The sequence below is a fragment of the Pyrus communis genome, chromosome 15, assembly GCF_041283825.1.
Source record: "Pyrus communis isolate YQ-2024b chromosome 15, ASM4128382v1, whole genome shotgun sequence".
In the NCBI taxonomy this organism is placed as follows: Eukaryota; Viridiplantae; Streptophyta; class Magnoliopsida; order Rosales; family Rosaceae; genus Pyrus; species Pyrus communis.
In genome coordinates, this window is record NC_142579.1 from 13,427,913 (window position 1) to 13,488,860 (window position 60,948).

A 60,948-nucleotide genomic window follows, 5' to 3' on the forward strand; every position below is an offset into this window, starting at 1 on the left:
ATATGTATGAACCATGCGGACTTGAACCGTGTTGAGGACAAAGAAAGAACTATCCCCAAACTTAAATAATGACATCCTTAAATGACACACCCCGATCTAGATCAGGGCATGCTGGCCGTCACGTGGAAATGACGTAGCCATGTGCACAGTGCGAAAGCTAATAAAATAATAATAATAAATAGTACGAATAAATAAAAACTAGCTTTACACAAAGTAACAACAGACAAGTGCAAGCGTAAGTGCGACACTAAGTTCAGAGCATAAAATCCTAATGCAGTCCAGGAGAAAACGACGCAACAAAAGCACACCCGAAGGTGGTCCTACACTGGTGATCGTCTGTCAGATATGCCGGGGGAAATCCTCAGGGAAACCACCAAACGCACTAGCCAACTAGAACCTGGAAGGGCGCAAAACAAAAGCGTGAGGGAATGGTAAGCCCAAAGCGGACAATATCGTGCTACGGTGATGGAGCGGGCCTGGGAAGTGATCCACGCCGGGCCAGGATGTGATAATTTGGTATCAGAGCCTAACCCTGGCCGTGGTGTGCCGACGAGGACGTTAGGCCCCTAAGGGGGTGGATTGTGACATCCCACATCACCCAGGGGTGTGATCCTTAAATGTATATTCCCATTTCTACCTAGCAGGAGGCCTTTTGGGAGCTCACTGGCTTCGGGTTCCTTAAGAACTCCGAAGTTAAGCGAGAATGGAGCTAGAGCAATTCCATGATGGGTGACCCACTGGGAAGTTGCTCGTGAGTTCCCAAAAACAAAACCGTAAGGGAATGGTAAGCCCAAAGCTGACAATATCATGCTACGGTGGTGGAGTGGGCCCGGGAAGTGATCCACCCCGGGCCGGGATGTGATATTAAATGTAAAAGAGAGAGAGCCCAAAGAGTAATGGTGGATATACGAACTATTTCCACTGGAACTCATACGCTAAAGTGTTCTATTGCAGGAAAATACCCCAGATCGGCAAAGGAAACTGGATGGCAAAACTATTGGCATACATTGAAGAAGGGCCACTTAACAAAATAGAGAGGTATAACATTTTTTCTCTGCAATGTGAATCACATATGTCGTTGTTGTTGAGGATCTTGTTTGCTGTTTGCAAAAACCCAAGCATGAAAATCAGAGATAGAATGTAGAAAAGACTAGCGATAAACTAAAATAAAACAAATAAAAGAATTTTTTTTTTCTTTTTTGTTTTTGTTTATTTTGATTTTATTTTTTATTTTGATTTTTATGTTTTTATTTTTATTTTTTAAATAATGACAACCTAACAATTAAAATGCAGCTAGAAACTGAAAGTAATAAAAATGAAAGAAGGTAAAGAAAAAGTTAGAGAATTAGGTTGCCTCCCAACAAGCGCTTTATTTAATGTCTTTAGCTAGACAGAACAGAGGCCCAGTGATTAAGTTGTTGGATCCTTCAGAGTCATTGACTCACAGGCACTGTCAAAGGGGGACTCCAAGTATGGTTTTAGCATTTGACCATTCACCTTGAATGTGTTACCATTAAGCTCGTTTGTAATATCAACAGCCCCATGAGGATAAACCTTAGTAACTGAGTAAGGCCCATTCCAACGAGATTTTAATTTCCCTGGAAATAACTTTAATCGGGAACTGAATAATAACACTCTCTGCCCTAGTTGGAAATCTTTTCTGAGAATTTTTTTTGTCATGGAAGGCTTTTGTTTTGTCTTTGTATATGCGTGCATTGTCATAAGCATCATTACGAATTTCCTCAAGCTCATTGAGCTGCAGCTTATGTGTTTTCCCTTGCTGAATCGTAAGCAAAATTCAACTCCTTAATAGCCCAAAATGCCTTATGTTCTAGCTCCATAGGTAAATGACAAGCCTTGCCATACACAAGCCGAAACGGGGACATCCCAATTGGAGTTTTAAAAGCTATTCTGTAGGCCCATAGTGCATCATTTAATTTCAAACTCCAGTCTTTGCGAGTAGAGCCGACTGTTTTCTCCAAAATACGCTTTATTTCCCTGTTTGAAACCTCAACCTGCCCTGATGTTTGTGGATAATAAGGAGTGGCAACACGATGAGTTATCCCATATTTTGCAAGCAACATAGCAAACTGTTTATTAAGAAAATGTTTTTCCCCATCACTAAGTATAACTCGCGGGATTCCAAACCGTGGAAAAATAACCCCTTGGAGGAATTTTAGAATCACTGATCCTTGATTGGTTGGTGTTGAAATTGCCTCAACCCACTTAGAAACATACTCAACAGCCACTAAAATATACTGATTGCCATGTGATGATGGGAATGGTCCCATAAAATCAATGCCCCAAACATCAAATAATTCAACAACCAAAATACCATGTTGTGGCATTTCATTCCTCTTGGACTGATTGCCCACTCGTTGACACTTATCACAAGCCTTGCACCATTTGTTTGCATCCTTGAAAATGGATGGCCAAAACAAACCACTTTGCAATATTTTTTCGGCTGTCTGCTTGGGCCCAAAATGTCCACCACATGCATAGTGATGGGCAAATTTCAATACACTTTCTTGCTCATTTTCAGGAATACAATGCCTTATAATCTGATCTGGACAATATTTGTATAAATAAGGCTCATCCCAAAAATAATGTTTAACATCTGCTAAAAACTTCTTTTTCTGCTGAAAAGAAAAATCAGGAAGTAACACTCCTTTTGCCAAATAATTCACCAAATCAGCAAACCATGGAGTATTGTTGTGAACAGCGTAAAGTTGTTCATCTGGGAAGCTTTCACTTAGTGGGAATCAATCTTCTTCAGCAGTAGTTGGAAGAATTAATCTAGATAAATGGTCAGCCACCACATTTTCAATACCCTTTTTATCTTTAATCTCCAAATCAAATTCTTGAAGCAAAAGAACCCAACGAATTAATCTTGGCTTGGCATCTTTCTTAGACAACAATTATTTAAGGGCAGCATGATCAGTATAAATAATCACCTTAGCTCCAACCAAATAAGACCGAAACTTTTCTAAAGCAAACACAACTGCCAACAATTCATTCTCTGTGGTTGCATAGTTGAGATGTGCATCATTAAGAGTACGACTGGCATAATAGATGACATGGGGAAACTTGCCTTTACGCTGCCTTAAAACTGCACCAATGGCATAATCTGAAGCATCACACATCAACTCAAACGGTAAGCTCCAATCCGGGGCTGCAATAATAGGGGCTGAAGTTAGGAGTGTCTTCAACTTGTTGAAAGCCTCTAAACACTACACATCAAAATTAAAAATTACATCATTGGCCAATAAATTACACAAAGGACGACTAATCTTAGAGAAATCCTTGATGAATCATCGATAAAAACCTGCATGCCCAGGAAAGGATCTCACACTCTTAACTGTAGTGGGAGGGGGCAATTTGGCAATAACGTCAATCTTGGCCTTATCAACTTCTATGCCCTTGCTGGAAACTAAGTGGCCGAGAACAATACCTTGCTTAACCATAAAGTGGCATTTTTCCCAATTTAATACCAAATTTGTCTCCTCACACCGTTGTAGGACCAAAGACAAATTCTGCAAGCATTGATCAAACGAATCAGAGAAAATACTCATCATACAACGTTGAAAAGTAGTTGGTGCATTACATAACCCAAACGGCATCCGTCTGTAAGCAAAAGTTCCAAAAGGCTAAGTAAATGTTGTTTTCTCCTGATCCTCCGGTGTAATTGGAATCTGATTGTAACCGAAATAACCATCTAAGAAACAATAAAATGCCCGACCAGCCAATCTCTCCAACATTTTATCAATAAAAGGCAAAGGAAAGTGATATTTTATGGTAGCTGAATTAGGCTGCCTATAATCAACACACATGCGCCAGCCAGTAGTTAAACGTGTAGGAATCAGCTCATTGTTATCATTCTTGACTACTGTAATTCCAGTACGCTTAGGCACAACCTATGTAGGACTCACCCATTGGCTGTCAGAAATTGGGTAAATCATACCCGCGTCAAGAAGTTTCATTACTTCAGTTCGAACCACTTCCTTCATGATTGGATTAAGGCGCCTTTGTGCATCAACTGTGGGTTTTATGCCTTCTTCCATCAGAATTTTGTGCATACAAATAGCTGGGATGATTCCCTTGATATCTGCAATAGTCCACCCCAATGCATCTTGATACTTATGCAACACTCTAAGCAATTTCTCCTCTTCATAATGTGTCAAGTCGTCTATAATAATAACAGGCAGCGTCTGGGCAGCCCTTAAATGCATATATTTCAAGTGTTCAGGCAAAGGTTTCAGCTCCAATTTTGGCGGCTGTAATTTGGATGGCTTTAATGGCTGTTTTGGCTCCCCCAAACTTTCATAAACATGTCTCCATTTAGGCAAAAATTTAGGCACGCTGTCGAGAGCTTGGACAAATTCTAAGATGTCTTCATCATGTGTTTCGACATAAAAAATCCCATATAGAACCTGCTGCAATGGATCTTTTATCGACTGAGTCATATAATTTGCATGAACACACCCATCCAAAACATCAACACGCAGACAATCAAGCTTTTCTGCTGGTTGTTTAGTTGCGTCAAATAAATTAAACACCACTGATTGATCTTGGACCCTTAGTGTTAAAGTTCCCACTTCCACATCAATTAATGTTCTTGCTATTGCCATAAACGGTCTACTCAAAATAATTGGAGTTTGTAAATCTTCACCCATGTCCAAAACAACGAAATCTGCTGGCAAATAGAGATTGTCAACTTTGATGATCAAATCTTCAATGATGGCCCTTGGATATGCTGCGGACCGGTCAGCTAATTGTAGAATCACTGACGTACGATTTAGCTCTCCTTGACCCAGCCGTTGAAAAACAGAATAGGGCATTAAATTAATACTTGCACCTAAATCAATTAAAGCACAATTAAAATCAGAATTTCCAATAGTGCAAGAAATAGTGAAACTCCCTGGATCTTTCTTTTTCAGGGGCAGTTTGTGCAGTAAAACTGCACTGCATTGTTCAGTGAGAATCACTTTTTCATAGTCCACGAGCTTTCTCTTGCGTGTGCATAAATCATTCAAAAATTTGGCATAAGATGGAATCTTCTGAATAGCATCCAACAATGGTAGATTAATCTGAACATTGGCTAATGTTTGCATGAAATCTCTTAATTGTTGATCTTTGAGTTGTGGTTGTAACCTTTCGGGATAGAGAAGAGGAGGATCATAAACACGCTCCGGTTTCTGTACAGGGGCAGGTTCTAGGCTATTCAAAATCTGTCCAGAAAGGGTGTCAAAAACTGTTTCTGCAGTTGCAGAAACTGGGTTGTTAATTTCGACAGCTTTGTCCTTGTCGTCAATTTTTTCTTTATCACGATTGTCGTAACTTTTTCCACTGTGCAAAGCTCTCACTGCATTGCAATCTGCTGTACCCCTTGGATTAGGCACTGTTTGACTAGGAAACTTCTTTTTTTCCCTTTCTGTACTATTACCCACTAGCTGCCCAAATTGCCTCTCCAAATTAGTTATGGAGGCTTGCATATTCTGCATGTTTTCATTCATTGTCTGTTGTATCTTTTGCAGGTTCTGGTTGCTTTGCTCAATACTGATGCGAGTGGCATCTACCAACTTATCAATTGTAATTTCCCAAGAAGCTTTTGCTGGTGCGGCAGGTTGCTGGACTGGTGGTGGAAATGGAGGTTTAACTTGCTGCTCACTACCCCATTTTAAATTAGGGTGATCTCGCCAACCCAGATTATAAAAATTTGAATAAACATCATTTCTTTGCCTTGGATAATTGTTGAATGCATTAACTTGTTCTGCAGCAAAATCTGGATATGCATCTCTCTGTGGACAGCTCATAAAATCATGTGTGGGTTGGCTGCAAATTGCACAACATACTACTGCAGGTTTCTGGACAGCCACTTGCTAAACTGTGCTGAAATTTTTTGCAATATCATGTCAAATTTTGCATCAAAATTCTTTATTTTTTTCTCAATCTTTTCAATTTGAGTAGATACATGTGGAGACCCCATTGATATTTCAAAAACGCTCCTATTTTGTGCTTGATCCCCTGCCCATTGTTGAGATTCAGATGCCATGTTGTCAAACAATTGATAGGCTTCCTGTGCATTTTTAGTTGAATATGAACCTCCTGATGAGGCATGAACATGATTCTTAGTGTTTGAATTTAATCCTCTAAAAAATATCCCCATCCGTGTGTCTCCATCAATGCCTGCATGTGGACATTTTCTGAACAGCTCCTTAAAACGCTCCCATGCCTCGTGAAACTCTTCATTAGGCTTTTGGGCAAAAGATAAAATTTGAGTCCTCATATCAAGAGTTTTTAAGGCTGGATAATATTTGTTAAGAAATTTGTCACTCATCTGTGCCCAAGAAGTGATACTGGCAAATGGTAGTGTAAGCATCCATGTTCTTGCCTTATCTTTCAATGAATAAGGAAACAAACAAAGTTTGATTGACTCTGCAGTAAACCCCCTCACTATAATATTCTTGCACCCCATTAAAAAGTCTGTGATATGCATATTTGGATCCTCATGAGCTCATCCATGAAAAGTAGGCAAAATCTCCAACATGCGATGTCTTATCTCGAACGCGTTGCCTTCCTCTTCTGGATAAGCAATGCAACTAGGTAATTAATTAGCATGGCTTGCTAATGTATCTCTCAAAGGACGCCTGGCAGCTAGTATGGCAAAAGCCATGGTATCTGGGCTATTCAAAACCCCAGAAAACAGATTTTTCAGAATAGTGTCCTCCAATGAGGGTTCCCATGCCAAAATCTGCTCCATGTGCCTTTCTCGTAATATGCGTTCCGGTTTTGGATTGAATTTTAACTGATGCTGATTCTGGGATCTGGTGCAAACCATACACAAAATCTGTCCAGATTGTGTGATCTGTAGAAAGAAAAACGAAAATTAAATTAAAATTTTGTTGTTGTTTTTTTTTTTAACAGCAATAATTAACAAAGAATTATGATTAACAGAAATTGTTTATAAACAATTCCCCAGCAACGACGCCAATTTCTTGATAGGGATTTTACCAGCTGCCAAAGTAGGAATAAAATCACACAAAATACTTGTAAGAGAACAAGGTTGTTGTAGAATAAACGGTTCAAGTAAGGTCGTTTTCCGCTGGGATTATTTAAAACAATTTATGAAAAACCCTAATCCTAATTAATTATCTGAAAGTCAAAATTGAAAAATGTTGATTTTGGATTTAAAAGTATTAAAAACGAATTTTAATAAAGGTAATTTAAAGAAAGCAACTAATGACCAATTAAAAAGGAAAGAAATCAAAGAGAAATTTTTTAGAAACAACTTTGGAAAAGTACTAGGGTTCCGCCGTCACCTTGACAATCCTATGGAGTTCTTCTAATTCCTTATGAATTACACATGCATCTTTTGAAGGTTAGGTTTTCCTAAAGTATACCCTACTTGGAACCCCCAATATAGAACGTATATCTAACATGCAACCCGTCCTTGGCATCCAGATCGAATGTGAACATGCAAGACTCATTAAGTTTTGTGAAAATCTTTTGAAAAACCATACAACCCTTAAGACGTGTCGTCCATCCTAAAAAGTTACACGTATTAATCACAAGAAGCCAGCGCCAATTTCAGGGACAGCCTTCCACCAAAATTGCATCAAATTACTTTTCTAAATATCCTAATGGTCGCGAATCACTAAGACAAATAGATAGTTTAAAGCACAGTGATTAATAATTCAAAACTTGCATGCATAAATTCATAAGAAAATTGAAAAGAGACTACATATTCTTGCTAAGGATCATGGACTCACCCTAGCAAAAGGGATTAGTTACGCATATTCATAAATAAAATCAACATAATTGTATTAAATTAGAAAAATGATGAAAACACCTGAAGTGTAAGTCTTGAAATCTCTAAAACTTTAGCCAAACTATTCTTTCAAAAGTTGCATACGCCCAAAAAAAAACCCCCTCCTAGGTTTTGCCAAAAGGCTTATTTATACAATTCTCATTAAAATCCTCCTAGTCAAAGGTCTTAGAATCTAACTAGGAAACCTAAAAACTTGAAATAAAATAGGAAACATAATCCTAAATTAACTTAGTAAATTCGCCTAGAAATCTGCACAGCCACGTTTTGGACCCAAATCAACTCCAAAACTGGCCCAAAGTAGCTGGATTTAAAGCTTGAACTATTCTGAACACTTCTCCAGAAGGCCACGAACCCATATGAGATCATCTTGGGCTCCAAAAATGCAAGTCAAACCCAGAAACGTCACTTTCCAGCAACGCGCACTGCTTCTTTATTTAATCGCCAGAAAATAACCGCTCTGTAGAAAAACTTCTAAAGATAAATCATCAGGGGGCTTCACGAATATCTACCATCATGATTACCTAAAGGGTGATAAATTCCTTTTTTGAATTCTATTAATGCACATGATCCTAAACCTCACACAATAAGGCTATGCTATCATATGAGAGCTTTGAGGTGAAAAGAAAAGATCATATTCATATATATGAGATAACTAGTGATGCCTCATGTTTGAGAACTAGTTGCATCCATAACTCAGAAATATGATACGATTGACAAGTATGTAATTTTTCATTTGTACACTCATATGGTTGGTCAATGTTCAATGAACTCAATCTCGTAAATGAGCACCTTTATGTCTATTCCATATCACTATATGCTTAGTCCAAGACTTACTATTGAATACGACAAAAGCCAGCCTTTGCGGATGTTCGATAGTTCATCTGGTCACCTCAGGATTGGAACTTCTTTTCAATCTCGCCCCCACAACTTAAGGTATTCTTTGGGCTTATCCTAATCAAGAACAAACCTCCCTAATATGCTATTAAGTTATGTATTCGATTGCCAAATGTTCTCACTTGTCATTGTTGTCGATGACTTGACATTGGGTTATCACAAATAGCCAATTACGTGTTGTCACATGAATTGCTTTTATGGCATACTACAACATGCCTATCCTTGCATATATGTTTGCAGCCGATATATGTGATCTCGGTACTTTTGCTATATCATAGAAAGCATCTGGAGCAATACTCTAAAGATATAAAATACAAGGATCGAGATGAGACATAATGGGGTCGTCCACGGTAATTCGCCTCATTATTTAGGAACATTGACATTCCTATCTCCCTATAATGGCAGAAAGACTGTCTCATTGAAGTAACAATTTATAAATTGGCGGTAAAGAGATTGCTTAGCAATGGCTCAAGAGAGTTTGAAGGAGAATCATAATCGACATAGATTTAAATCCTTTGGCGATGACCCATATTGGTATATTGTGGTGCTCAATATGATGCACAAGGTGCACAAACCAAAACACATAAGTACAAAACATCAAGTTTGTACCAAGTAATCAATTGTAATGCCAAAAATAGGATTGGGTCGTAATGAGCCTCAGGCAAACTAACATAGCTTCATGCAAGATTGCATAGCCTTACGCAAAAACTAGAAGCTTCGTGCGGATCACCAAGGTTTGTGATAAGCTCATATTTATATATATTTTATATCAAATTCACTTGTCTTTTCTTAGTTAGTTCCTTATATTTTTGAGTTATTTACTTTGTGTTTGTGTTTTGTAGGATTTGTCAAGCAAAGAAAAGAAAAATAACATAAGTGGAATTTTAAGTAACAAATTCGTCAAAACTGCCTGTGCAGGTCAGCTGACTTTGGAAGCAAGTTTCGGACAGCTCAGAATGAATTAGAGAATGAGCCTTATATGGTTGGAAAGCTACAGATGTCTATTTTCAGGAGCATTTTACAGATTGTTAATATCATTTTTCTAGAAGAAGTTATGGCCGTTTTAACACTGAAAGGTTCCCAAGAGGCTGAGCAGTTTGTAACTGACAAGAAAGCATTGAAAGCAATAAATCCAATAAAACTAGCAGCCAAAACTGATGCAATCAAAAACAAGCCAGCTGACACCTATTCAAATATCAGAGTAAATGGAATTAAAGATGAGGATTAAGAGGGAGTAATTGGCATAAAGGCTACCCAAGGAGTTACAATTGTTTTACCATTTCCTCTCACTTATTGTCATCACTAAATGGCTATTAGTGGGTGAGTTAAGGAGAAGAAAATGATGCAGCAAGAATTGGTTTAAAAGTAGTGTTGGGGAAGGAAAGAGGAGGCCTCAGTCGATTTCCTCCGGCTCTATTTTCTCAAACTCATGTCTATCTTTTGTTTTAACTTAAGGATTGTGTAACTAAATTTTTAGTAGTTAAGGGCTGTTTTGAAGCCCCAAATATGATTGCAAGTTTGTTATGACATTTCATTTGAATTACTTTTATGAACGGATGAAAATTGATTCACTACTTGTCTCATTGATGAATTCTTTATGTGTTTTCTACGGATGCATACTTAGTAAGCATATCTAGGATTCTAATGCTATGAATATGTGTGTGCCTGCTCTTGTCAAATGAGGACCTACATATGTTCTAGAGTAGTACTTGTTAATTGCAATTAACATGTGAACCAATTTCTTGGATAAGTAAGACAACGCCAGTACTTACGATGCCTTGTGATGACTCAAACTCTTTTCATCCTTAATGATTTCTACTTGTTAAATCTATGAACACGTCATTCTAGATTGCATGTTAGGGACTAAGTTAAGTTGAAAACGTCATTCTCTTAACATACCACGTAAGAAAGAGTAATAGGTTGAGTTCTAACATTGAGCCAACTTGAGCATCTTCATCCAAAAATAAAAGGAATTTGAATGAAACTTAACATGTTTGTATGATTATTTGGTGGTGGATAGCAATTCCCCTAACTCGTTTTTCTTAATTTGTGAACTACTTAAAATATGTTTCTGTTCTGTTTTTGTTTGATTTAATTCAAATAGCAAATCAACTCCAAAAATGCCAAAAATTTGTGTGAGTGTAGCTCTGTGTATCTAGTGTCTACATATAAAATTTCGTAGACTTTAGATAAGTATAAGTCAGTCTATTAATTATTTTTCAGTGGCTGGTCAGTAGGGACAACAGCCCAGTTTTTGTGACATTTTAAGTAGTTAGATAAAACAATCTTCTGCGGGAAAGACCTTTATTTTCATATGCTACAATTGACAAACCTTATTGTTAATAAGGAAAATTAATAGGACATTTGTGTGCTACTTTGTGATGTGCTTTTAATCTTATCAAATTTTTGGCGCCGTGTTGTCGGGGATTGTTATTTCTAATTACTTATTTTTCTATTGTTTTCTTTTCTTGTCTAATTAGTGTTTTTGTTTTTATTTCAGGTACTCTCTTTGTAGTATATGCATACTCAAAGGTCCAAAAGCATTGACTTAGCTTCCTACGAAGACCGGAAACGTGTTAAAAGTGAATGGGCATATACTCAACCCATATTATGAGTCTTTTGCAGAGCATGATGTGGAGGAACATTTGGTTATGTCCACCCTTGGAGTTGATTGCAGAATTGAAGTTTGGGGGTCATCATTTGCTTTAACTACAAATTGGGGAAGTTTTTAGTCCAAATGCTTTATTTTGTTTCTTACTATTTTATTTTATTTTAATTTTATGCATTGTTGTGTTTTCTGACATTGGGGACAATGTCCAGTTTAAGTTTGGGGGTAAGGATTGAAAAAATGACCAAATTGAAAATTTTCGTCCCTTTGACTAAGAACTGGTTTAATTTGTTTCCTTGTTGCTTTTTGTTTTCTTAATTAGTTTTGTTTACTGTAAAAAAAAAAAAAAAAAAAAAAAAAAAACCCAAAAATATTGTCTTGTTTTATTTATTGTTTTGAATTAGATTTTTGTTAGTTTCCCGACCCAATGATATAACTGGATTGAATTTGAACTACGGTGATCAAAAACTTAGTAAGCATGTATTGTATGAAATTCCTTATTCTCTTGTTAGCCTTGTACATGTTTAATTAACTTTGAAAAACCAAAAGCACATAGCCTTGTTGATTGAAACTAAAGCATGATTTAAAGCTTCGTATGTGAATATAGTGACCATATACAATCTATGTGAGTTTTTGAGCCTATTGAAAGTGTGTGCATTTTTCATACACTCGTATTCTTTCATGTGTGATGAACTTATGTGACTTACATCTCTAGAACTTGCGTAACGATCTTTCGAAATGTTTGTCATTGATTGCATGAACTTGAAAAGGATAAAGGCATTAGGTTTATCACCATGGCCCAAATAAGCATGTTTCCTAAAGAAAAATGATATCATTAGATTGCCAATTTGAGCCATATATGTTAAGCCTTTTATTTCTTATCACCAGATATGTCTGCCCTTATACCTTAAACATTTTTCCTTACCCTTTCCAAGCTAGCTAGTGAGTAATGTGAGATTGTCTTATGAGAAATGTTTGTGAAGTACTTTGAAGGAGTTTGGCAAAAGAATAAGTGTGGGGGTATTTCATGTTTGTATTTAGTTATGTGCGAAAATTGGTTTCAAAAAAAAAAAAAAAAAAAAAAAGAAGAAGAAGAAAAAAAAAAATTGTATACAAAGCAAATAAAAAGTTTAGGGGTGTGGTTGGAGGTATTAGTAGAGTGGTTGGAGAGGTTGAGCTCTTATAAATCTAAACAAGAGAATTGCTTGCAATGTAGCTTGGAAATTGTGTTTACCTATCCTTTCATTTCTATAACCCTCTCCCTAAACCTCATTATATCCAATAAAAGTCCTCTTGATTTAAGTTTTGCAATTATGATTGTGGAGATGTGATCTTTATGCAAACTTATGGTAGATCTTTCACATTTGATTCTTTGAGCGAAACATGTTAAACTAAACATATGTGTGATTGAGTGTAGGTCCCGTGAGAAGGTCACTAGTTTGCTTATGGTGTTTTAAAACAAAACTTGAAATTGCATTAGCATGGCTATTACACATACTACACTTCAAGGATGATTAAAAGGTCGCTGTTAACATTTGAATAAGGAAGATGAGCTTGGATTAGCTTGTTTAATGCTAAGGTTCTTGAATTTTTGTTTTCTTGAATGAAATTATATGAGGGTCACATAGGGGGAAGCTAATGTTTTTCATGTTGCTACTTTTTCATGTTTTCTTTGTTTTGCTCGAGGATTAGCAAAAGCTAAGTGTGGAGGTATTTGATAAGCTCATATTTATATATATTTTATATCAAATTCATCTGTCTTTTCTTAGTTAGTCCCTTATATTTTTGAGTTATTTACTTTGTGTTTGTGTTTTATAGGATTTGTCAAGCAAAGAAAAGAAAAATAACACAAGTGGAATTTTAAGTAACAAATTCGTCAAAACTGTCTGTGCAGGTCAGCTGACTTTGAAAGCAAGTTGCGGACAGCTCAAGATGAATTAGAGAATGAGCCTTATATGGTTTGAAAGCTACAGATGTCTATTTTCAGGAGCATTTCGCAGATTATTAATATCATTTTTATAGAAGAAGTTATGGCCATTTTAACACTAAAAGGTTCCCAAGAGACTGAGCAGTTTGTAATTGACAAGAAAGCATTGAAAGCAATAAATCCAATAAAACTAGCAGCCAAAACTGATGCAATAAAAAACAAGCCAGCTGACACCTATTCAAATATCAGAGGAAATGGAATTAAAGATGAGGATTAAGAGGGAGTAATTGGCATAAAGGCTACCGAAGGAGTTACAATTGTTTTACCATTTCCTCTCACTTATTGTCATCACTAAATGGCTATTAGTGGGTGAGTTAAGGAGAAGAAAATGATGCAGCAAGAATTGGTTTAAAAGTAGTGTTGGGGAAGGAAAGAGGAGACCTCAGTCAATTTCTTTCAGTTCTATTTTCTCAAACTCATGTCTATCTTTTGTTTCAACTTAAGGATTGTGTAACTAAATTTTTAGTAGTTAAGGGCTGTTTTGAAGCCCCAAATATGATTGCAAGTTTGTTATGACATTTCGTTTGAATTACTTTTATGAACGGATGAAAATTGATTCACTACTTGTCTCATTGATGAATTCTTTATGTGTTTTCTACAGATGCATACTTAGTAAGCATATCTAGGATTCTAATGCTATGAATATGTGTGTGCCTGCTCTTGTCAAATGAGGACCTACATATGTTCTAGAGTAGTACTTGTTAATTGCGATTAACATGTGAACCAATTTCTAGGATAAGTAAGACAACGCCAGTACTTACGATGCCTTGCGATTACTCAAACTCTTTTCATCCTTAATGATTTCTATTTGTTAAATCTATGAACACGCCATTCTAGATTGCATGTTAGGGACTAAGTTAAGTTGAAAACGTCATTCTCTTAACATACCACATAAGAAAGAGTAATAGGTTGAGTTCTAACATTGAGCCAACTTGAGCATCTTCATCCAAAAATAAAAGGAATTTGAATGAAACTTAACATGTTTGTATGATTATTTGGTGGTGGATAGCAATTCCCCTAACTCGTTTTTCTTAATTTGTGAACTACTTAAAATCTGTTTCTGTTCTGTTTTTGTTTGATTTAATTTAAATAGCAAATCAACTCCAAAAATCCCAAAAATTTGTGTGAGTGTAGCTCTGTGTATCTAGTGTCTACATATAAAATTTCGTAGACTTTAGATAAGTATAAGTCAGTCTATTAATTATTTTTCAGCGGCTGGTCAGTAGGGACAACAACCCAGTTTTTGTGACATTTTAAGTAGTTAGATAAAACAATCTTTTGCGGGAAAGACCCTTATTTTCATATGCTACAATTGACAAATCTTATTGTTAATAAGGAAAATTAATAAGACATTTGTGTGCTACTTTGTGGTATGCTTTTAATCTTATCAGTTTGGAGGTGGTGCAAAGATACTCCTCTACTTTTTCTACAGTGGAATTGTTTTCTCGAATATTCTTAATACTCAATAACGTTATTTTGGAACAAGTGAGTATAAGGCTTCCCTGATGGTAAAATTAGTAACACTAGACAATCAGAAATGGGCAATACCATGCCCGACAATTAGGTTTGATGGCCTTAAGTGGTTGTTAGAAGAGTGATTAGGTTTGAAATTAGCATGTGAAGACAACTAACTTCCCCACAAAACATACCTAACTATGAATTAATTGAATTTGGATCACATGTATTTATTTGCCCAAATGAATTAAGACTCGAGAAAATAAACACCAAGATTAAATCTAAAAAAACGTAGAGATTACATATAAGTATAGCAAAGTTTGGTCGATAGCAGTATTTCATGCCCAAATCCATTCTTTCGAAATGGTATTCCTCAACAATATTGGTCCGGACACAACAGGTGCGTAACCAACGAAATCAAAGATTCTACAAGGTTGAGGTTTAGGATTGTAGTCTTGAATTCTTAAAGTTTTGGGCTTTCATACCTAAGAATCACACTTGAGATTGTCACAACTTGGTGAGCCCTGATTACTGTTCACGTGGTCCGATTTCCTATTCTTTTCGTGGTCCTTATGCCAATTATCCCGGATTCAGGCTTCATTAAAGCATTATCGATTGCTTTAGGCAAATGGAGTCACTTCAAATTAGTGAGACAAGGAAAGTCAAGAAGGTATGCTTCTGGCCATTGTCTCGGTAAAATCATCTTTACATAATACAAGGAGTAATTGGATTCTACAAAAAAAAAAAAATGCTATTAGGTATCAAAATACAAGTCATAAAGGGATGATTTATCCCAAATTGGAATTCCGACATGATATGTGTAAAAGAATCATCCATAAGTATCAAAGTAAAACTTCAGTCTAGTACATGGTTTGTTTAACTGATTAATCATGTGAAGCTTTTGGTTTCAACAGCAGTGGTGCGTTTTATGAAACTTCAAGTTTTATGGCACTTTTTCTATTCAGGATTAATGCATGAACTGGAGAAAACACAATATATATGCAACAAGTATAGTGAATGTGGGTAGCTTCGAGACCCTTGTGTGGAAAAAGTAAGTTATAACCCAAGAATTTTGGGACTGACGTCGATTATGGGCCATCTAGGAAAAATGGTAGGTTAACAGAACCCAGGCTCAATAATTTAGGCTAATGAAAAAGTGAGGAATCAAACCATCAATATTCGGGCTTAGATTCTTAGGCAAGCTGAGTGACAACAAGCTCAAGAAAGAATTGAGTAGAAGGGATCAAGACCTATCTGGGCTTTAGATCCGTGAATGGGGGTTGGTCCTTGCAACCTAAAAGGTTGCAACTTGTCTGAGATCATTCCCAGCGAACCTGAGTTATGAGTTTATAAGAATAAAAAACGATGCTGCTTTAGGTTGTGATCCAGATGTCAGTACAAACATTTACATACATCAGCAACAGTCTCAAGCCAGGGAAAAAAAGTCGAGGTCCGTCAAGGACACTATAGTTTCCACAACGGAGTAAAACACAATGTCAGAGTGTGGAGACGCATATGCTTATGCAGAGTCGGAGAAAGGGGAAGGTAACTTGTGACTAAGAAACACCTTGAACGTTATATGGGGTGACGTAGAACAAGCGTCAAGTGGTCGATGAAATCGTTGTAGGTGGTTTTCATGATTGGTGTTTAAAGAAACCTAAAGGGGTTGATTGAGATCTCTCAAAATCGTTGCAATTCAACTGGAATCTCATTATCCAATCATTGGAGGCAACTAATTCTATTCTTGGACGATTTCAGATCGTCGAAATAAGTGGATCTCGCAGGGAATTTGCATAGAGGTTATAGAGGGACAGACTGAGAGATAGAGGTTGGAGAAACAACATAAAAATTGATGTCATTTTTATCACTGCTGGGTTTGGAGAATGGGTAGGCTTAGTCAGCGCAACACGGTTTAATGGCTTCAAGCCATGGCTCACACGCATCTAGGGTTTGAAAAACTCTTTCTTTTTGTTCCCTTATTCACACATATTCAAATCACCACAATTATAACATAACAGTAATAATTGCGAGTAATAATTTAAGTCGAGAAAAAGAGTAATTAGGGTTCACGCATCATGGTGAATATTTCATGCAATCAAGGCCAATAAAATATCGAAATTGAAGCTATGTTTTAGAAGGTACTTGATTGGTTATGAAGATTGTGAACAAGTTTGTAGAAGAATCGCTTTAAGTTTGGATTTTCATCTTCAATACATTTCATCATGTTCAACATAGACATTGAAAAAACAAGCAATTAAATTAATAGCAAGTAGATCAATTCAATAAAATAAAAAGTTAAGCATAAGAAGAATAATTGAAATGTAATACTTTCCTACTTGAAGATGGCCAAACTCTCTTTAGCACAGCATCAAGAGCGTGCTGATAACGTGCTATGTCATAAATTTAAAGAGAGAAAAAATAGGAAAATCGATAGAGAGAAGAGAGAGAGTGAAAGGAGTTTGAGGAATTCTATGATAATATTTCTTAAGAAAAACTAATGAAGAGGGTCAATACTTTGAATTTTAATCAAAAATCATGTAATAACTTTATTTAATAGTTAGGATAAAACCCAATATCAAACCAACCCAATAAGACTGGCCCAAACAAAACAATTTATCATGCTCCCGATTTTACCCCTAACACCAGTCTTGGCCTCTAAAGTTAGGTTTGACGAATTTGATATTACTGCCATTGCTAAGCACTACGCCCATGGAGGTCGTCTCCATACTCGGTTGGCCTTGAAATTCCTTGTGACAGTGGCCATATCGCAGCTGACGGTGAACGCGAGGGATTCTGTGTCAGCTCCAAAGGTTGGGGTGGGGTGGAATTTTAGAACGTCTTTGAGCTTTAGGAACTAGACCGTCTTATGCACGCGCCTGGCTAGGACCTTCTCGAGCCATTTTGTGACATTGACGTCAACATGGACGTTGACTGTTTGGTCGTCGTCGAACAGGTGTGTTGAGTGTTTCGAGAGTGTAAGCTAAGGAGGAAGTGGAGAGCTCTAGAATGATAGGGTGGTTGGAGCTGTAAAGAATGAAGGTTGGGGCGAAAAGATGAGCCAAATAGATGGTGCACTGATGCGGAAGAAGTTATGCCAAACAGCGACAAAGCGCAAGTGGAGGAGGAGCTAAGTAGGGGTGAGGGTGCGGTGGAAAAGATAGTAGATATTACATAGAAACACATGTGATGAAACATGATACACCATATAATATATATACATCAAGAAAGACCATATACTCCCTCTCCCTATTACAGAGCTGAACAAGTCGAGGTCAACGGGGCTGTCTAATTTGAGTAGTCCGAGGGTGGTGCGTAATCACAAGAGAGGGTTTGTGTTTTAATTTGGAGGGAGGGAGGTTGATTTTGTAGAACTGGATTTGTCAAAGTGGGTGATTAGCTTGGATAATCATATCGGTGAGGAATATGACAAGAAAATGCTTGAGAAATCGCTGGTTTCTATTTGACTGATTAGTTTAATTAATTTTGGATTATTGTGTTGAAAATTGTAATGTTGTGCAAATTGAAAGTTAGGGTTTATAAAATAAGTCTGGTGGTGGTATATGCTTTCCTGATTTACTCAACATGTTGTATGTTTCTACTTTATTCTAGGAAAAAAAAAAAAAAGGTACATTGTTCGTATTTGGTATATTTGATATACCATATGACGTGATAGTTTTTTGTTAGGTTTCTTTTTAATGATTTATAGAAAGAATTCAATCACCAATCGTCACATAATGTGACTTATAAAAGATGGTTTAAAAATTTGGTATAGGATCCTATTTTTGGAATGGAACATAATAAACATTATTTTCAAACGACAAAAAATTAACCAACACTAGTTCTGAAACTGAACCAAAATAACTCACATTATTTCCAGATGGGAACAAAATAAATACTATTTTTTAAACTACAGCAAAATAACTCACACTATTTCTGAAACATAACAAAAAATAACTCACATTATTTATGAAATCACAACAAAATAACCTACATTATTTCTGAAACGGAATCACAAAATAACCTACCATTATTTCTAAAACTGAATCATAATAACCAACACTATTTCTAGAATGAAGCAAAATAAACACTATTTCTAAAACTACAATAAAATAACCAATATTATTTCTAAAACTGAACCAAAATAACCCAAATTATTTTTAGAACTATAACAAAATTACACACTAATAAATAAATGACACACCCCGACCAAGATCAGGGCGTGCTGGCCGTCACACGGAGGTGACGTAACCATGTGCACGTGCGGAAGCTAATAAAATAGTGATATAAAAAGTACAAATAATTAAAAACTAGCATACAAAGTACTAAAAACAAGTGCTAGTGTAAGTGAGACACTAAGTTCAGAGCATTAAGTCTACAGCAGTCTAAAGAAAAATAATTCGACAATAGTACACCCGAAGGTGACCCTACGCTGGTGAGCGTCTGTTAGTACACCCGAAGGTGACCCTACGCTGGTGAGCGTCTGTTGATGCGCGAATTATACGCACACAAATTAAACCCTCTTTTTGTCAAATTGTAGTAAGTATGTAAGTAGGGATCGTTCTGGACCGGGGATTAGGAGGGATTGTTAATCACTTGGATTTGACTCAAAAACGTAAAAACACAATATAAAACACTATACTAGACTCAAAGAATGCAAAACTAACTTTAAAACACTAAGACAAACCAAAGACTCAAAATGCTTTAAAAACACAAACTAAAATGATTTCTAACTAAATTGAACAATAAAGTAAAGGGGGATTGAGTTTTGGACGAATTTGAAAACAAAACAAAAACTTGGAAACAAAACAGATTGTAAAACAAAGAATGATGAGAAACTAGTTAGAGGGTTCCTTATCCACACATGAACATATGCATATAATTTGATTCCCAGTTATGACTTCAACAAACGATGAATGACAATGCTCCAAGTTAATTAGGTCCGCTTAAACTAACTTTCAGATTTCCCTAGATTCATTGGATTGAATGGAATACGCATTACAACCAAATTATTCCTAATCAAAGTCCCTAACCATGGAATACGCATGATAGAGACATTCAACAAAGATCATTAAGTTCAACGGAAATCATAAACATCGACTAGGCATTCATAACTATGGAATACGCATGTTAATCCAGCCTAGGGTTTACTAAACACAATCGTGACTAGCGATTTTTACTACTCATGAATATAAGTTCATAACGATTAGGTGAAATTCCCTTATATCCTAGCATCAAGTTTAGGCATGCAAATTAAGTGTCGACCCTCAACCCACATACATAAACAAGTTCTTAATCAAAACAGAAAAGTAAACCACATCTAAAGTTCATGAATTCATAACTGGAGTAAATCAAATCATAACCAACATATGTCCATGGCTTCAAATTCGCCTCTAACTAAAAAGAAATTAGTTCCACATGTTTAACATAATGAACAACAAGTTAAATTAAACATGAAAACAGAAACAAGAAAAGAAAGAACAAATTGATGGAATTGAATGGATGGAAAGTTAGCTACGGGGTTCATCTCCACATATGTTATACTTGCATAATAAAAAGAATTCCAATTGCATTTCAACGAACCATGAATTCTCAATGCTCCAAGTTAATTAGATCCTCTTAAATTAACTTTCAAATCTTCCTAACATTATTGAATTGGATGATTGCATACGACAACCCAAAACATTCCCCACAAGTCCCCTACATGATTGCATAATAGAGATACAAGCAAGAATCATTACGCTCTATGAAAATTATAAGTGTTGACGAGGCATTCGTTACTATGGAATACGCATGAAACTTATGCCAAGAATTCGTTTAACGCGATTGTTTATAAGCAACCTCCACTACTTGTGAATATAAGTTCGTAACTATTAGGTGAAACTCACTTATATTCTAGCGTCATATTCATGTATGAAAATTAAGTGTGCACTCTCAATAAACATACATAAATAAGTTATCAATCAAACAGTTAAACAAATTGAATCCACAACTTATGAAACGCAATTAGAAGTAATCAAATCAAAATGCAAGCATAAACATATATTTCGAATCCCCCCCTAGCCAAGGGGGGGGGGTTTAGTTCCTCATAACTTTGAAATCAAAGAAACACCTAAACATTCCAACAACTCAAACTTGAATTGTATGAACGTTTAGGCACTCTTCTCTTCCATTCCTCATACGTACAAAACAAAGAGAATTGAATTTAAACATTGAAATCAAAGAAACACCCAAACATTCCAACAACTCAAACTTGAATTGTATGAACGTTTAGGCACTCTTCTCTTCCTCTTCGTTGTAGCACAAGGTCTAAGGATAGTTTGATGGTGTGAATGGTTTGGGGAGTGGTGAAAATGGAAGGATGGTGTTTGGATTGTAAGGGAGAGCACGACAATAAGGAAATGGTTGGTGTTTGTGACTGAAATGTGTATGAATGAGTATGAATTGTGGCTGCAATGGATGCTTATTTATAGGTGAAAAAGAGGGAACATGACAGCTAGGTTATGATGATGAATGCATGTGCAAAGTTGGTTGAATGATTATGAGTGCATGTGGCTGAAATAGCATGTGGAATGGCTGAATGTGGTGCAATGATAATGTCTTGTGGCTGAATGGATTAAAGAATGGAAGTGCATGTGGGTGGAAATGCATGTGGGTTAAAGAGTGAATGCATGTGCAATGACAGCTAGGTTGAATTAATTAAAGGGATTGCATGTGCAAGGTTTTGGTGTGAATGATTAAATGTGCATGTGGCTGATTTATGAAGAGTGAGAATGCATGTGGCTGCAAGGTGTGAATGATTATGGGTGCATGTGGCTGCAATGGATTAGGAATCCTTCAATTTCGTCCATTCCTTTTGCTCCAAACATAAGCTATCCATTCCAAGTCCAATTTTGCTCCAAAATGCTCCAAAATGCATCTTTTTGCTTCTTTAGCCATATGAACCTAAAAACACACGAAAATGGCTTAAACTACTAAAACAACTATGAATTAACAATATAAATGCACGAAAACAAGCTAAGTAAGTCGCCTAAATATGCTCCTATCATCTGTCAGAAATGCCAGGAGAGCCCTCTGGGAAACCACCGAACCTGCTAAGCAACTAGAACCTGGAGGGGCGCAAAACAAAAGCGTGAGTGGGCAAAAACAAAGCTTTTCGAAAACCATTCAGTAAAATACATTCTAACCCCTCGCCGTAAAACCTGTATACTTCCCAGAAAATAAACATATATACGTATGTATATAGATATGCCAAACATGCTCAAGAATTTGCCATGTCGGAACCTCATAATGAAATGCAAGTGCTCAGGTATAAATCATATCAATATAAAATAATCTGGCAGCGGGAGTCACCTAACGTGACCTGTACGGCTGCATATAGAGCTCAAATCTCAAACTTAATAACTGAACCTGCCCACGAGTCGGAACCACCTAAAGTGGTCTGTACGACAGGCCTGGGTGTAATACATATATACGCTCTAGTGCTACGATCACGTGAAGGCTGTGCGAATAATCGCGGGTCACCTACGAGTCGGAACCACCTAATGTGGTCTGTACGACAGGACTGTGCACCTAACTTGGATCCAAGCTGAGCGTGTGGTGCGGGAGGTGAACATCACGTGAAGGACTGTGCCCTACTCTGGGCGGGAGCACTAACACCGGGGGTGCAGGTTATGAGCTCTCTAGGTATCTCAAACCACCACTGAAATATAAACATGAATAACACTTACCTGGCACTTACCTGCGCGTCCACAGCACCCAATATGCATATGTATATGTGTGCAACTAATAATGCACGTGAGGATGCGTAAACAATAATAATATGGTGCATGGCATAAAACAATTAACTCTTTCAAACAATTTCTGGGAAAATAAATGTATATAGGTATATACGGAAAACCAAAAGCCCACTCACTGGTATGTGGAAGGGTCGTAGCCCCCCTGCCTCGAGTGACCACGCTCGTCCTCGGGATACGTATCACCTATATGCGAAACAACTATAAAAACGTTAATTTTAAAGCACATAACCTACCTTTCGTAACAACTTCTCATACATTGCTCAAATTGGACAAATGAATATACCAACGTGCTCTACACAACCTCAGGAACACACCCAAATTTTTAGAAAAAATTTTCACCGCCGCACGCGCCGGCCAAGGCACGGCCACGCGCAGGCACGTGCCTGGCACGCTGACGGCGTCAACTGACGCCGTAAGGAATATTTCGTCAGTTTTGACAGATTCCGTTAACGGCGTCAGGAATATTCCGTCAGATTTGACGGAATATTCCGTCTCCTTCCCCGGCGAACCTCCGGCGCCGTCGCCGGCGCCGGAAAATTGGAAAAATTTCTAACTTTGATATCTCGTTCGTTTCTCACCCAAATTCCATGATTTTTGCACCAAAATGAAGCTTAGGCCTAGGAGAACATAAATATACCACTTTTAAGGGATGAAAATCACGAGATCTCACCTATCACCACACTCCAATTCCGGCCAACTTCGAACACGGCGATTCTGACGTCCAATTCTTTCAAATGAATTACTCCGAGACTCCTTGGGACCTCACCAAGCTACCTACAAGCTTCATTTTCCCTAAAACGTGAGGGTTTACGTTTGCATGAATAGTACCTCAAAACTGACTTCGTGAAATCGACGTGAAAATGGTGGTTTTCTTACCTGAAAATGGTACGACTGGACTCCCACGAGCCTCACGAGCTCGAATGTGGCCTTGGTTCCCTCGATCTGTGGAGATTTGGTATGCTTGTGTGTGTGTCCGTACGTTTTAGAAGGAAGAGGAAGGAAAAGGGGCTCTCGGGACAGTCACAGGAAGGAGAGGAAAGGGACAGAGGGTTAGGGAGAGTGACAGTGTGAGTGTGTGGCCCAACACATGCCAACACCACACCAACAACCAATAAACGTAAAAGAAACGAACTAGGGGCAAAATTATCATTTCACACGTACGTTTCCGATATTTTCGGGACGGGCTGTTACAATAAAAATCCGATCCATCAATTAATCAAAAAACCCAAATCAAACCCCAACAAAAACAATAAATTCACAAGTTTCATCCATAATGAAAAGAAAACATGAAGAAATGATGGGAAAGGGGGATATATTCTATAAATAAATAATAGGTGTCATTATGGAAAATGATGTCAACAAAGGTGTCAGATGCTAAGCTCGCCTCTTTTTTTATCTTTCATTCCCTCTCTTCCTATTTAAATGGTTACAGTTAAACAACATTAACATCTTTTATTAATTTTTTATAGAAAAGAAAAACAAAATAGAGAGTTTGAGAGGAGGAGAGGAAAAGGGTGGAAAAAAAGGGAAATAATCCTAGTCCAATGCTGGGAGTAGGCCTGACAATTCCTGACATGACCCGATAACCTAACACGACATGACACGAAATTAACAGGTGTTCAGATCAACGTGATAACAAATCGGGTAACCCAATAAATACCTGTTAAGATAACGGGTTGATTCGGGTATACACGATACACGATAAGAAAAATATTAATTTTATAATTTTATAACTCTAAAAAAATATTATAATTATTATATATATTAATTTAACAATTTTATACCCTAAAAACTATAATAATTATATATATAATTAAATCTTAAAAATTGGTGACCGTTGAATCGGCGTAAATATAAATACCATTCAATTTCTTAAGTGTTATACGTACAAAATAAATAAATTTAAATCTACTTAATATATATATATATATATATATACACACATACCATTGAACTTGATGGGATACGAATTCTACGAAACTAATTTCAACGATCTAACCTTCAAACTTGTTTGTATATGCTTTGAGATCGCATCAGCAAAAAATCACAAAAACCAAACATTCAGAGATCAAGTAACGGGACAAAACTTTTCGACGGTTAGCAACAAAAAATCATGATTTAATGATTATTTTAACTCCAATTTTAATCATTTTTACAGCTACACTCCTTGACTCTATATGAATACAATGAATGAAATCGATCTTCAATTTAAAATATTTACACTAGTGGATACCACAAAATCTTATTTTATACTTAATAAAAGTATGAATAAACTCTTAAATGTTAATGAATCTATTGTTTTGATGAGATACGCATTTTATGAAACTAGTTTCAACGATCCAACGATCCAACCGTCAAACATGTTTGTATATACTTCGAGATCTCATACGCCAAAAAATTGAAAAAAACAAACATTCAAAGATCAAGTAACGGGACAAAACTTTTCGACGGTTATAAACGAAAAATTACGATTTAACAGTTATTTTAACTCCGATTTTGGTGATTTTTTACAACTACACTCTTGACCCTATATGAATACAATTAATGAATTCAATCTTCAATTTAAAATATTTACACTTGTGGATACCACAAAATCTTATGTTATACTTAATGAAAATATAAATAAACTCTAACTGTTAGTGAATCTATCATTTTGATGGGATACGCATTCTATGAAACTAATTTCAATGATCCAACCATCAAACTTGTTTGTATATGCTTCCTGATCGCATACGCCAAAAATCGTAAAAAACAAACATTTAGAGATCAAGTAACGGGACAAAACTTTTCTACGGTTATCAACGAAAAGTCACGATTTAACGGTTATTTTAACTCCGATTTCAATGATTTTTTACAACTACACTCATTGACCCTATACAAATACAATGAATGAACTCGATCTTCAATTTAAAATATTTACACTAGTGGATGCCACAAAATATTATGTCATACTTAATGAAAGTATGAATAAACTTTTAAGTGTTAGTGAATCTATTGTTTTGATGCGATTCGCATTCTACGAAACTAGTTTCAACGATCTAACCGTCAAACATGTTTGTATATGCTTCGAGATCACATACGCCAAAAATTGCAATAAACAAACATTCAGAGATCAAGTAACGGGACAAAACTTTTCGACGGTTATCAACGAAAAATCACAATTTAATGGTTATTTTAACTCTGATTTTGATGGTTTTTTACAACTACACTCCTTGACCCTATATGAATACAATGAATGAACTTGATCTTCAATTTAAAAGATTTACACTAGTGGATACCACAAAATCTTATGTTATACTTAATGAAAGTATGAATAAACTCTTAAGCGTTAATGAATCTATCGTTTTGATGGGATACGCATTCTATGAAAATAATTTCAACGATCCAACCGTCAAAATTGTTTGTATATGCTTCAAGATCGCATATGCTAAAAATTGCAAAAAACAAACATTCAGAGATCAAGTAATGGGACACAACGTTTCGACGGTTATCAACAAAAAATCACAATTTAACGGTTATTTTAACTCCAATTTTGATGATTTTTTCACAGCTACACTCCTTGACTCTATATGAATACAATGAATGAACTCGATTTTCAATTTAAAATATTTACACTAATGGATACCACAAAATCTTATGTTTTCACAGCTACACTCCTTGACTCTATATGAATACAATGAATGAACTCGATTTTCAATTTAAAATATTTACACTAATGGATACCACAAAATCTTATGTTATACTTAATGAAAGTATGAATAAACTCGCAAGTGTTAGTGAATCTATTGTTTTGATGGGATACGCATTCTACGAAACTAGTTTCAACAATCCAATCGTCAAACATGTTTGTATATATTTTGAGATCGCATACACCAAAAATTGTAAAAAATAAATATTCAGAGATCAAGTAACGGGACAAAACTTTTCGACGGTTATCAATGAAAATTCATGATTTAACGGTTATTTTAATTCCGATTTTGATGATTTTTTACAGCTACACTCCTTGACCCTATATGAATACAATGAATGAATTCGATCTTCAATTTAAAATATTCACACTAGTGGATAACACAAAATCTTATGTCATGATGATCGATGAAAATTGAGGATTTTGTAAAAGGAATAACATGCAAGCTTTGAGTTTGAGTTCCATTGGCAAGGTTTAAACTTTTGAGAAAGGCTTCACAGCCTTGAAAACAAAAACTCTTTCATTTTGCATATCCTTGCACATTTAATATTTTGTAATAGACTAGTAGTGTATGGATGTTTGTTTATTAGGCTCTTATTTTCGAGTGTAGATGTTGTACTTAAACGACAAATGTGTTTTAATATTTTGAAATAATATTTATGTGGCAATGTGTGGTATGTGCAAATTGAAGAAAAAAAAAATATTTTTCTTAACGTGTCATAACGGATCGGGTCACTTTACCTGTTGGGTAAAGTGACCTGACCTGTTAAGGATCCGTTAAGATAACGGGTGTGACACGACACGACCTGTTAAGATAACATGTGTTACATGAAAATGATACGAACACGACAGACATAATCCGTTTGCTAGGCCTAGCCAGGAGGTATTGTTTCACCTTAATCTCTGCATCATTGCAAATTGGAGGATCTGACGGTTTTGATGGTGCTCCAAGATGTGGGTCTCTGCCCGGTATCAAAGGTCGATCTTAGCAGTGCCACAAGGTAAAAAATGTTGTCATCGGGCGTCACCCTAGCTTTGATTAGTTAATTTCTGCTACAATCAAGCTTTAATGAGGTAGTGGCATACTTGTAATTAAAATAAAATTTATTTCTAAATGGAATTGGTCGATAGAATGGGGTTTCTGTTAGGGGTATTGACTGGATTTTTTTTATATATATATATATTTTATTTTGCATGTGGGCTTCTTTCTAGTCAGCTTTAGTTTTTATCCTTATTATATTGTATTTTGTCATTTTTATTAAATTTTAAATTCTTTACATTAAATAAAATTATTAGATGGTTTTTTGTTAAAATAAACTTAGCTCAAGTTTTTTTTATCAGAACTCTCAATTTATTATGCCTTTTGCCTTTATTTATATTAATAAGGAAAATAAAAACCTTCTTCCTAAGTACTAAAAACACTAATATCGTTTGTTAAAAAAAAAAAAATACAAACACTAAGATCTTCTATATTTCACAAGATTCATATACATAATCTACTTAGCATTTACACAGTCATATATTTTTTGCAATTACAACAAATTGAACACACTTTCTTAATACATTTTTCCACCTGATTTGCTATATGGTGGCATTAAGTTTTTATTTTCACCGTTGAATTTAGTGGCATGACCGTACGATTTTAATGGAGGAAGAACCCTCCTGGATGGTTTATTGGGTTCAGGCTAGTGTAACTGTAAGCCCTACCATTTTTTTCCCTGAGAATAAATGTTTGTTCACAGTAATTTGGTTTCTATGCTAATGATTGAATGAAATGAATGTCATATTGTCATTCATAAAAAAACTCACCTAACAATTTCTGCCATAATATAAAAATAAAACAGGTGTGAGATGCTGGGTTGTCCTCGACGTGGCTTTAGGCCGGTGAGTGTTGGGCTCCTCCAATTGCTGCACCTGCTTGGGCCTCAACTGCCAGTGCAGCACTGTGGGCTTGAATATGGGCTGGCTGCCTTATGGCACGGGCTTGGGTATGCTGCTACGAGGTGGCCTGCTCACCGTGGGCAATGGACTCATGGAGAGTTGCTGCCGTGGCTGCTACCATGGTTGTTGTCACAGTGGTGCCTCGTGGGGGTGGTGTCGCTCCACTCATTATTGTGTTGAGCCTCGTAAATCGGCGTGGTCCAAATTATTGAATGTTGGAAGTTCCATTCGTTGTGGTTTTCAAATTTCTAGTCATCGTATTTTTCTTTTACGTTTTATCAAAGAATTTTTATAAACAAAAATTCCAAGAATAAGAACGTACGAAAAATATACAAATAAACAAGAAAACGACAAATCTTGAATGCAAGAGTCTTCTTCGAGCGTGTGAATCAAGACTCTCAACGAAAGCACCAATTTGTGGATGCAAATTTCCGCTTTCTTCTTCTTGGACGAAAATGCACTTGCAAAACAATTAACACCTAAGATCAAGGCCAAGAGCCTCATGCTCCCATGATGAATAAGGGGGCTTTGGCCGAACAATCTCCGATGCCAAAGTTAGAATTTGAGGGAAAAGTGTTTAGAGAAATTTAGAGAATTTTAGAAGAGAATTGGACTTAGGTTTTTGGAGAGAATGAGGCTATATATAGGGGTGTAGCCGGTCCTATTTGGAGAAATGGGGACTGGGCACTTATGGTGATTTTTGGCTTTAATTGGAAGATATTATGTAAAATAATATTTTACAATCAATTAGAAAATTAATCAATTAATTTAGGAATTTGATCAATTAATTTTGGTAATTAATCCCAATTTGAAATGGATAATTGGAAGTTACCTTGTGGGTGAGGATTTGATGAGGAGTGATGAGAAGGTTTAAAAGAATACCATTTCGATCACTTTTGACGTTGATTGAGCCATTATTGTCTACTGCTTGTGCGTGGGAGTTCCGGTGTGCTTCAAGGGTAATTTTGTTTTTTTACCCAAAGATCCACGTGTCGCCTCCATATTTTTCTTGATTATTTTTTGCTCCACAACAAGAATAGTAGATTGCAACTCATTCAACATAATTGAACTAAAAATTTAGCACAATTCTAAGTAATTCCTATCAAGCTAATTAGTAAAAATAAATAAATAAAAAAATAAATAACTAAATCGCACAATGCATGTCTTACAATTAAAAAAAAAAAACATGAATCCAGCTTGAACCGCTCAATTCCTATGAGTTGAGATTCCAAATTTAAATTAAGAACAGTAAGCAATTCAAATAAAATAATTTACAACTACCTTTATGTGCTTTTGCAATTCTAATGAAATGCATTTTTAATTTACTCTCGTAGTCTTCTTGAAAACCACAAGACTATAGGGGTTGCCGTTTTCAAAATTCGAACTTAAAATATCTCACTTACATATAAAAGGGAATACAACTAGAGTGTAGAATTAAGTGACATTAAAACTGACACACCCTGATCGAGATCAGGGCATGCTGGCTGTCACGTGAGAGTGACGTAACCATGTGCACTGTGCGGAAGCTAAGAAATAATAATAATAGTACGAATAAATACAAACCTAGCTATACACAAAGTAAATGATAAACATGTGCAAGCGTAAATGTGATAAATAATATTCAGAGTATAAAAGACCTAGTGCAGTTAGGGGAACAAACACTAAATAAACACACCCAAAGGTGGTCCTACACTGGTGATAATCTGTCAGATATGCCGAGAATCCAATGGGGAGTCACCAAAAGTGTTATCCAAACTAGAACCTGGAGGGGGCGCAAAACAGAAAGTGTGAGTGGGCAAAAACAAAGTTTTTCAAATCATTTCAATATCAAAAGTACTAACCCCTTGTTGTAAAACCTATATAGCTTCCCAGAAAATAGAATATGCACATATATACATAAACATGCTCAGAAATATGCCTTGTCGAATGTTTCTAAACAAATGCAAGTACTCAGGTAATGTCAATCAATGCCATGTAATCTGTCAGTCGGAGTCACCTAACGTGACCTGTACGGCTGAATCTAGAGCTCAAATCGCAAACTCACTAACTATACTTGCACACAAGTCGGAACCACCTAAAGTGGTCTGTACGACATGACTGGGTGTAAATAAATATGCTCAAGTGCTACGATCACGTGAAGACTGGGCGAATAATTGCGGGTCACCTACGAGTCGGAACCACCTATAGTGGTCTGTACGACAGGACTGTGCACCTAACTTGGATCCAAGATGAGCGTGTGGTGCAGGAAATGAACATCACGTGAAGGACTGTGCCCTACTCTGGGTGGAAGCACTAACACCGAGGGTGCAGGTTATGAGCTCTCTATGCATCGAAAATCACTACTAAACATAAAAATAAACCATAACTTACCTGGCACTTACCTATGCGTCCGCAGCACCAAACATATATATATGCAACTAATAATGCATAATTAAACGGGCAAACATAATGCATGGCATATAAAACATATAGCCGCTTTATTTCACTTTCTAGGAAAAACACAAGTATATAGGTATATACGGAAAACCAAAAACCCACTCACTGGTATGTAGAAGGGTTGTAACCCCCTTGCCTCGAGTGACTGCGCTCGTCCTCGGGATAGGTCTCACCTATATGCGAAACAACTATACAAACGTTAATTTTACAGCACATAACCAACATTACGAAATAACTTCTCATACAATGCTCAAATGGGGTGTATGAATACACCAACTTGATCTACTCAACCTCACGAACATCCCCATATTTTTAAAATAATTTTCTGACACCGCCCGCGTCGGGCAAGGCACGGCCACACGCGTCGCCCACGCGCATGCACGCGCCTGGCACACTGACGGCATCAATTAACACTGTCAGGAATATTCCGTTAAGTCTAACAGATTTCATTAACACCGTTAGGAATATTCCGTCGTCTTCTCCGGCCAAACTCCGGCGCCATTGCCGTCTTCGAAAAACCGGGAAAATTTCCAAACTTCTTATCTCACTCATTTTTCACCCAAATTTCACGAAATTGGTACCAAAATGAACCTTACAACTAGAGGAACAAATCCTTACCACTTTCAAGCACTAAAACCAACAGAATCTCGCCGGGAAACTCCACCAAATTCAGCCAAATCTACAACTCACGATCCCGACGTCCAAAACCTTCAAACGAACTACGTCGAGCCTCCTAAGGACCTTACCAAGCTTCCTACAAGCTTGAAATTCCCAAAAACACATGAATTTACGTGTGCATGAACAGTACCCCGAATTGAGCATCTCGGGTTCGACGTGAAAATGAAGGTTCCCTTACCTGAAGCATAAGCAATTACCCTACTATGCTGCATTAACACACATCCCAGACCATTCAAAGAAGCATCACTATAAACCTCGAAATCACTACTAACGTCCGGGAGTGCCAAAACAGGTGCATGAGTGAGACAATACTTCAACTGCTGGAAACTCTGCTCACAATTAACATCCCACTTAGATTTAACATCTTTCCTTGTTAACCTCGTCAGTGGCAAAGCAATCACAGAAAAATCCTTAACAAACCGTCGATAATACCCTGCTAAACCAAGGAAACTCCTCACCTCAGTGACGGTTCGCGGTTGCTCCCACATCTCCACAGCTGCCACCTTCTGAGGATCCACCAAGATACCTTGAGTAGAAATAACGTGCCCCAAAAATGCAACTTGATCTAACCAAAACTAGCACTTGCTAAACTTAGCATACAGTTGGTGTTCCCTCAACCTTTTTAACACCAAGGTAAGATGTCGAACATGCTTCGATTTAGATTTAGAGTACACCAGAATGTCGTCAATGAAGACAATAACAAACCTATCCAAATATGGCTGGAATACTCGGTTCATCAAATCCATAAAACCAGCTGGTTCATTCGTCAATCCAAAAGCCATAACCAGAAACTCGTAATGACCATAACGAGTTCTGAAAGCCGTCTGAGGGACATCCTCCTTACTGATCTTCAACTAATAATATCCAGACCTCATGTCAATTTTGAAGGATACATAGGCACCTCGAAGCTGATCAAACAAATCGTCAATACGCAGCAATGGATAACGGTTTTTAATCGTTACCCGATTCAATTGTCGGTAATCAATACATAGCCTCAAAGTTCCGTCTTTCTTTCTTACAAACAACACTGGAGCTCCCCAAGGTGAAGTACTAGGCTGAATAAAACCCTTATCCACTAATTCCTGCAACTGAACTTTCAATTCCCTCAACTCAGCAGGAGCCATACGATAAGGAGTCAAAGATATAGGATTAGTACCTGGAAGCAAGTCAATGGTGAACTCCACGTCTCGGTCTGGCGGCAAACCAGGTAAATCCTCAGGGAAAACATCAGGAAAATGCCTGACTACCCTTACATCCTCCACACTACAAGGAGCAGCATCGTCCAATACCACATGAGCTAAGTATCCCTGGCAACCTTTCGATAACAACCTTTTCCCTCGCATAGCAGAAATAACGCCATATCTCACCCCACTCTGTTCGCCCACAAAAGTAACCACAGGTAATCTAAGACGATGGAAGGTAACTATTTTCCCATAACAATCAATATATGCACGATTGAAATGCAACCAATCCGTGCCCAAAATCACATCAAAGTCAACAATATCCAACGGGATAAGATCAGCTGGCATAATAACATCCTCCACCATCACTGGACATCCTGGGTACACACAATCAACAATACATCTCTCCCCTCTAGGCATAGCAAACTCTAAATCATACCCTAGATGTGTAGGGTGAGGTTGCGTCACTTGAGAGCAAATGTATGAGAAATCACAGAATATGTAGCACCATAGTCAATTAATACTCTAGCAAAATAACCAAGGATATTTAACATATCCATGATCAGATCTGTATTATTCTGAGCATCCTACAGAGAGATATTATGAATACGCCCCTACGTCTGCTGCCGTCCACCACGACTCTGTGCATTACACCTTTGACTGGGCTGACCAGACTGTCTCGAAGATCCCGCACTACTCGCAGTGATCTCCCCCTGCTGAAGCTGTCCTCCTTGTTACCACTGAGACCCACCGGCTGGAACTAAAGGATACGGCATATAGTCACCAGAATACTGGGGATAACCACCCTGAGAATATGGATCACGGGGATATGGATACGGTCCTGGGGCATACGGAATTGCATCACCCTGATAGTGATAAGCACCACCACGGCCCGACTGTCCATAACTACCAGGGCCAGAAATCTGCTAGATCGGCGCAAGTAGCAGCAAGAAAGACTGCTGGGGCCTCTGTTGACTCTGGGGACAATTTGCAGCCCGATGTCCCATCTGCCCACAAGTGAAGCTACCACCCTTGCCTCTCCTGCACTATAAAAAATGTCGATTATTACACCTGCGGCAAACCGGAGCCCTTCCTTTACCAGCATCACCCTACCTCTGGCATCTAGCATCACCAGCAAATCTACCACCGCGACCCTGACTAGTGGCACTAAAACCACTGCTAGAAGAACTAGAACTGATTTCACCCCGCTTAAAGCTCTGGGTTTTGCGAGGTCCGAGCGATGCTTGACCCTTGCCCTTGTCATCTTTCCTCTGGTTACTATCTTTTTCTTCCTCCTCACTCTTACTCTGCATGTTCTCGGAATCCTCAATCCTCGACAAAATCTCATAGAACTCCTGGTAGGTGTCACAAGGGGTAGTGGTCGCCATCGAACGCCACTTCTTATTAGTACCTAAATGGAAACGACGAAGCATCTCTGCTGGATTGCCAGCAACATCCGGATGATAGCGAGACAGATCAGTAAACCTCCAATAATACTCATTCGCCGTCAACTTCCCTTGCCTAAACTCAGTGAATTCCTGCTTTTTGCGATCTACATACTCAGGATGCACAAACCTTCTCCTGAACAGCTATCTGAATACCTCCCAATCAGTCCTCTCCTCTGGGGATAAACGACTAACCTCCTGCTCCCACCAGGATGCAGAATCCTTACCCAAAAACCAAGATGTCGTCTTAACCCATTTCTCAACAAGGGGATTCCCCTGATTATGTAGAACACGAAAGGTCTTCTCAATATGTTCTAGCCACCGCTTTGCTTCCTCAAAACCCTCGTGGCCCTCAAATTTATCCAGCTTCAGATTGTACATAGTCTCCAGATGAGTCTTCTGGGGAGGGCGGAGCGCTGACAGAATAGCTGTAGCGATAGCTTCGCCCAGCTGAGTTACATCGGGGAAACTAGGCTCAGCAGAGCGACGTGGTTCCCTACGAGGCGGCATAGTTCTGACAGAAGACACCAAAACCATTAGAATACTCACAAAAGTACAGGACTGCCAAACCTATGCTCTGATACCAAACTGACACACACCGACCGAGATCAGGGCATGCTGGCCGTCATGTGAAAGTGACGTAACCATGTGCACTGTGCGGAAGCTAAGAAATAATAATAATAGTACGAATAAATACAAACCTAGCTATACACAAAGTAAATGATAAACATGTGAAAGCGTAAGTATGATAAATAATGTTTAGAGCATAAAAGACCTAGTGCAGTCTAGGGGAAGAAACACTAAATAAACACAACCAAAGGTGGTCCTACACTGGTGATAATCTGTCATATATGCCGAGAATCCTCTGGGGAGCCACCAAAAGTGCTATCCAAACTAGAACCTAGAAGGGCGCAAAACAAAAAACGTGAGTGGGCAAAAACAAAGCTTTTCAAATCATTTCAATATCAAAAGTACTAACCCCTCGCCGTAAAACCTGTATAGTTTTCCAGAAAATAGAATATGCACATATATACATAAACATGCTCAGAAATATGCCATGTCAAATGTTTCTAAACAAATGCAAGTACTCAGGTAATGTCAATCAATGCCACGTAATCTGTCAGCCGGAGTCACCTAACGTGACCTGTACAGCTGAATCTAGAACTTAAATCCCCAACTCACTAACTATACCTGCACACGAGTTGAAACTACCTAAAGTGGTCTGTACGACAGGACTGGGTGTAAATAAATACGCTCAAGTGCTACGATCACGTGAAGACAGGGCGAATAATCGCGGGTCACCTACGAGTCGGAACCACCTATAGTGGTCTGTACGATAGGACTGTGCACCTAACTTGGATCCAAGATGAGCGTGTGGTGTGGGAGGTGAACATCACGTGAAGGACTGTGCCCTACTCTGGGCAGAAGCACTAACACCGGGGGTGCAGGTTATGAGCTCTCTATGCATCGCAAATCATTACTAAACATAAACATAAACCATAACTTACCTGGCACTTACCTGTACGTCTGCAGCACCAAACATATATATATGCAACTAATAATGCATAATTAAATGGGCAAACATAATGCATGGCATATAAAACATATAGACGCTTCATTTCACTTTCTGGGGAACACACAAGTATATAGGTATATACAGAAAACCAAAAGCCCACTCACTGGTATGTAGAAGGGTCGTAACCCTCTTGCCTCGAGTGACTGCGCTCGTCCTCGGGATAGGTCTCACCTATATGCGAAACAACTATACAAACGTTAATTTTAAAGAACATAACCAACATTACGAAATAACTTCTCATACAATGCTGAAATGGGGTGTATGAATACACCAATGTGATCTACTCAACCTCACGAACATCCCCATATTTTTAAAATAATTTTCTGACATCGCACGTGCCGGCCAAGGCACGGCCACGCACGCCGCCCACGCGCAGGCACGTGCCTGGCACACTGACGGCGTCAGTTAACGCCGTTAGGAATATTCCGTTAAGTCTAACAGATTCCGTTAACGCCGTTAAAAATATTCCGTTGTCTTCTCCGGCCAAACTCCGGCGCCGTCGTTGTCGCCGGAAAACCGAGAAAATTTCCAAACTTCGTATCTCACTCGTTTTTCACCCAAATTTCACGAAATTGGTACCAAAATGAAGCTTACAACTAGAGGAACAAATCCTTACTACTTTCAAGCACTAAAACCAACGGAATCTCGCCGGTAAAACTCCACCAAATTCGGCCAAATCTGCAACTCACGATCCCAACGTCCAAAACCTTTAAACGAACCACCCTGAGCCTCCTAAGGACCTCACCAAGCTTCCTACAAGCTTGAAATTCCCAAAAACACATGAATTTACGTGTGCATGAACAGTACCCCGAATTGAGCATCTCGGGTTCGACGTGAAAATGAAGGTTCCTTTACCTGAAATGGGTATGGTTGAACTCATAAGGACCTCACGAGCACAAATATGTAGTTTTCTTCCTTGATCCTTGATGTTTTCGAGCACAATGGGTCTTGTCCGTGCAAATGGAGAAAAAGGGAAAAAGAGAGACAGATACGGGACAGGGAAAGGATGAGGGTGAGTGTGGGTGTGTGTGTGTGGTCCAAAACAGCCAACCAAAACCCCCAAAATAACCACACAATGAAACAAAAAAATACTAGGGGCAAAACCGTCATTTCGCCCCTACGGTATGAAAAGTTCGGGACGGGCTGTTACAAAAACAATATATTAAGGTAAAAATAGCCACTTAGTACTACGGTCTAATGATATTCCTTTTCACTTGTAAGTTAGAGGTCTTTGGTTCTATTTTCGTCAAAGACGAATTTGAACCATATTATTACTAGTCCATTGTGAGACTTAACCTACTTCCCCACCGCTTAATGTAGATAATATCGTTGGTTAAAAAAAAAAAAAAGTAAAACTAGTCATCAAATTGCACAATATCGCTCTCAAAGAGTAAAATTGGATGTTTGCTATCAAGTGGTGTTCGAATAAAACATAATTGGGCGGGTCGAACAACAGTCTAGTTCAGGCTCAAATTTTGGAATTTTGGACTTGAGCCGTGGCCCATTTTACCGCCTTGGTCCGATTTAGACGTTTTCTAAAATATAGCCCAACAAAAAAATTGAAAGCATACACGAGACCGGAGCAACATCCTCTTCTTCGTCCTCCTCCTCTTCCTGCGTACTCGTTCTCCCATGTATGTCTCCTTCTCTTTGATCGTGTTCTCTTGTTTCTCTTCGTAATTTCTATGATTTTTTCATTACTCTTCTGTTTTATCTCATCAATTTGTTAGGGTTTTGTATTCCTCGCTGAATCTACGGATTAGGGTTTTAATTTTTTATTATCGCCGAACTAGGGCTTTTTTCCAGTTTAAATCGATTATCTTCAACCGAAATTATCACTGCTTAAGCGTTGCTTGCTGTTGAAATTCAGGTTTTTCTGTTTCAATTTCCATCTATGTATTTGGGTGATGTTGCTTTACCATATTTCCCTCTGAATTTTGCTTAATTTTCATTAGTCTCTTAATTGGTCGTAAAATTTTCAAATTTTTTGGGCTAAAATTTTGTCTTTTTGTCTTTCTCTTACCAGTTTGTAATCGAGATTAAGAAATTTGCTTGGTAGGAGTTGAAAGAGCGAAGGATATAGAGTTTTCTGCTGGTACGTTGAGTCTTTTACGCCCGGGTGTTTATAAAGCGCAAAAATGTCGGTAACAGCAGGTGTAAGCGATACTGTTATTGCAGTAAGGGATAAGCTCAGAGGTAAAATTGGGCAAACTAAGGTTAAAAGGTATTGGCCTGGAAAAGCTCCGGAGTGGGCAGATGATGCCGACGAAGATGGGGAGTTTAAGATGTCCAAGGCAGCTGCTTTTCCCACTCATGATTCTGACGTTGTTAGGAAAGATGATCCTAGACTGCGTCGTTTGGCTGAGAGCAGGATAGATAATCGCGAGGATGTTAGAGCTGACCATAGGCGTATTCGGCAAGCTGAGATTGTTTCAACAATTGAAGAGGAGGCCAGGAGGCAGGAAGGGTTGGAAGCAGAGGAAGAGGATGCAGATGCCCAGGAAGAAAGAAGAAGAAAGATTAGGGAGAGGTTGCTTCAGAGGGAGCAAGAAGAAGAAGAACTACTTCCCTCCGAAGATGAGGAAGAGGTACAGGAAGAGGAGGAAGAGGAATCTGAGTATGACACTGACTCGGACGAAGAGCTTACTGGTATGGTGATGCTAAAGCCTGTCTTTGTTCCCAAGTCGGAGAGAGATACTATTGCTGAGCGTGAGCGACTTGAGGCCGAAGAACGGGCCCTTGAGGAATCAAGGAAGAAGAAATTGGAGGAAAGGAAGAGAGAGACAAAGCAGATTGTGGTTGAGGAGATTCGGAAGGATGAAGAGATTCAGAAGGGTTTGGAATTGGAAGCAAATATTGAAGATATTGATACTGATGATGAACTAAACGAGGCAGAGGAGTATGAAGCTTGGAAGGCAAGAGAGATTGCCCGAATCAAAAGGGATAGAGAGGATAGGGAAGCAATGTTAAAGGAAAAGGAAGAGATTGAAAGGGTCAGAAACATGACAGAGGAAGAGAGGAGGGAGTGGGAGAGAAAGAATCCAAGACCTGCACCACGACCAAAGCAGAAGTGGAGGTTCATGCAGAAATATTACCACAAAGGTGCTTTCTTCCAGTCAGAAGCTGATGACTATGCGGCAACGGCTGGAACAGATGGAATTTATGCACGTGATGTCTCTTCCCCTACTGGAGAAGACAAGATGGACAAAACGATATTGCCCAAGGTCATGCAGGTCAAACATTTTGGTCGTAGTGGAAGGACGAAATGGACCCATCTTGTCAATGAGGATACCACTGATTGGAACAATCCGTAAGTTCGATTTCCTTACTGAATTTTCCATGTTTTTTAACCACTTTCTTATATGCGCTAACTTCATTGGATACGGCAAGAACTACTGTATTACTTGTTTTCTAATGGTAGCACCTTAAGCACTGTTATGTTTTTTGTTTTCTTAAGGACGTGTTATGTTTTTATCATCTCCCCTACACTTTATTTGAAATGAATTAAGGACTGAAGGGCTGAATGGTCAATAAAACCTTTAGATATCATTGGTTAGAGCGTAGATTAGTAAAATATGAATGTATACATGGGGAACTTCATGAGCTTTAGTCTTGTATATCGGCTCAGATAGTTAGATATAATCATCAACTAATCGGTAATTTCTTCGAAAAGAATAATATATGCATGCAACGCATTAGGGTATCAAAAAGAATATTAGCTCTGGTTGTTGAGAATATCACGGTTAAGAATGGGAAAAACAAGAACAAACTCCAGAAATCGAAAAACAAATAAACAAGATAAATAACACCAAGAATTTACGGGGTTCGGCAATATGTGCCTACGTCCATGGGATAGCAACAACAATCTTTCACTATATCAATAATGAGTACAACCAATAATCTTGCCAAATCTCTAGAACTAGGAATTGACGAAAAACCTGAAAGAACAAGAACAAGAAATATACTATCTCTTTTCTTTTCTCATGCACACACTTTACAATATTCTCTCACTCTGATCCCTAGAGTGGTATACAATTTATTGTTGTGCTCCCTCCAATTCAAAACTAGTACAATAGCCCTTTTATATAGACATAATAAAGGTCTTCTTCAATAAGGATTGTTAATCCTAATTGGAAACTAGTTATGAATCCTACTCCAATTGAGAAACTAACTCTAATTGGGTAAACAACTCCAATTGGGAAAACAATTTAATCCTCTAAGACTATTAATTCCGAATAGACTTAGGACAACTTATCATGGGCTGGAAAAAACCCAACAATCCCCCCCCCCCCAAAAAGACGATGAGGAAGGTATACCAAACAAAAATAGGATTGCTCCTCTTGACCAAACTCCCATTGATCGAACTTCTCATGACCAGACTCCCCTTGATCGAACTACCCATAATCAAGCTCCCCTTGATCGAACTACTCATTAACCAAGACCCTCTTGATTAGACTTCTCTTAACCAGGCTCCCCCTGATCGCAATACCCATGACCAGACTCCATGTGATCGAACATCTCATCTTCATTGGCAAAGGCAATCATAGACTTCTTTGCCAGAAAACATCTCTTATCTTCATCTTGGTCCAATTAGCATCAGACATACTTGCTGGCTTGCTCTTAATACCTTCAATTGGCTCATGGAGATCTTTACAATAAAGCATGTCCTCCATTCTTGATTTCCACGTAACCCAATTGGAGCGGGTGAGTTTCATCATAATTGCACCCTCCATTCTAAACGGATATCACCCAAACCAGGCTCTGATACCACTTGTTGAGAATATCACGTTTAAGAATGGAAAAAACAAGAACAAACTCCAGAAATCGAAAAACAAATAACCAAGATAAATAACACCAAGAATTTACGTGGTTTGGCAATATGTGCCTACGTCCACGGGATAGCAACAACAATCTTTCCCTATATTAATAATGAGTACAACCAATAATCTTGCCAAATCTCTAGAACTAGGAATTGACGAAAAACTATCTCTTTTCTTTTCTCTCGCACACACTTTACAATATTCTCTCACTTTGATCCCTAGAGTGGTATACAATTTATTGTTGTGCTCCCTCCAATTCAAAACTAGTACACTAGCCCCTTTATATAGACATAATAAAGGTCTTCTTCAATAAGGATTATTATTCCTAATTGGAAACTAGTTATGAATCCTACTCCAATTGAGAAACTAACTCCAATTGGGTAAACAACTCCAATTGGGAAAACAACTCCAATTGGGAAAACAATTTAATCCTCTAAGACTATTAATTCCCAATAGACTTAGGACAACTTATCATGGGCTGGAAAAAACCCAACAATCCCCCCCCCCCCCCCCCCCCCCCCCAAAAAGACGATGAGGAAGGTATACCAAACAAAAATAGGATTGCTCCTCTTGACCAAACTCCCATTGATCGAACTTCTCATGACCAGACTCCCCTTGATCGAACTACCCATAATCAAGCTCCCCTTGATCGAACTACTCATTAACCAAGACCCTCTTGATTAGACTTCTCTTAACCAGGCTCCCCCTGATCGCAATACCCATGACCAGACTCCATGTGATCGAACATCTCATCTTCATTGGCAAAGGCAATCATAGACTTCTTTGCCAGAAAACATCTCTTATCTTCATCTTGGTCCAATTAGCATCAGACATACTTGCTGGCTTGCTCTTAATACCTTCAATTGGCTCATGGAGATCTTTACAATAAAGCATGTCCTCCATTCTTGATTTCCACGTAACCCAATTGGAGCGGGTGAGTTTCATCATAATTGCACCCTCCATTCTAAACGGATATCACCCAAACCAGGCTCTGATACCACTTGTTGAGAATATCACGTTTAAGAATGGAAAAAACAAGAACAAACTCCAGAAATCGAAAAACAAATAACCAAGATAAATAACACCAAGAATTTACGTGGTTTGGCAATATGTGCCTACGTCCACGGGATAGCAACAACAATCTTTCCCTATATTAATAATGAGTACAACCAATAATCTTGCCAAATCTCTAGAACTAGGAATTGACGAAAAACTATCTCTTTTCTTTTCTCTCGCACACACTTTACAATATTCTCTCACTTTGATCCCTAGAGTGGTATACAATTTATTGTTGTGCTCCCTCCAATTCAAAACTAGTACACTAGCCCCTTTATATAGACATAATAAAGGTCTTCTTCAATAAGGATTATTATTCCTAATTGGAAACTAGTTATGAATCCTACTCCAATTGAGAAACTAACTCCAATTGGGTAAACAACTCCAATTGGGAAAACAACTCCAATTGGGAAAACAATTTAATCCTCTAAGACTATTAATTCCCAATAGACTTAGGACAACTTATCATGGGCTGGAAAAAACCCAACACTGGTAATATTCCAGAACATATTAATTTGACTCTTCCATTGGTTCGCTTCCATAGTTCTCTGAAAATAACTACTTTGTAAGATTTTAAAATTGGTCAAGATTGCAATGAATACAAGCCTTGTATGATTTTTTCCTGCTCATATGCGAAGCTTGAGTGAACTTGGAATGAGTCTGAGACACCGTTAGTTGACATGTTTAGGGGTGCTGTAGTACTGCAAATTTATCAAATCTTTCCCTTGGAATGATCCTTGGAATTTTAGTAAGTGATCTCATGATCCAGATCTCTGTTTACTTCCTTTCCCTTCCTCTTGTGTCCTACATAATTATATCTGCATCTCTTACAACTCCGTGACTCCAAATATGCATTGAGTGAGCAAGGATCCTTAAGCTGTAAATGGAATAACGGAAAGGTAAAATAGATTGGATTATGTTGAAGTCAAATATTTAGGATATTTAAGCTAAGTTTTTTACATGGTATATAAAAACTAGGTTGATACTGTTATGGTCATATAGATACTTTAAAGTTTTGACCCAAAACATTTGATGCTTAGCCTTTAAAAAACTTACATTTTCTGCATATAGTCCAATGTCCTAGTGAATAAGGGTGTTAGGTTTCCACCCATGCGTCCCGGTTTCGAAACATCCCCCCTCCTAAATTATTGTAATAGTTTCGAACCCTACCCCATCCCCTTAATAATAATAATAATTTTAAATAAAAAAAATCGTTATGGTCATATTGTGGTTGTTACTTAAGATGGGTGCATGTTCGTAGTAGTATTCTTTTATTTTTGGTGGTTGTGTCACCTGGGTTTCTTTGTATTTGAAGTTTCAAAGAGGGGAAACTGTCAGTTGTTATGCATCAATTGAATTGTTTTTTTGTTTTTTTTTTGTTTTCTTTATTTTTTGAGGGAGAACAAAAGTTGAGATGTAAGCAAACAGAGTCTCATGCATTTTCTATTTATTTTCTGTATTATCACAAATGCTGGTCCTGCTGCTTGTTTTATTTTATTGTCGACAAAAATATTCACTAAATTGCTTCCTCATCAAGCACCTTTGCTGCTTGTTTTATTTTATTGTCGACAAAAATATTCACTAAATTGCTTCCTCATCAAGCACCTTTGTACTGCTTTCTGTATTTCAGGTGGACATACAACGATCCTCTTCGGGCAAAGTATAATGCTAAAATGGCAGGAATGAATGCACCTATTTCAAAACCCAAAGGAAGCAAGAAATTGAAGGACTGGGAGTCTCGTTGATTTCTAACTGCTGTGAGTCATGTGCAAGAAACTAGGTTATCTGTTCCATCCCATGTTTTCATGGACGGCAAGTTTGTGGGAGAATATTACGCTCTCAAATGTATTCGTAAGTTTTTAGAAGGCCATTTTAAAGGGAATACATTTCTTTGTCTGCTGTCTGCTGTCTGCTAGAGATACTGTTTTAAAAGCCATGTTGTTCCTTGATTTGTTAGCTTCACTACTCGGCAGTTCTCCTGCCATGAAAACAAAAGCTTCAAACTTTTCTTCTTCTTTCTTGCTCCTTGTCTCCTTAGACTGTTTTTTTGTTTGTTGAAAGATACTCTCTATTTTTCTGCAACTACTATTCCATCAAGATCCCCTGCCACAAAAAGAAAAGAAAAAATTAATATTAGATTCCCATTAGAACAGAAGCTGATGAAGAATATTAGTCTCCTTTCAAGACCAATCATCCAAATTCATCGAAGAAAAAAACAACCCAAAATATTTTGATCAGATGAAAAAAAGAAATATATGGAAGCTATAGCATTGGAGAGAATAGTGAGAGAGAGAGAGAGAGAGAGAGAGAGAGAGAGAGAGAGAAAGAGGGGCTTACAGGTGAAGTGGTTGAGGAACAGCAGTGGACGTTTTTGGTGGATGGTGGAGGAGGGAGGAGGGGGAGGGAGAAGTGTGGAGGTATCTATGCCGTCTCCTTTTGTCCTCTGCAATGAATGATCATTTCATCCAACTGCTGTCCCAGAATGACGGTGTCTTTGGGTGCTGCACATTCTTTTGCCCCAACTCAATTGTCATAGGCATCACCTGCAATTGCAATTGTAAATTCTACTCCATTCATTTTGTTTACAAAATTTTGTCTACAAATTTAGTCTAGCAGTACTCCTTGAGTAGACTATTTCCGACTACCTCTAAAAGAGCAAGCACCTACGATTAACCTTGGGTACCAGTGGGGCACCTTGCCAAATGCTTTCTGACGATCAAATTAGTAAGTAGCATTGAGACATTAAACAGTGGGCAGGAGAATAATGTATTTTTACAAAAGGGTTACCAGAATTATGGCCTTGTTGCATACCCTTTCCGCGAACCATTCAACCCTTTTATTCTAGTTTGATGTAAATTTGTAGGGTATATAGGTGGTATGCCAAGAGTCCAACTGAACCCCAATAAACCTATGTGTGCTAAAATTTTTTAGCGGGACGGGAAAAATTTTCCTTTCCCAATTTAGTTTCCTATTCTTATTTTAATTTAATTCTCCTAATCATATTTAATTTAAATATTAAATAATATAGGAATAGTTTAATTAATTTTCTTGTAGGAATAGCTTTCCTACAAGATGGGGAATTCCAATCAAAATCCAATTTTAATTCTTCTCCTAAATAATTTAGAATAATCTTGAGAATCAAATACTCAGATTTTTATGGAATTAAATCCAAATAAAATTTCAAGAATCTTAATCTAATTAAGTTTACTCTTTCCAAGTCATAACTGGAAAGATCTTCCCTATATGGCAATTAGAATTTTAATTGGAATGGGCCCTTAAAATATAGCCGAAAAATACAACAGCCCCTGGAGGGGTTGCCACGCCCTAGTGTCCTTCTTGACTCTCATTCAACGAATAACGCATTTTTGTCCATTAATAATGGATTTGATATAACATCCCATATCATCCAGGGAAGTAGATCCTATAAGTCTTATATGTATATTCCCATTTGTACCTAGCATGAGGCCTTTTGGGAGCTCACTGGCTTCGGGTTTCGTAGGAACTCCAAAGTTAAGCGAGTATGGGACGAGAGCATTCCCAGAATAGGTGACCCACTCATGAATGCAAGCAATCAACATAACGGAGAGATAAATCAGTCGCTCTTTCCATTGTGCAAGCAAGATTGGTTGGATTAGCCCACTTTTTTTGTTGGGCATATATTTACTTGTGCGGCTTTCTTGATTGCCTCTACATCGGGCAATTTGGAACAATTTATATTAAATCAACCTTCACCAATTTTATCATTCGACATCATTCTATCGTGTGTGACCTTGTAGGTTCCAACTAAAGATGGCAATGGATAACTTGATTAATCTAATTTTACACAATTAGAAATAATTATAATTCTACTTTTTAACAATATCCACAAACTGAATGGTAACATCTAGCAATGGCTTTCGGCTACACAAATTAGTTATAATATGTTTGAATTCATATAACAAATATTTAGAACCATAGTTATGGTTTCAATGTAATTCAGTTCCCATGTCTACAATATTGCGATTGTAGATTTTAAACCATGGAACATTTGTCAGACTCTAAGCATGAATATGATTGCCTTGATGTATCTCTTGTACATTGCTTTGACCAAATATTTCGGCGATAGATCGTCAAGGGGCTACTAAAATATCAACCTCCATGATTACCTAGATAGTGACATATTCCTTGTTGTGAATTCATGTACATGATCCTAAAACACTACAGGGTTCTGCAATCGTTTGAGAACTTTGAGGCGAGACCAGAGATCACATTCATCAACAACTTAGAAGTGTAGTATGCTTGACAAGTAAGTAACCTTCCAACATACACTTCTATGGTTGATCAATGTTCAATGAACTTGATCTCATATATGAGCAGCTTTATGTCTATTCTATGTCACTACATGCTTAGTCTGAGACTCACTACTGAATATGACATAAGCCGGCCTTTGCAGATGTTTGATAGTCCATTCGATCATCTTATGGCTAGGAACATAGTTAGGAAGATTTGTAAAGTACATACATCAAGATTGGAACATCTTTGCAATCCCGTCCTTACAACTTAAGTTATTCTTTGGACCATTCTAATCAATAACGAACTGTCCTAATACGTTATTAGGTCACATGCAGAATTGACAAATATTCTCACTTGTCATTTTGTTGTCGATGACTCGACATTGGGTTGCCATGAATAACCAATTACATGTTGCCATGTCAATTTCTTTTCAAGCATACTCCAATAATCTCCTACTTGCATGAAAGATGATTGGCGTGCACGACAAACCTATTATTACGAACCTTGTTCTAGCTATATGCATCAATCACTCATTGAACAATGGAATTCCACCATGCTCATTTTGATTATCACCTCTGATGAAGGCTTATGCTCATATCTCACTTAGATATGAACTAGAAGATAGTAGGAACAACTTCATGAAACCCATAAATTCTTATGGCTTGATCTATCGTCGCATCAAGTCTGCAGTTAAAGGAAATGCTCTTGATTGGTTAAGACCTTCAAATTCAACAATTGAATTTTGGAACCTGCTTAAGCACCCGCCTAATTTTTAAATGGAGGAGGGATTACTGAAGAGAATCAAAAAAGAAATCTTTATTGGGTTGTAACTCCTATTTTTTAATGAAGAGAATGAATCTTTTTACCAAAAGATTAGAAAAAAATGGGTTTAGACTTCCTGCTGGAATGATTTGGAAGATCCAAAATAAAAAATAGTGGTATTCGCTAGCAACAACGTAATGGAGGCAGTCAATCAATATGGATTGATCCGAAACTTTAGCATGGGCTCATGAATGCAGGAAATCAACATAATGGAGAGATAAATCAGTGGCTCTTTCCATTGTTGACACACCCCGACCTCAACCAAGGCATGCTGGCCTATCACATCCTGGACGGAGGCGGATCACTTCCTGGGCCCGCTCCACCACCGTAGCACGATATTGTCCACTTTGGGCTTACCATTCCCTCACGGTTTTGTTTTTGGGAACTCACGAGCAACTTCCCAGTGGGTCACCCATCATGGGATTGCTCTAGCCCCCCTTCTCGCTTAACTTCAGAGTTCCTACGGAACCCGAAGCCAGTGAGCTCCCAAAAGACCTCGTGCTAGGTAGAGATGGGAATATACATTTAAGGATCACTCCCCTGGGCGATGTGGGATGTCACATGGCCGTCACGTGAGGGTGACGTAGCCATGTTAGTTGTGGGGAAGTGGTAATGATATGAAAATGAAAATAAATAAAAACCACTAGTTATCTTGCCATAGATTAGCCTATAAGTACGAATGAAAGTGATTAGAGTAAAGACACACACAACCAGAGCATAGGTATCGAAGTGCAGTCCAGAAGACTAAGTAATAATTATACAGATCATAAAAGAAACCCTACACTGGTGGATGTCTGTCAGAACCGTCGTGAAGTCCTCGTGAGCCACTGACACGAACTTCTATCTAGAACCTAGAGGGGCGCAAAACAGAAAGTGTGAGTGGGAAAAAAACAAAACTTTCAAAACCATTTATCTTTTCAAATGTAATAACCCCTCGCTGTAAAATCCGTATAAGTTTCCCAGAAAATAATACTGTAAACATATATGAAAACTATACTCAAGAATAACCAAACCATGTGTATGCCATGACAATTATCTCAACCATGAATAAGTAAGCCAGGTGAATTGCACTAATATAAAGTGACATCTCAGCCAGAATCATCTAACATGACATGTACGGCTGAATCAATAACTCAACAATCAAATCAAATCCTGCACATGAGTCAGAACCACTTATGTGGTCTGTACGACATGCTAGGTGTAAATAAGTACGCTCAAGTGCTACAATCACGTGAAGGTTGTGCGAAGTATCGCAAGTCACCTACAAGTTATAACCACCTAATGTGGTATGTACAACAGGCTAACACCTGCCTTGGATCCAAGATGAGTGTGTGGTGCAGGAGGTGAACGATCACGTGAAGGATAGGCCCTATCCTCAGACGGAGCACTAACACCGAGGTGCAGGATATAATTCACTAAAAGCAACTCATCATAATCATACACACTACCTTCCTAACCATCACTATATACTCATCTGAAGCTTACCTGAGTGTCCATGGCGTCGAGCAGTAATATGCACAGCTATATTATAACATATACTAATATATAATGCATACGACATGGTATTTAAAACGTTAAAATGATTTAAACAGTTTTTGGGAAACATGAGGCGTATATATGTATATATGTAAAACCAAAAAGCCCACTCACTAGTATGTAGCCGGGTTGTAACCCCCAAGTCTCGTATGGCTGCGCTCGTCCTCTGGAAACGTCTCACCTATATGTGAAACAACTACTTTAATGTTATTTTTAAGCACATAACCATCACTAAGAAATAACTTCTCATACGTTGCTCAATTAGGGTGTTTGAGTATTTCATCGTGGCCTACTCAACACCACGAGCATTACCATATTTTTAGAATCATTTACCGACGTCCCACGCGCCCCTACACGTCGGCCAAGGCACGGCCATACGGGCTGGCCACGTTCTGGCACGTGTCTGGCACACAGACGGATTCCCAACGGCGTTAGGAAATATTCCATTAAATATCAATATTACCTTATGCCGTTAGTGTATTCCATCAAAGTTGACGAAATAGTCCTTGTCTTCTCCAATGGTTCGCTGGATTTCGACGCCAGCCACCGCTGCACTCGCCGGCTTCTGGACAAACTTTAAACTTTAATATCTTAGCCATTTTTCAACCAAATTTCACGAATTTTATATCAAATTGAAGGCCTGAACTAGAAGAACACAATCTTACCTTTCAAAGGTTCTAAAATCAACGGAATATGGTCAGAAAATCTTTCGACCGTCCGTCTAAACCTACAACTTGATAAACCTGAGTATTTCGACGTCAAAACTACTTTAAAATTGTTCCAACGTACTAGAAAAGTTAGAAAAATACCTTCTTAGGTCTCAAAACTAACTAAAACCTTCGCGATTGCATTGGAGAATTTCACACTCCTCACTGAAGCTCGGGTATCTCGAGTTCCGCAAATCCTCTCCTTCAACCAAGGATACAACATGAATTGTGAAGTCGAGGGAAGCATGATAATGTTATCTTTACACTCGATCTGTGAGTGTGTGAAGATGTTTGAAGGTTAGAGGGTTTGGTTGTACGGTCGTGAAGAAAGTTCGAGAAAAGAAGAGAGAAACGGGAAGAAGGGCACGTGTGTATGGCTCATGGAATTGCCTCAAATCTTATTAGGCTGCAAATTTAGGCTAACCATTTGGTCCAAAAACAACCCTAGAATTTTAATTGGACCCAAGAAAGTAGGAGGTGAAGTAATTAGTCCATTTCTTTAGCTTGCTTATGCATCCACCACACATCATTACAAAGGCAAAATCGTCATTTCCACACTTTCGAAGGTAAAATATATTATAATTCGGGACAGGTTGTCACAACCTACCCCTTTTTGGAAAATTTCATCCTCGAAATTTCATACATTAACATAACAACTACTAATATCCATAAAACAAGCATGGATACATATCTCGCATACGATCCTCTGTCTCCCAGGTGGCTTTTTCCACCAAGTGGTTTCTCCACAAAACCTTCACCATGCGCATAGTTTTGTTCCTCGGAACTTTATCCTTTCAATCCAAAATCGTCACTGGCTCCTCATCATAAGTTAAATCTAGATTAATTTCTAATGGTTGAGGAGGTATCACGTGTGACGGATCAGAAACATAATGGTGAAGCATAGAGACATGAAAGACATCGTGCACCTTTGACAACTCCGGAGGCAACTCAAGTCTGTAAGCAACTTCACCGACCCGCTCGATGATCTGGTACGGTCCGATATATAAAGGACTTTAACTTACCTTTCATACCAAACTGTACAACACCTTTCCATAGGGATAACTTCAAAAATACCCAATCTCTCACATTATACACTCTATATGTGGCGTGTCTGTCAGCAAGGCTTTTTTATGATCATGGGCCGCTTTCAGGTTAGATTTTATTACCTGAATATTCTAAGTAGTCTGGTCCACAATCTCTGGGCCCACTAATACCCTATCACCAACTTCTAACCAACAAAGAGGGGTACGACAAGATTTACGATAGAGTGCCTCGAAAGGTGACATCTGGATGCTAGAATGGTAGTTATTGTTATAAGCAAACTCCATCAAATCCAAACACTTATGCCAAATGTCGCCAAACGTCACCAAACTGTAGTAGTGAAGATCACAGCATATCCTCTAATGTCTAGATAATCCTCTCAGATTGTTCGTTAGTCTGGGGGTGATATGCTGTACTATAAAGCAATCTCGAACCAAGTGCCTCCTAAAATGCCACCCAAAACTTAGAAGTAAACCTAGGATCCCGATTAGAAATGATACTAATCAGAATCCCGTGGTATTTAATAACCTTCGATATAAATAACTCGGCTAATCGGCTTAGGGAATAGTTCTCCCGAACTGGTATGAAGTGTGCTGACTTAGTAAGATGATCTACTATCACCTAAATGCCATCATAACCATTCCGTGTACGAGGAAGCTTGTACAAGAAATCCATAGTAATGTTTTCCCATTTCCACTGGGGAACGGGAAGTGGCTACATCAACCCAAAAGGTCTCTTCCTTTTAGCTTTAACCTGCTGGCAAATTGCACATCTACTCACATACTCGACAATCTTCCTTTTCATGCCAGGCCAATAGTAGAAAGGCCAAATAGTATGATACATTTTAGTACTTCCAGGATGCATTGCATAAGCTAAAACATGTGACATACCATCCGTTTCTCCTGCATAAGCATACCATCCGATTCTTGCACTTTGAGATCATTCTTTTTCCCATGTGACATTGCCTAAATTAACTCCTAAATTTCTTTATCATTCATCTGAGCCTCGAGTACACAATCAATCAAAATTGGTCTGACCTGAAAGTTAGCAAGTAAAGCTTCCTCCTGATCTTCCACCCCTAATTTCACTCCAATGTACCTCAATTCCGCGAGAAGAGGAGCACAACAAGCATATAAAACATTAACTCAACCTTGGGATTTTCTGCTAAGCACGTCTGCCACTACATTTGCACGACCAGGGTGATACTCAATAGTGCAATCATAATCGCTGAGCAACTCTATCCACCTCCATTGTCGGAGATTAAGATCTCTCTGGGTGAAAAGATACTAAAGACTCTTATGATCTGTAAAGATCTTACACTTTTCTCCATATAAATAATGCCTCCAAATCTTCAAGGCAAAGATAATGGCTGCTAACTCAAGATCATGCGTTGGATAGTTCATCTCACGAGGCTTCAACTGTCGCAAAGCATAAGCAATCATCCTATCATGCTGCATCAACACACAACCTAACCCATTCAAGGAAGCATCACTATAAATCTTAAAATTACCACCGTCATTTGGGAGTGCCAAAACAAGTGTATGAGTGAGACAATACTTAAGTTGCTGGAAACTCCGTTCACAATTATCGTCCCACTCGAATTTAATATCTTTCCTTATCAACTTCGTTAGTGGTAAAACTATAACTGAAAAATCTTTAACAAACCGTCTATAATAACCTGCCAAGCCCAAAAAACTCCGTACTTCAGTGACGGTTCGTGGTTGCTCCCAATTTTCAACGGCAGCTACTTTCTAAGGGCTTACCTGAATTCCCTGGGCCGATATTACATGCCCCAAAAATGCCACTTGATCTAACCAACATTGGCATTTGCTAAATTTAGCATACAATTGGTGTTCCCTCAATTTCTTCAAAACCGAAGTGAGATGTCGAACACATTCTACCTTAGACTTGGAATACACCAAAATATCATCAATGAAATGATAACAAACGTGTCGAGGTATGGCTTGAATACCCGATTCATTAAATCCATAAAAGTTGCAGGTGCATTAGTTATTCCAAATGACATCACGAGGAACTCGTAATGACAGTACCGAGTCTTAAAAGCCGTCTTAGGAACATCTTCACTTCTAATTTTTAAATGATAATACCCAGACCTCAAATGAATCTTTGAAAACAAGCAAACACCTCGAAGCTGATCAAATAAATCATCTATACGCTGTAACGAATAACGGTTTTTAATTGTTACCCGATTCAGCTGTCGACAATCAATACACAGCCTGAAAGTCTCGTCTTTTTTCCTGAAAAATAAAACTGGAGCTCCCCAAGGTGAAGTACTAGGATGAATAAAACCTTTATCAACCAATTCCTGCAACTGGGCTTTCAATTCCCTCAACTCAGCAGGAGCCATTCGGTACGGAGTTAGGAAGATAGGATCAATTCCTGGAAGTAAATCAATGGTGAACTCGACTTCTCTGTCTGGTTGTAATCCGGGAAAATCCTCACGAAACACATCAGGGAAATGTCTAACTACTCGAACATCATCTACTCGAACATGAGTATCATCATTCAATACTACGTAAGGCAAATGCCCCTGACAACCTTTCCTCAACAACTTTCTAGCTCTCACGGCAGAGATAATGTCATGTCTCAGTCCACCTCGCTCGCCCATGAATGTAACCACAGGCAAGCTTGGACGAAGGAAAGTAACCGTTTTCTCATAACAATCCAACTGAGCACGATTGTAGTGTAACCAATCTATGCCCAGAATCACATGAAAATCAACAATATCTAGTGGAACGAGATTAGCTGGCAACACGACATCTTCCACTAAAATAAGGCATGCTTGATATACCCAGCTAACATAACATGTCTCACCTCTAGGCATCGAAAACTTTAACTCGTAACCGAGATGTGTGGGCTGTGGTTATGTCGTCTGAGCAAACGTATGAGAAATAATTGAATGTGTAGCCCCAGAATCAATTAATACTCTAGCAAAATAGCCAAGAATATTTAACATACCCATAATCAGATTGGGATTGTTTTGAGCATCCTGCAGAGTAATATAATGAACAGGGCCTTGTGTATGCTATCGTTCTCCACGACCTCTATTACCTTGGTTTCCACGTCTCTGTGTACCTCATCCCTGACTAGGCTGGTTAAGCTACCTCTATGACCCGGCACTGCTGGAAGCAACTTCAACATTCTGGGATGGTCCCCCAGAATACCACTATGATCTACCAGCTGGATATGGCGGATATGGTGCGTAACCTCCTTAATACTGAACGTAACCACTCTGCTGATACGGATCGTGTGGGTACTGATACGGTTCTCCAGAATATAGGGCTATATCTCCCTGATAATGATATGTTACACCATAACCCGTCTGGTTATAACCACTAGCCCCTGGAATCTGTTGGATAGGAACTGGTGATGGCAAGGCAGATGGTTGGGATTTCTGCTGGTTATATGGGCACTGAATAGCCCGATGTTCCATCTGGCCACAAGTAAAACATCCTTTGTTACCTTGCCTGCACTTCCCAAAATGTCGACTGTTACATCTACGGCAAAATGGACCACCAAAACTACTAGAACCTCTTTGTCCCTGAAAGCAGAAACCACCTAAACAGCCGCCTCTCCGCGGTGCAGTGGCACTCAAACCCCCACTAGAAGAACTATAACTAGTACTACCTCTCTTAAAACTCTGCGTCTTGCGAGGTCCCAGAGATGACTGACCTTTATCTTTATTATCATTTTTCTTTTGGCTATTATCTTTTTCTTCCTGTACATCACTGTCATTGGGCATATTTTCAGAATCCTCTATTCTCAGTAAAATCTCATAAAACTCCTGGTATGTGGTGCAGGGAATCGTGGTCACCATAGAACGCCATTTCTTTCTAGTACCCAACTTAAATCGTCGAAGCATCTCTACAGGATTCTCAGCAACCTCTGGACAATATCGAGACAAATCAGTAAACTTTCGATAATACTCATTAACTGACATCTTCCCTTGCCTTAAATGCGTAAATTCTTGCTTCTTACTGTCTATATACGATGGGCGTACAAATCTCTTCTAAAATAACTGCTTAAAAATCTCCTAGTCTGCAACTTCCACTAGTGTCAATTGAAAAGATTCCTGCCTCCACTAGGATGCAGGCTCCACACCTAAAATCCAGGTAGTTGTCTCAACCCACCTATGCTCAGGGAAATTTCCCTACCTCTGCATCACTTGATAAGTTTTCTCGACATTATTGAGCCAACGCTCAGCTCCCTTGGGCCCCTCAGTACCAATAAAGTTACTTAACTTCAAATTATATACTATCACGAAAGGAAGACCAAATATCATTAGCAATAGCTTCCCTAAGTTAAGTAATATCGGGGAAATTAGACTCAAATGAAGTGCGGGGCTCTCTATAAGGCAACATAGTTCTAACATAAGACATCACATAATTAGAATACTCACAAAATATGTAGGACTGCCAAACCTAGGCTCTGATACCAACTGACACACCCCGACCTTAATTGAGGCATGATGGCCGTCACGTGAGGGTGACATAACCATGTGCGCTGTGCGGAAGTGGTAATGATATGAAAATGCAAATAAATAAAAACCAGTAGTTATCTTACCTTAGATTAGCCTATAAGTACGAATGAAAGTGATTAGAGTAAAGACACACACAACCAAAGCATAGGTATCGAAGTGCAGTCCAGAAGACTAAGTAATAATTATACATATCATAAAAGAAACCCTACACTGGTGGATGTCTGTCAGAACAGCCGTGAAGTCCTCGTGAGCCACTGACACGAACTTCTATTGAGAACCTAGAGGGGCGCAAAACAGAAAGTGTGAGTGGGAAAAAAACAAAACTTTCAAAACCATTTATCTTTTCAAATGTAAAAACCCCTTGTTGTAAAACCCGTATAAGTTTCCCAGAAAATAATACTATAAACATATATGAAAACTATACTCAAGAATAACCAAACCATGTGTATGCCATGACAATTATCTCAACCATGAATAAGTAAGCCAGGTGAATTGCACTAATATAAAGTCACATCTCAGCCGGAGTCACCTAACGTGACCTGTATGGCTGAATCAATAATTCAACAATCAAATCAAATCCTACACACGAGTCATAACCACCTATGTGGTCTGTACAATAGGCTAGGTGTAAATAAGTACGCTCAAGTGCTACGATCATGTGAAGGTTGTGTGAAGTATTGCCAGTCATCTACGAGTCGGAACCACCTAATGTGGTCTGTAGCAGGTTGACACCTTCCTTGGATCCAAGGTGAGTGTGTGGTGTGGGAGGTGAACGATCACGTGAAAGCTAGGCCTTATCCTTGGGCGAAATACTAACACTAGGGTGCAAGATATCTAGGGTTCATTTGTTCATTGGGATTGAGATTTGAATATTTTGAGAGCTTTACTTTTTCTTCTCTATCTCAGATCCCTTAGGAGTATCAAGCATATTTTATGTGCAAATGTTTTTCATCGAATATTTTTGACATTGCTTGCTTAAATCTTGTTTATATGCTCATTTATTTTGGTTAGGATATTTACACTTTTCAAAAAAAAGTTGTTTTAGCTTGGAGCTACCTCTTATGTTCTTACTCGAAAACCCTAGCCACAAAATCACACTCATGCACCAAATACCCACATCATTGCATATTACGGGTAGCATTGTTTTTGTGATTTTGATTTATGTTTTAGGTCAAGTTTTTCAATTTTCAAATCCTTGAACTTACCTCTTTTTGGATTCGCGTCAGTTTCATCTTTCAAGTATTTAACTGGTAAAACTGACTAGACATTTAAATCCAAATTTGCATACCACTGCCATATCATCATATGCACAGTTTGTGTGTTGGTCTCAATGCCACAAGGTGAAGAGTTTAGGAGGAGCTGAGATCTTGTGAAGATTGGAGACAAAATTATTTTAGTGCCACAAGGTGAAGAGCTCAGGAAGAGCTGTCACTTCGTGAAGACCAAAGGAATCCATCTCATGTAAGGTAAGGTTGCACAAAGGTAAAGTTGTTCCGTATACAAGGTCTAGGAATTGAGCTTTGCGTGGTACTTTGTAAGAATCTTGTTTACACTAGTGGATTCGACTCGATGGAGAGTCCCCAGTTTTTTAACCCAAAGGTGGGTTTTTCCAACCGAAAACCTTTTGCGTTCTTTGTTTCTTAAACTTGTCCACATATCTTATTTACTTGCATATGTTTTATGCATCCTATGAATTGTTATTTGATACTTTTTAGATACTAAGTTTGCACTGCATATTATGAGTAATGAACTTATTTGTTTTTTACTAGACTTGTAGTGAACCAAATTTGATTCATAGATTTGTGTTTGATTAACAGACGAATCTGTACTTAGTTGATTGGTGAGCTTGACTAATCAGTCCATCATACTTTAATTCATAATTGCTTTATCATTGCTATTTGCATAATGTACAGATATAAAAACGTGTTCAAGTTTAGGAATTATTGTAGTGAAACTAATATGGCAAACTCTGATTACTTGAACATATTGGTCAGTAAGTATTTGTTATTGCAACTGCACTTTATATCTCTGACGAACTTGTAACTAGTTGACTAGCTCATTTGACTAGCTTTGGGCCATTAAATATAGCTTATTTGCAGAATATTCCGCCAAGTACCCAATTTCACTTTCTTACACTTATAAGCTATATTTAGTGGCCCAAAGCTAGCTTTCCTGTTATTTATAGTTTGGTTTCTCTACTGTATCCTTTTTTTAGCGCTAGTGATCCTTTTTGTGCTTTCTGATTTTGCTGAATTGTTTTTTGGATGCTCTTATATTAGTCGAATATTGATTCACGTATCAATGTGCATGGTGTTGGGAGTGTTGGGAGTATTATGTCTACTAATAGTTTAACAGAACATCACATTTAATAGAAGTTCCACTGAGTTCCCTATGGTATGAGATAAAGGAATGGCTTTGTATGTTTTCCCTCTTTAGATAATGTAAATTATAATGAGTATGGGGAAAAAGTTAAGATGCTTTGTGCTGCCCTGATACAGGCTGGGCTAAATATTGAGGTCTCTATGTATTGATATCTTTCTTGACTTTAAAGTTGTATTATCGTCCATCTACATCCCATCTGCCATCATGATTCATAATATATAACATCATATGCAAAAATCAAATGTTGAATATGTTTGGTTTTTGGAACCACGGATGGCTCGAAACCGAAAACTCACGAATTACGGCTGATAGCTCGTTGGAAATACTGTACTAGGATCAAGGTACATCATTTTGTCAATGTCTTGGCTCTGGAATGATAAAAAGATTGTTGATTGGGTTAGATGGTGATCAAATCCAAGTGGGATTTTTTGGGAGTTTGAAAATTCTCAATGTTAATAGCTCTTCATGTGCAGATTGAACATGACAAGCAGGGGTAAGCGTAACGCTAATATTAAGGCTCCCAAGTATAATTAGGAAAGTTACGAGGAGGATGCTTTGTTGAATATCCGGGAAGATATGAAATCGTTGGATTTTGTTATATTTTCTAGTTAGATTTTTAAGAATTTTAACTGCTAAGGTTGGAATTTAATTCTGGACCTTGTTATATTCTAAAAATCATACTTTTCTGAATGACTATGTGGATGTATCTTCATATGATTTTCTTATTATCAAATTTGGCCACATATTGTTTAATACACGCCACGAAAAATTGAAAATCTGCAAACATTAAGAAACATTATCACGAATCACGAGGCAATCCAACAACATCTCCTAGATACTAACGATTATTGAATTGTCTATATAACTCGTAGATGAAACCAAAGAAGCCAATATGGTGGATGAGAAACCTAATGTTTTGCACCTAATGACACTCCTGTAATCATATAATAGACTCAACCCAATTGATCGAAAGACGAAGGAACTAATGCAATCATCCTATTTCCAACTATTTTGCTTACAATGTGACTGAAAAGGATCTGTAAATTCAAGGTATTATGCAACTACGCAACAAGAAGGGAAAGTGATGCCTAATTGACAGAAAACCCCAAATCTGTAGAAAACGAAACCCTAATTTGATAATTGACAAAAAAATATGGGGTGTGAGGGTAGTATTGAAAAGTGAGTGGAGTGTGTTAAGATAAATTTTAATTTAAAAAGTAGATGGGGGTGTATTTAGCACGTGGGGTGTGGACAACAAAATGTGAGGTATGTATAAAACAACCCTTTATATTTATTAATTAAATTTTTTATTTGTTTTTTATTCACAAGTTGGAAAGATGCATTCACATCACTAAAAATGTGGACTCCAAATTTGTCACGTCATCACTTTACAATCAATTTAACAATTTATGTAATGGAGGTTTGATATTGCAATGAATTGGTAAGTTGATATGTGACATTGCAATGTTCAAAAGATGAAGATGATTTGTTACGTAACCCAAAATTGAGATGGTAAATTGTAATTTTACCTTAATTTGAATTTGCAATAAGCAACATAGAGAAGGACAAAAGAATTTGTAGACATGTAAATTTTGTTGCATACAAATGATGTATCACAAAGCTCCATGTGGCATATGACCCTTCACAAATAGACAAGTCATCAATGACATGTGGCATAAATCAAGCAAGGGAAGTATAAAACATTCCCAAAATTCAGCTCAAGGGAGAAAATTCCCTTAAATTCAGCAAAAGGGTCTAAAGTGATCCTAAAACCGGAAAGAAAGCTAAGGCATCTTCACAAAACAAGCAAGAATTGAAGATTGTTCACAAAATAGGCAATAAAGCCTCTAAATATAGGCCAAGGGAGTAAAGATGGCTGAAATTATGACACAAAATATGCCTAAATTATCCCATGGATGAATCACGACACAAATCAAAGCTAAATCCATCCAAAGGAAAGCTTTGAGAAGTCTATAAATACAAGTTCGTCCCACAAGAATAGGGTCGAGAGTTCTACATTAAGAAGAACCTCTACACAAATCTTTGAAGACTAATACGCTGCCAAAGCTCTCTTCGAAGAACGTTCAACCAAAGCTGAAGCACTCCCTTGAAGAATCAACAAGCACTCGTGCCGATTCCTTAAAGACTTTGTTGCAAGCTCAAAACTTGTAACGACGTTCGTTTCAAGATCAAGTCGCCAAGACCCTTGAATCAACAAAATCCTGCATCAACATCACCTTTTGCCGCAGCTTTGAGGTGAAGACCATCCACTCATTGTTTCAAGCTCAAAACTTGAAGCAATCATTAAATCGTTCATTCGAGATCAAGTCATTGCGACCCTTAGATCAACAACCTACACATCTACTTTGTACACGTGTTCTGATTTCATTCATTATAGAATTTTTGTATATAAAAATTTGGCATGCCTAGTGGGACCTCTCTGCCTCTCATCTCTGTCTTCACACCCGTAAAAAGCATAAATGGCAGCAAGAAAGGATCAAGCTGTTCCAGTTACCAACATAAAGAACAAAGGCATCCTTGCCACAAGTGGTGGCACTTTGGGTGTCACAACTCGAAGCAAGGAAAGAACTCTCTTTATTGTGTCTTCCATCCCTCCAGCAACTCTGCTGAATGAGTAAGAACACCCGAGGCACAAACTTGTGATCACCCTGGCCTCGCTAAAGGCGCCAAGGAAAGAAAGTTCGAGGAGGTACTCTGAGTCTTTGACTTCTGACGCCGATTCAAGCAGCTCGTGTCCCATAGCTATGCAAGTCATGACTACTGGCGTGACTTCCATCGAAGAGCAGCTGGCTCAAATGAGTGAAGCAATTACAAGACTAACAAGGATCATGGAGGAGAATGACTTGCAAATTGCTACGCTCGTCAATCGTCTGGAGGTGGAGCATGACAACAAAGATGACCCAAAGGTTGATCTACCAAAGAAGGAAACCGACGAAAAGGAAGAGCCTTTGGTAGAGAAAGCGGAGGAGAAACTGGACCAAGCAACAATGCTCATGGGATTTCTCTCTATCCAGCAACTGCAGGAGATGATTACTAGCATTATCAAGGCGCAGTACCAAGGAAGCTCGCATGACTCCGTGCTGTACTTAAAGCCCTACTCCAAGAAGATTGACAACTTGAGGATGCCAATGGGTTATTAGCTGCCAAAGTTCATACAATTTGATAAAATGGGCAATCCTAAACAACATATTGCCTATTTCATCGAAACTTGCAACAATGTTAGGATAGAGGGAGACTACCTCGTCAAGTAGTTCATGCACTCGCTGAAAGGTAATGCCTTTGACTGGTACAGTGATATCGAGCCTGAATTCATCAACAGCTAGGATCAGCTTGAAAGGGAATTCCTTAACCGCTTCTAAAGTACTTGCCACACCGTAAGCAAGCTGGAGTAAACAAGTACGAAGCAATGGAATGATGAACCTGTCATTAACTACATCAATAGATGGCGTTCATTAAGTCTGAAACCTTCACCATTGAGATGTGTGTTGAAGGCATGCACTAGGGGCTACATTACGTCATCCAAGGCATAAAGCCGAGAACATTTGAGGAACTAGTAACTCGTTCCCATGATATGGAGCTGAGTATCACCAATCATGAGAAAAATGACCTAATCACTGACTTCAAGAAGGACAAGGTGTTTACTCCGAAGGTAGACAAAACTGGGAAGAAGCCCGCCATTAAAGTTTTTACCATCAACACTACCCCCATCATGACCTCCCTTGTGCCTGTCAAAATCTCCTCCAAGAACAAAGCAAATGAGATAAAGAGAGGTGAGCCTTCTTACACCCAAGATAGGTACAAAAACACCTTGAAGAAGCTGGAGCAGAAGACCTACCCTTTTCCGGACTTTGACGTGGCCGCAGTGCTAGACGACCTGTTAGAGAAGAAAGTGATTGAGCTACCTGAATGCAAGTGCCCTGAAGAGATGAATCACATTAACGATCCTAGGTACTGCAAACACCATCGTATCGTGAGTCATCAGGTTGGCAAATGCTTCGTCCTCAAGAAGCTTATCATGAAGTTGGCACAATAAAGGCATATTGAGCTTGACCTTGAAAACACGGCTGTAACACATACTACTATGATTGCATTTGGATCTTCGATCCCGTGCCTCTACAAGTGACGCATGCCCACTATCGTCCATGCTTAAGCCACACGGCACCTTCTGCACAACCATTGCTGGGGGCAAGCGACCAAAATGCACTTACCGATAATGAAGATGGGTGGACATTGGTGACCTACAAAATGATAAGAAAGCCAAGACGACAAGTTGCAAA

General features: G+C 38.2%; 1 protein-coding gene, 1 non-coding gene and 1 pseudogene across 3 annotated transcripts; 2 read left to right on the plus strand and 1 right to left on the minus strand.

Moving 5' to 3' along the window:
• Positions 1 to 1,309: 1,309 nt before the first annotated feature.
• LOC148690539 (uncharacterized) lies at positions 1,310 to 6,468 on the minus strand (annotated as a pseudogene).
• On the plus strand, positions 6,182 to 6,289 carry LOC137720281 (small nucleolar RNA R71). Its single transcript, XR_011066485.1, has one exon. It is a non-coding gene; the product is annotated as a small nucleolar RNA R71 (small nucleolar RNA).
• A 30,582-nt stretch (positions 6,469 to 37,050) lies between the features above and the next one.
• On the plus strand, positions 37,051 to 43,404 carry LOC137737863 (uncharacterized). 2 transcript variants are annotated; one of them, XM_068477435.2, is made up of 3 exons: positions 37,051 to 37,147; positions 37,540 to 38,823; positions 43,020 to 43,404. In XM_068477435.2, exons 2-3 carry the CDS (start codon positions 37,652 to 37,654, stop codon positions 43,132 to 43,134), a joined length of 1,287 nt encoding a protein of 428 aa, XP_068333536.1. In that variant the 5' UTR covers positions 37,051 to 37,147; positions 37,540 to 37,651; the 3' UTR covers positions 43,135 to 43,404. The 2 variants fall into 2 exon arrangements, with proteins under 2 accessions (XP_068333536.1, XP_068333544.1); XM_068477443.2 differs by having other exon boundaries at positions 37,085 to 37,383.
• Positions 43,405 to 60,948: the final 17,544 nt, after the last annotated feature.

What these genes read in the sequence shown, in the direction of transcription:
- LOC137737863 (XM_068477435.2), top strand. Translation starts at nt 37,652, where the DNA reads ATGTCGGTAACAGCAGGTGTAAGCGATACTGTTATTGCAGTAAGGGAT. An exon ending in ACCACTGATTGGAACAATCC is followed by an intron (nt 38,824 to 43,019) that starts GTAAGTTCGATT and finishes TCTGTATTTCAG; the next exon opens with GTGGACATACAACGATCCTC.